Source organism: Budorcas taxicolor, chromosome 15 (assembly GCF_023091745.1).
Source record: "Budorcas taxicolor isolate Tak-1 chromosome 15, Takin1.1, whole genome shotgun sequence".
NCBI classification, from domain to species: domain Eukaryota; kingdom Metazoa; phylum Chordata; class Mammalia; order Artiodactyla; family Bovidae; genus Budorcas; species Budorcas taxicolor.
The window spans coordinates 79,931,053-79,997,751 of record NC_068924.1 but is presented as its reverse complement, the minus strand read 5'-3'; the positions used below and the strand labels follow the sequence as shown (position 1 = coordinate 79,997,751).

General features: G+C 44.7%; 1 protein-coding gene across 1 annotated transcript; it reads left to right on the top strand.

Annotated features, from left to right (window-relative positions):
* Positions 1-23,403: 23,403 nt before the first annotated feature.
* Positions 23,404-43,223, top strand: LOC128060651 (glycine N-acyltransferase-like). Its single transcript, XM_052653030.1, has 5 exons — positions 23,404-23,484; positions 25,926-26,033; positions 32,817-32,943; positions 35,569-35,740; positions 42,821-43,223. The coding sequence occupies exons 1-5, from the start codon at positions 23,407-23,409 to the stop codon at positions 43,221-43,223; spliced, it is 888 nt and encodes a 295-aa protein (XP_052508990.1). The 5' UTR covers positions 23,404-23,406.
* The last annotated feature ends 23,476 nt before the right edge of the window (positions 43,224-66,699 follow it).

Below are 66,699 nucleotides of genomic sequence, written 5' to 3'. Positions count from 1 at the left end.
CCGCATCACATTAGGGTGAATGTTAAGTGTGTTTGTTTCTCTTTTCTGATGATCAGATGGACGTGGGTCCAGATACTGTCAGACTTTTCCAACCATTATAATGCTCCCCAATAGCTATTCCTCAGTAGTCAAGTATAGATATGAGAGTTGGACCATAAGGAATGCTGAGCACCAAAGAATTGATGCTTTCGAACTGTGGTGCTAGAGAAGACTCTTGAGAGTCCCTTGGACTGGCAGGAGATCAAACCAGTCAATCCTAAAGGAAATCAACCCTGAATATTCATTTAGAAGGACTGATGCTGAAGCTCCAATATTTTGGCCACCTGATGGGAAGAGCCAACTGTTTGGAAGAGACCTTGATGCTGGGAGAGATTGAGGGCAGGAAGAGAAGCGGATGACAGAGGATGAGATGGTTGGATGTCACCACTGGCTCAATGGACATGAGTTTGAGCAAGCTTGGGTGATGCTGAAGGACTGGGAACCTGGCGTGTTGCAGTCCATGGGATTGCAAACAGTCAGACATGACTGAGCAGCCGAACAACAGCAATGGCCTTGTGAAGCACCCCAGAACGTGAAGGAGGTGTTGGCACGCGTGAGCATAAAGATTGCACCACACTGAGCACTGACCTTTTGTCATGTGACCCTTGGCCAGGGACCTGAACTCTTACTGCCAATGAATGATCACTGGTGGTTCAAGGAATTCCTGGAAATTCTCCAGAGGGTTGGAATAGACTTCACTGATGTTGCATTCTGTGAAGGTTAGAAAGAGAAAATGAAATCCATTGGTAAGATTTGGGGGAAAAAATGTTGGGAACCTGTGGGAAGTTATTCTTTTCACAAAAAACGAAACTGTGGACCAAGTATGCCTCCTGCCATATCCGCAAACAAAGGACACTGTGGCCACCAGCCACACCAGCCATGCCACGCCTCCCACCATCAAAGGCGAGTCCCAGGGAGACTCAGGATGGAGACAGGATTCCCAGCCCCACAGTCACCCCCACATGGTGCACCCCGAGAGGACTCAGGGTGTGAATGCAAGGATGCCGGCCCAGATCCAGAGGCACGTGTCAAAGCGATGATTTCAGGGAAGCTAGACTTCTGCATATCCCCATACGTAGGACAGTGCTGGGTGGGGGATGGGGAGGAGGACATACGCCTCGTGTCCAGGCTTGGCACACGTGGACCACTGCATCTAACAGGCACATATGCCTGAAGGGCTGGTGCTCAAGCTGACGCTCCAATGCTTTGGCCGCCTGACGCGAAGAGCGGACTCATTGGAAAAGACTCTGATGCTGGCGAAGATGGAAGGCAGGAGGAGAAGGGGGCGACAGAGGATGAGATGACTGGATGGCATTACTGACTCGATGGACATGAGTTTGAGCAAGTTCTGGGAGTTGGTGACGGACAGGGAGGCCTGGCGCGCTGCAGTCCATGGGGTCGCAAAGAGTCAGATATGACTGAGTGACTGAACTGATATATAACAGGTAAATAGCAAGGTGCTATCATATAGCATAGGGAACTATACTCAGCATCTTGTAATAACCTATAATGGAGGAGAATCTGAAAAGAATATAGAGAGAGGACTGAATCACTTTGCTGTACAATTGAAACTACTACAGCACTGTAAATGAAGTATCTGTCAAGTTTTCAAGAAAGCACTAAATTCATTAGCTGGGGGTCTGATTTTCTCTAATTAATAGTAATCTTCCAATGGGCTCACCGCCTGGTTTTTGTTCCAGACTCCCATACATCCTGGCTCTTTACTCCCTCTTCAGAATAGTCCCTTAGAGCTCTCTGAGACACTGTCTCCTGGGCTTAAAATCCTCAGAAAAATCTGATGAATAAAACATAATTCTCAGCTTCTAAGTTGTGCATTTTTTTCAGTCAAAACGAGTTGGCCTCAATAGATTAACAAAACAGACACCTACCTGTCCCTGAGGCCAGGCGAAGAGTGAGTGGAAATTTGATCATCTGTTTGCCAACATCATCAGTCCCAAAGGATTCACGTAGGACACAGGGAAAATGGTACTCAGAGACTGCAGCTGCCCAAGAAAGTGATAGATCTGCAATGCAGAAATAAGGTTTTGCTTTTTTTCTTTTTTAATTACTTCTTCTGGCCATCTTTATTCCTGAGATATAATCACACATAATGACCCAGTCCATTCTTCCTCAGAGGCTTAAGTTTCCTCTACCCCAGCCTCACTAAGGGAGGATTCAAAATCTCCAAATGATTGAGTAACTTGGAGTCCTGAATTTGAGGGGGTAAGTCATACCCCCTGCGTAGAGAACTTGAGAGCTCAAAGATCGTAGAGATCATCCAGCTTGAATGAACTGGAGGCCCTAGGAGGCAAATGGCTTCCACGATCAAGCACAGCTGGGTGATGGCCAGTCAGGAGTAAAGCCACGGTTCTCTGGCTCCCAGTACTCAATCCAGTAAAACCCAGATACAGTGGAGAGGAGGCGGGCCAATGAGAGAAAACTGATGGAGGCCAACTTCCTTCCTGATGGCAAGTCTAGTGCTGGGAAACCTTGTTCTTTGTTGTCCAGCCACTAAGTCATGTCCAGCTCTTTGCAACCCCATGGCCTGCTGCACCCCAGGCCCCTCTGTCCTCCACTGTCTCCCAGAATTTGCTCAAATTCATGTCAGTTGAGCCAGTGATGCTGCCTAACCATCTCATCCTGTGCCACCCTCTTCTCCTCTTGCCTTCAATGTTTTCCAGCATGAAGGTCTCTTCCAAAGAGTTGGCTCTTCCCATCAGGTGGCCAAAATATTGGAGCTTCAGCTTCAGCATCAGTCCTTCCAATGAATATTCAGGACTGATCTCCTTTAGGATTGACTTAATTTGATCTCCTTGCATCTTCTCCAACACCACCGCTTGAAAGCATCAATTCTTTGGCACTTAGCCTACTTTATGGTCCAACTCTCACAACCGTACATGATTACTGGCAAAACCATAGCTTTGACTAGATGGATCTTTGTCAGGAAAGTGATGTCTCTGCCTTTTAATATGCTGTCTAGGTTTGACGTAGCTTTTCCTCCAAGGAGCAATAGTCGAAATTTCATGGCTGCAGTCACTGTCCGCGGTGAGTTTGGAGCTCAGAAAAGAAAATCTGTCACTGCTCCCACCTTTGCCCATCTATTTGCCATGAAGTGATGGGACCAGATGCCATGATCTTAGTTTTCCAATGTTGAGTTTAGAGCCAGCTTTTTCACTCTCCTCTTTCACCATCATCAAGAGACTCTTCAGTCCCTCTTTGCTCTCTGCCATTACAGTGCTGCCATCTGCATATCTGAGGCTGTTGATGTTTCTTCCCTCAGTCTTCATTCCAAACTGTGCTTCATCCAGCCCGGCATTTCACATGATGTACTCTGCTTATAAGTTAAATAAACAGGGTGGCAAGATGCAGCCTTGTCATACTCTTTTCCCAATTTTGAACCAGTCAGTTGTGCCATGTCTGGTTCTTACTGCAGGGCACTGTATATGAATATTATTATTGAAACCTTATTGATGAAGACACTGAGGTTCAGAGTGGCTACGTTCACACACACACACAGAGGTTTCATTATTATATTCAAACCCCAATGTGCTGAATTCCAAAGCCCACATTCTGTCCACTATCCTTTCTTATGAAAGTACAATGAAAGTACACAGCACACACATATTTTGATGATAAATTAGCATTTCCAACAAATGCTAGGAGTTTATAGAGATGTCTCAGTAACTCTCTTGGTCACAGGGCATAATTTTATAACATAATTTCATCAACAGTTACTAAGGGGCTGATTACTAAATGATTAGCCCTAGGTTACAATGACAAGTCCACGTGAAGGAGATTTCCTTCCAAATGGCCTCCACACTAAGTAGACTATGTTTTAAATTTAAAGTTGCTCCACACCCCCAGTCTTCTTGCTTGTGCATACTGTTCATGGAGTTCTCAAGGCAAGAGTACTGCAGCAGTTTGCCATCCTCTTCTCTGATAAAGCGAAAGTGTTAGGTGTTAGTCATGCCCTACTCTTTGTGACCCCATGGACTATAGCCCTGTAGGCTTCTCTGCCCATGGGATTTCCCAGGCAAGAACACTGGAGTGGGTTGCCATTCTTTTCTCCAGGGGCTTGTCCTGACCCAGAGATTGAATCTGCATCTCTTATATCTCCTGCATTGGCACGTGGGTTCTTTACCGTCTGAGCCAGCGGATAGTTTAGGAAGCATTACTATGAACAAAGCTAGTGGAGGTGATGGAATTCTAGCTGTTATTTCAAATACTGAAAGATGGTGCTGCTAAAATGTTGCCCTCAATATGCCAGCAAATTTGGAAGACTCAGCAGTGGCCATAAGACTGGAAAAGGTCAGTTTTCATTCCAATCCCAAAGAAAGGCAATGCCAAAGAATGCTCAAACTACCGTACAATTGCACTCATCTCACACGCTAGCAAAGTAATACTCAAAATTCTCCAAGCTAGGCTTCAACAGGGTGTGAACTGAGAACTTCCAGATGCACAATCTGGGTCTAGAAAAGGCAGAAGAACCAGATATCAAATTTCCAACGTCCATTGGATCAAAGGAAAAACAAGGACATTCCAGAAAAACATCTACTTCTGCTTCATTGACTGCACTAAAGCCTTTGACTGTGTGGATCACAACAAAGTATGGACAATTCGTAAAGAGATGGGAATATCAGAGCACCTGATCTGCCTTCTGAGGAACCTGTATACAGGTCAGGAAACAACAGTTAGAACTGGACGTGGAACAATGGACTAGTTCCAAATTGGGAAAGGAATACGTCAAGGCTGTATCATGTCCCACTGCTTATTTAACTTATATGCAGAGTACATCATGTGAAATGCCAGGCTGGATGAAGCACAGGCTGAAATCAAAATTACCAGGAGAAATATCAACAGCCTCAGATATGCAGATAATACCACCCTAATGGCAAAAAGCGAAGGGGAACTAAAGAGCCTCCTGATGAGGGTGAAGGCAGAGTGAAACTGGCTGGCTTAAAACTCAACATTCAAAAACATAAAATGAAACTTCCGGTGTTTCATGACTAATTGGAATCTATAGATGAGTTTGGGGGAAATAGTGACATATTAGCAGTAATGACTCCAGTGATTCTCTCCCTCCATACATCATGGATAGTTTCAATCGCTGTGTCTTTAGCTTCTCTTCCTTTGCAACGTCTCATTTACTGTTAATCACGTCCAGTGTATTTTTCATTTTAGATATAGCTTTTCAAGGCTTCATATGCATCTCCCATTTTCCTCCTCATTATAATCACATGTTCCTCTATCTCTTACACATGTGGAGTAAAATGATAACTATTTAACATTCTTGTTTGCAGGTTCTAACATGTCTGCATTTACTTACTTATAAAGAGAAACCTTATTGGAAAGAATTATTACAATAAGGGGCTTCCCTGATGGCTCAGATAGTAAAAATCTTCCTGCAATGCTGGAGACCCAGGTGCGGTCCCTGGATCAGGAAGATCCCTCAGAAAAGGAAACAGATACCCATTCCAGTATTCTTGCCTGGAGAATTCCATGAACAGAGGAGCCTGGAAGGTTAGAGTCCATGTGGTTGCAAAGAGTCAGACACAACTGAGCAACACACACACACATATGCACACACACACATATGCACACACACATATGCACACATACATATGCACACACACGCACACACATGCACACACACACATTACAAGAAGAAGAAAAGTACTCTTGCAACAGAAAACATTTCACCATATGTTTGCAGGTGTCTCCTCTGTGTCTGACTGTTCTGGTGTGTGTTTCTCTGGTTTCCTGATCCTTTACATACTCACCATTTATTGGATGGCAGACAATTTGAATCACAGGCTGTTAGTTGCTAGGTTCTGTCACACATATTTATAATGCTGTCTCTTGTCCTGGTGCCTGGTGAAGTTATTGGAATCAATTGGATAATGTCAAGGCTTGCTTTTAACCAGAGTTAGGGTGAATCTAGAAGAGGCAAGGCTGAATTTTATCCCCTGCTAAGCCTGAGCATCTTGCCCGATGCTCTACGTTATGAGATATTTTCATGTCAACTTATAAGAACACAAAGTATTCCCAGCCTTGTGGGACCTAGGGGAAATTGCCCACCTACTCCTTTCCGGCGACCTTCCCCTAGGTTAAAGTCTAAGGGAGTTTCCCCTCCACAGATCAGTACAGAGCCAGAGTCTAGAAGGTTGATTTCCCCAAGAATTCTCCAAATATCCCTCCCTCTGTCTGTCCGTCCATCTGTCTCTCTCCGAAGCTCCGCCTGGGTCTCCCCAGCCTCCAGTCTCTGTAAGCACAGCTGGGTGAGAGCCTGTGCTCTGGTCGGTTCTATTTCCGTGAGCTGCAGCCTTCACACAGTGAGTTGATTCAATCCTAAGGCTCACGTTTTCTGTTTCCCTTTTCTGAGGGATCATATTTCTACGGTGCCTGATGTCCAACATATGAAAACTGTCTCATTTACTTTGCTGAGTTTTGTCATAGCTTGGGGAGGGAAGGTACGTAGTCACATCCTGTTTCTCTGTCTTGGCCAGAAGCAGAAGTATATTCGCTGTTTGAAAACCACATTTTATCCAATTCTGGCCTGGAGCATGGTAGTCATGTATGGCGGGTTTTAAGAGAACATCTACCCAGAATACCTTTTCAGCGCCTTCATGAGAAAGGAGCTTCCTACAGAGGCCACTTCTCCAAAGCTGAGAAATGTAAACAACCTTGTTGTTGTTCAATCACGTCAGACTCTGCGACCCCATGGACTGCGGCACACCAGGCCTCCCTGTCCTTCACCATCTGCTGGTGCTTGCTCAAACTCATGTCCATTGAGTCAGTGATGCCATCCAACCACCTCATCCTCTGTCATCCCCTTCTCTTCATGCCTGCAATGTTTCCCAGCATCAGGGTCTTTTCCAATGAATCAGTTCTTCGCATCAGGTGGCCAAAGTATTGGAGTTTCAGCTTCAGCATCAGTCCTTCCAATGAATGTTCAGGACTGATTTCTTTTAGGATTGACTGGTTGGATCTCCTTGCAGCCCAAGGGACTCTCAAGAGTTTTCTCTGGTGCCACAGTTCAAAAGTATCAATTCTTCAGCACTCAGCCTTCTTTATGGTTCAAATCTCACACCCATACATGACTACTGGAAAAATCATAGCTTTGACTAGATGGACCTTTGTCAGCAAAGTAATGTCTCTGCTTTTGAAAATGCTGTCTAGGTTGGTCATAGCTTTTCTTCCAAGGAGCAAGCATCTTTTAATTTCACGGTGCTGTCACCATCTGCAGTGGTTTTGGAGCCCTGAAAACTAAAGTCTGTCATTGTTTCCAATGTTTTCCCATCTATTTGCCATGAAGTGATGGGACTGGATACCATCATTTTTGAATGTTGACTTTTAAGCCAACTTTTTCGCTCTCCTCTTTCACTTTCATCAAGAAGCTCTTTAGTTCTTCTTCACTTTCTGCCATAAGAGTGGTATCATCTGCATATCTGAGGTTATTGACATTTCTCCCGGCAGTCTTGATTCCAGCGTGTGCTTCACCCAGCCTGGCGTTTAGTGTGATACTTAAAAATACAAGTACTAAGTTAGACAAGGTGAGGCACTGGAGGAATATGTTTCAGATGAAGGAAGAAGATAAAACCCAGAAAAAGAACTGAGTGGCATGGAGATAGGCAATCTACCCTAAAAAAGACTTCAGTGTAGTGACCGTAAAGATGATCGAGGAACTCGGAAGGAGAGTGGACACACAAAACCAGAAGTTGCAAATGTTTAACAAAGAGTTTGAAAATATAAGGAACAACCAAACAGAGATGAGGAATACAATAACTGCAATGAAAAATATACTAGAAGGAATCAGTAGCAGAGTAAATGACGCAAAGGAACAGACCAGTGAGCTGGAAGACAGAGCAGTGGGAATCACTGCCACTGAATAGAAAAAAGAATGAAAAGGAGCAACCCAATGTCCTTAAAGATAAAAAGGTATTTTATGGAAACAAGATTGTCCAGCCTTAGGTGGGTTTATTTGGATATTCTTTTAACATGCTGATTGCCATACTGTTTGAGGTAGGTGGTAAAGAAATGGGCAGGATGCCCCAAGATTTATGCCCGTGCCTGTCCAGAGACTTCGGGTTTCCAGACCCTGAGAGTCTTTGCCCAGTTGTCATTTGTCACGACAATTGCCATGTAACCCTCAGTTGTCATGTAACTTTCTCAAATTGCAGCGTTTCCTGTCTAGAGTAAACAATAACACTATAGCAAGGACTTCTGTGAGGAAAAGTTAACACAATGCAAGTGAAAACGCTTTATGACTGCTACATGTTATATACTTAGAGATGACTGGTTTAGGATACCTAAGTCTAGTACCCTGGGTAATGTGGTAAAAACATGAGATTAGGGGTCAGGAATGTGTCTGAATTACAAGTAAGATTCAGCCACTCAGTGGATGATACTGGGCAAATCTCATCAACACTGTTGAATTTTGTTTCTTATTTTTTTTAACGCAGATAAAAATACATGCACCTGTAAAAACAGATATGAAAAGGATTGTGGAAATACAAGTTAAAGAACTGGCTCAAGATTCCAGACGGAGGCCAGTAATCATTTGCCTAAGCTTCATTATGTGATTAAATTAACACTACTTGGAGTAAGAGAAAAAGTAATCTGTTGACATTCCAGATGTGTTGAGGATTTCCTGTAAGCTGGAGAAGGAGCAGGACCAAGACCAGGCTGAAATAAAAGTCTAAGAAATGGCCCCCTGTAACACATGTGTGAAATGTCAGCCAGAAGAACATATAGGGCAGAATCAGCCCCCAGCCAGCAAACTGGAATAATCCTAACCCAGGCTTGTTATTGCTCAGAGCTAGATTATGTAAACTTGGCTGGTTGACCTTTGGTTCCATCCTGATTTTTTGCTGACTAGTTTGCAAATGTGAGTGTTACTCAAGCAGAAGGCATTTGGGGGGCCGGAGAAGGTAAAGGAGAGGCTTTGGGTACTGGAAGCAACAGAGAACTATGACCTTTGCAAGAGGGGAGGGCCTCACACAAAGAGGGCAAATGATTCCACAGTCTGTAACATTCCACTCCCATCCCCCAAAATACCAGGGATGTGGAGCAAATTGTGAATAGGAACTCTCACACTCAAACATAAAAAGAAAACCAGCAATGACCAAAGAATTGACAAGGAAAGAGGCATAAAACTCAGCCTGTGGGTGAATTCACAGCTGCCGAAACAGACACTGGGCAGGTAGGAGATTTTAGGAAAGTATAGTTGTTGGTGTATTATATTCATAGAAGGGACCAACCTCTAGTCAACCTCTAATTTTGGAAATTAAGTACTGGAACTTTGAATAGAAATCTCAGTAGATGTTCCGAGTAGCAAAGTGGACACAGCTGATAGATAATTAGAAAGGTAAGAAGTTCCGGTAGATGGTGTATGTCAGAACATCACATAGAACGGAGACTGGATGGAAAATAGGAAAGAAAACATAGGAAAACTGAACAACATCGACAAGTCTGGACACTTATCTAAGTGGCATTCCAAAAAATGAGAGCAGAGAGTGGTGTTACGAAAACAGCGTAAAAGGGAGAAGACAAAGAGGCGGCAGGAGCGTCAGAAGATGCGGCGGCTGCTGCTGAGTCGTGTCCGACTCTGTGCGACCCCACAGACGGCAGCCCGCCAGGCTCCCCCGTCCCTGGGATTCTCCAGGCAAGAACACTGGAGTGGGTTGCCATTTCCTTCTCCAATGCATAAAAGTGAAAAGTGACAGTGAAGTCGCTCAGTCGTGTCCGACTCTTCGAGACCCCATGGACTGCAGCCCACCAGGCTCCTCCGCCCATGGGACTTTCCAGGCAAGAGTACTGGAGGGGGTGCCTTCGCCTTCTCCGGAAGATGTGGCTGATTTTCCAAAAATGAGGAATGGCTTAAGACTGAAATAACTCACTTAAAACTGAGTGTGAAATGAACTCCTCCGATATATCACTGTGAAATTTCTCAGCACCAGAGGGGAAGACAAGATCCTACAAGGTTTTGGAGAGAGGGGATAACCTGGTTATGATGAGAAGAATAAGAATCTTCCTGACTTCAGACTTCTCATTAACAACCCTAGACAGTTAGTAAACAGAGAAGTGATACCATGGAGTTCTCAGAAAAGGTCTTAAATCCACCATCATAAAGACAGGGAAAACAGGCTCTAATTAAAAGATCAAATTAAAGAAATAGTTGGACATGCAAAAACTTGAGATATTTAATACACAGATTCTCTCTCTTAAAATGTGTTATTAATGTGTGATGTGTGTGTCAATATTTCATTCATTTTATTGCTGAATGTTATTCAATAATATCTCATCCTGTATGGGTCTGATCCCTTCATTGGCAGCTCCATGTCAGGAAATAGCTCCATCAGTACTAAATCCCAATATTTTACAACCTGACCGAGGTAAATGTTGAAAAGCTGGAGCTATCTATACTACCATCTGAGCTGTCTTCAATAGGAGCAGGCTACATTTCCTCATCAATTACATGATCAATCCGTGCCTGAGCTATAAAGCATGATTCTGGGAAAGAAATCTGAGAATGACTTCCTTGGAGCCTCTCTGGAAGGGATTCTATGGGTATTTCTGATGACCAATTCCTCTGGAAGGCTCCATGGACTAATATTCAAATAATAAGAATTAGAAAAGCATCAAAAGTCTTAAAATTCACTTTTTAGGGAGCATCTGAAAGTAGATGGTTCACAAAATTGCCTCAAAACAAACAAAACCCAAACCAGAAATCTACATTAATTAGTCAGCTTCCACCAAAAACCATTGAACCAAGTTCTCCCAGATTGTCGCCAACTACTAATAGTTCTATTCTGTTTATAACATTTTGTCCTTTGTTGCTTAGATTGTATTATTCTTTTTTCTAGGTTAAGGTTATGCAATTCTAATTCACAAAATGTTTCTCTTGCCTTGTGCTAAGTCACTTTAGTTGTATCCAACTCTTTGTGACCCCATGGACTGTAGCCCACCAGGCTCCTCTATCCATGGGATTCTGCAGGCAAGAATATTGGGGTGGGTTGCCATTTCCTTCTCCAGGGGATCTTCCCCACCCAGGGTTGAACCCACATCTCTTACGTCCCCTGCATTGGCAGGCGAGTTCACCACTAACTCCATGTGTGGGCTATGCTTAACTACAAATAATAACTTGGTTAGGTTTTAAAAACAATCCCATCCTGACTCTATAAATTACTTCTTCCAAGTCATTGCTGGTTCAGTGAACTTAAAGAATTTCTGCACTTTATAGCTCCTAAAAAAATGAATCCATAAATAATGGACATATATTTAACTGATGAACATTCAGATGTACAAGCTGGCATTAGAAAAGGCAAAGGAACCAGAGATTAAATTGCCAACATCTGCTGGATCATCGAAAAAGCAAGAGAGTTCCAGAAAAATATCTATTTCTGCTTTATTGACTATGCCAAAGCCTTTGACTGTGTGGATCACAATAAACTGTGGAAAATTCTGAATGAGATGGGAGTACAAGACAATCGGACCTGCCTCTTGAGAAACCTATATGCAGGTCAGGAAGCAACAGTTAGAACTGGACATGGAACAACAGACTGGTTCCAAATAGGAAAAGGAGTACGTCAAGGCTGTATGTTGTCACCCTGCTTATTTAACTTATATACAGAGTACATCATGAGAAATGCTGGGCTGGAAGAAGCACAAGCTGGAATCAAGATTGCCAGGAGAAATATCAATAACCTCAGATATGCAGATGACACCACCCTTATGGCAGAAAGTGAAGAGGAACTCAAAAGCCTCTTGATGAAAGTGAAAGAGGAGAGTGAAAAAAGTTGGCTTCAAGCTCAACACTCAGAAAACGAAGATCACGGAATCCTGTCCCATCACTTCATGGGAAATAGATGGGGAAACAGTGTCAGACTTTATATTTTGGGGCTCCAAAATCACTGCAGATGGTGATTGCAGCCATGAAATTAAAAGACGCTTACTCCTTGGAAGGAAAGTTATGACCAACCTAGATAGCATATTCAAAACCAGAGACATTACTTTGCCTACAAAGGTCCATCTAGTCAAGGCTATGGTTTTTCCTGTGGTCATGTATGGATGTGAGAGTTGGACTGTGAAGAAAGCTGAGCACCAACGAATCGAGGCTTTTGAACTGTGGTGTTGGAGAAGACTCTTGAGGGTCCCTTGGACTGCAAGGAGATCCAACCAGTCCATCCCAAAGGAGATCAGTCCTGGGTGCTCATTGGAAGGACTGATGCTGAAGCTGAAACTCCAGTACTTTGGCCACCTCATGCGAAGAGTTGACTTGTTGGAAAAGACCCTGATGCTGGGAGGGATTGGGGGCAGGAGGAGAAGGGGGCGACAGAGGATGAGATGACTGGATGGCATCACTGACTTGATGGACAGGAGTCTGAGTGAACTCTGGGAGTTGGTGATGGACAGGGAGGCCTGGTGTGCTGCAGTTCATGGGGTCGCAAAGAGTAGGACACAACTGAGCGACTGAACTGAACTAAATTTAACAAGAATATTCTGATCAACAGCTAGATTTTAGGAATGTTAGAAAGACACTGTTAATAAACATTCATGGAATATTTTCTGGAACAATTTTTTTTTTTTACTGCACCCCATAGCGTGTGGAATTGTAGCTCCCCAACCAGCGATGGAATCCGTGCCCCTTGAATTGGAAGAGTGAAGTCTTAACCAATGGACCACCAGGAAAGTCCCTGGAACAATACTTTTGGTAAGTCATGTTGATAAGACTTGATTAAATTTGTTCAAGATTATAAAAATATTATCTTTCAGCCTAATCATTTCAATCACTCCATCCTCAGCCAGACTAGCCCTTTGTCACTGTTGAGAGTCATTTCCTGTCTAGTAATGTGTGTGCATGCGAAGTTGCTTCAGTCGTGTCCGACTCTTTGTGACCCTATAGACTGTAGCCCGCCAGCCTCCTCTGTCCATGGGATTTCAAATTTCTTAGACATAGAATAAAAAGGATGGTGCTAAACTGTGTTACATTAATTTTACCAATAATGACGCTTCTTTGGGGGGAAAATACTACAAAAAGTAAATATCCTTGCACTGTGAAGACAAATATACACATATTCCTGAGGATCGGGAACTGTTTTTTGTGACATAACCCAGACATGGAGAACCTACCGAGTTAGTCATTTTAACCACACCTCACAAGAGGCTCCTGGATTCTTATCCTATGGGGGAATCAGGTTCTTCTCTAAGTCAGGACTTTGGGAATCTTAGACCATGCCCGTGTATTTCTTCCCCAACTCTCTCAGTGGACTATAGGTCTTTTCTAGAGTCTGGAACTGTCAAGTATACCTGGAGTTATGCCTGCTAGCTAATGGGACACCTCTAGCCTTAGGCTGTCGTAAAGAACACACTTCATTCTATGCGACCGTGTCAAATTAGTTTATGTTTTTTATTATTATTATTATTATTAGTTTTTTATTTTTTTAATTTTAAAATCTTTAATTCTTACATGTGTTCCCAAACATGAACCCCCCCTCCCACCTCCCTTCCCATAACATCTCTGTGGGTCATCCCCATGCACCAGCCCCAAGCATGCTGTATCCTGCGTCAGACATAGACTGGCGATTCAATTCTTACATGATAGTATACATGATAGAATGCCATTCTCCCAAATCATCCCACCCTCTCCCTCTCCCTCTGAGTCCAAAAGTCCGTTATACACAGCTGTGTCTTTTTTCCTGTCTTGCATACAGGGTCGTCATTGCCATCTTTCTATATTCCATATATATGTGTTAGTATACTGTATTGGTGTTTTTCTTTCTGGCTTACTTCACTCTGTATAATCAGCTCCAGTTTCATCCATCTCATCAGAACTGATTCAAATGAATTCTTTTTAACGGCTGAGTAATACTCCATTGTGTATATGTACCACAGCTTTCTTATCCATTCATCTGCTGATGGACATCTAGGTTGTTTCCATGTCCTGGCTATTATAAACAGTGCTGCGATGAACATTGGGGTACATGTGTCTCTTTCAATTCTGGTTTCCTCGGTGTGTATGCCCAGCAGTGGGAATGAAAGGGGAAATCAACAATAACACAATAATAGTGGGAGACTTTAATACCCCACTCACACCTATGGACAGATCAACTAAACAGAAAATTAACAAAGAAACGCAAACTTTAAATGATACATTAGATCAATTAGACCTAATTGATATCTATAGGACATTTCACCCCAAAACAATGAATTTCACCTTTTTTTCAAGTGCTCATGGAACCTTCTCCAAGATAGATCACATCCTGGGCCATAAATCTAAACTTGATAAATTCAAAAAAATCAAAATCATTCCAAGCGTCTTTTCTGACCATAATGCATTAAGATTAGATCTCAATTACAGGAGAAAAACTACTAAAAATTCCAACATATGGAGGTTGAACAACACACTTCTGAATAACCAACAAATCACAGAAGAAATCAAAAAAGAAATCAAAATATGCATAGAAACTAATGAAAATGAAAACACAACAACCCAAAACCTGTGGGACACTATAAAAGCAGTGCTAAGAGGAAAGTTCATAGCAATACAGGCATACCTCAAGAAACAAGAAAAAAGTCAAATAAATAACCTAACTCTACAACTAAAGCAACTAGAAAAGGAAGAATTGGAGAACCCCAGAGTTAGTAGAAGGATAGTTTATGTTTTTTAGCCTAGAGTTTGAATTTTATTTGACTGACTGGTAAAGAGTCTGTGCCATTGAATATTCAGGACTGATCTCCTTTAGGATGGACTGGTTGGATCTCCTTGCAGTCCAAGGGACTCTCAAGAGTCTTCTTCAACACCACAGTTCAGAAGCATCAATTCTTTGGCGCTCAGCTTCTTTATGGTCCAACTCTCACAGGACTAACACCAAAAATGAGCTGGAGCCATCTATATGTAAGATAAACAAAATGTTTCAATGCTTTTACAGCAAGAAACTGTTTCTTTCCCTAAGTTAGATCACTGATAAGTGAAAGTCCCTCTGTTGTGTCTAACTCTTTGCAACCCCATGGACTATGCTGTCCATGGAATTCTCCAGGCCAGAATACTGGAGTGGGGAGCCTTTCCTTTCTCTAGAGGGTCTTCCCAACCCAGGGATTGAACCCAGGTCTCCTGCATTGCAGGCAGATTCTTTACCAGCTGAGCCACAGAGAAGCACTATCCCTGATAACATAAAAGTAACTTGCCTCCATGCTTTATCTCTGTTTGCAAGATATATTATGTGTGTTAAGCTATCTGACTGCTGATAATTTTTTTAAATTTCTTTATGTGGTTTTGGTTTTTTTAAAAAAAATGTTTATTTGCTTATTTGGTCCTGCTGGGCCCTAGTTGCAACACGAGGGATCTTGGCTGCCTTATTCAGCGTCTTCGCTGCAGTGTGCTGTCTCTCCAGCTGTGTGGGCTTAGTTCCCTAACCTGGGATTGAATCTGCTTCCCCTGCTCTGCAAGGTGGATTCTTAACCTCTGGACTCCGAGGGAAATCCCTTGATAATGTTTAAACATGAATTTGTTTTCCTTGAATACCAGGAATCCCAAGTGAAGGCAAAACCTTATCTAACCCAGTACATGAGCATCTTCACTTATATATAATGAGCTAGTTACGAAGAACCACCTTGAGTCAACATAAACAAGAGCTTTGGTGGGGATGTTTATAACAAAAACTCACACTGTGCAGGACTGTTAAGGACGGAGTAGTATATCACCTCTTTCTGACATTCTTCTCTTCAGCGCCTCACATTAGAATGATCACATCAAAAGGGACTGGATCTATAACCACAGGGAAAAAAGGCTTTCACTCAATATTTTGAGAGACACATTTACCCAGGCAGCTTACACGGTATATGTGCGTAATTTTGTTTTGTTCTCTTTCATTTAAGAGACATTAATATACATATCTTGTATTTCTCAGGTACTTCCCTAAGCAGCTCACAAATGTTAGCCTGTTTAACGTAACAAAGCAGAAACCTAGTAAGTGTAGGCAGTGTTATTGATCTCACCTATAGATAAGTAAACAGAGGCAAAGAGGTATTAGCTGCTTTGGTCATAGAGACATGACTGGTAAACAGTAGGATTACCAATGCTGAGTTCCAACCAGACTCCCGGATTTGCAGAAACAGCAGCACATGTGACCCAGAAGGAGGGCCCAGAGGCCCAGGAGAGGCTGCACCAGCTGCCTGAACCATCTTCCTTCTTTTTTAAGGAGGAAAGGTCCACACTGACAGCTCCAGCTTAGCTGTTTCTGTAGAAAAACTACCACAACACACTTTGCAGCTCCTGGCTGGGCGTGCCAGGAGACGAGCATTTTACGTTCTGGAAAAGGCTGCTGCTTCTCATTGGCTCCTCGGGACTCTTCTCTGTGGAGACAGCTTTCCAGGTGAGGACTCACCTCAGCGGAGAGAATTGCTGCTCTCTGATACTCACCTCCTCCCTTTTCTTCCCACAAGAGGGTAGGAAAAATCAGATGCTCTTGTCGGTTTTAGACAGGAAGTGCCAAGCTTATTGATTGATATTTATGCCAAAGGGGAGGGAGCCTATTTGACTTGAGAAATAATGCATTGCCTCTACTGTGTATATGATGGACGTACTGTGGGGAAAAAAAGAAAACGACTTCTTGGAAGGACGAAGCCAGCTTTCCGTTCTGAGCAGATGAATAGAATGGAGGGGGTTTGGGAGTTGGCGGGTGAGTGGAGAGGTGGTAACATGTGCAGGAAGGATGCTGAGCCAGGCAGCATTCACCTAATGCACCCGCAGTGTCGAGACATGACGCAGGCGTGGTTCTCTTTACTCTTTCAGGAAACATTCTACAGAAGGTAGCTTGTTCCTTCGATAAAGGTTAACCAAGAAAGCAAAGTAGTCGGTTCAAAGTCAGAGAGGAAATATGCAGAACAGGGACTAGAATGCTCGCTTGCTAATTCGGATCCTGTGAAAAAGAAAGTTAACGTAAAATATTTTATCAATAACGTTATGGCCTTAAAATGGCTTTTTTAGTTTTTTTTAAGTTGAAATATAACTGCTTTACAACGTTGAGTTGCTTCCTGCTGTACAACAAAGCGAATCAGCTATCTGCAACATATATCCCTTCCCTGGGCTTCCCTGGTGGCTCCGATGGTAAAGAATCTGCCTACAATGCAGGAGTCCTGGGTTCAATCCCTGGGTCGGGAAGATGCCCTGGAGGAGGAAATGGCAACCCACTCCAGTACTCTTGCCTGGAGAATTCCTTGGACAGAGGAGCCTGGGGGGCTGCAGTCTACCGGGTGGCAAACAGTGGGACACTGAGCCATGCTCACTCACTCATGAGGTCCCCTCCCTCGTGAGGCTCCCCGCCCACCCCATGGCCCCCATAAGTCATCAGCACTGAGCTGAGCCCCCTGTTACACAGCAGCTTCCAGCTAGCCATCTAATTCACACATGGGCGAGTGTGCAGGTCAGTGCCACTCTCTCGGTTTGCATTCAGTGGCTTTTCACGTCTTGTTTTCCCTTCTAAGTTTCTCTTTCTACCTCCCTCCAGTTCTTATATTATGCTGCATATTGAATGTGTCTAAGCAGAGATTTACACGGTATAATCAAGGATCAGGTACTGTTTTGCGTTCTACATTTTCTCCTTTGATTTTAGGATTCTCCCGTGCGTGTCATAGTTATTATGTCGATGGCTCCTAGAGTCGTAGCGTACTGAGATCATCGTTTACGTAATCTTCTCCTACTGCTACACATCAAGGACGTGCCCTGTTTGTTTCTATTTGTTAGTGTTTTATTTAACTAGAGTTTGCTTTCTTTGTTTAAATTGTTCAACATTTTGCAAATATTTCCGGTCACGATGGCTGGCTCTGAAGTGCTTATTATTTTTTTGTGTTTTGGCTTTGACCTTTGCCAAATGACTGGGCAGTATTCTAGAGCCTCTTCCGTTTTCAATCTACTCATTAACAAGGCAACATGTTTTGCTGTTGCTGGTGAGGATGGTGGTACTTTCCACTGTGTGTATGTGTGCCTGCCTAACAGAACAGCCTCATATTAAATGGCTTGCAGTATTGTAACAATGTTCAGTTCTGTTCAGTTCAGTTGCTCAGTCCTGTCCGACTCTTTGCGACCCCATGAACTGCAGCACTCCAGGCCTCCCTGTCCATCACCAACTCCCAGAGTTCACTCAAACTCACGTCCATCAAATGGGTGACACCATCCAGCCATCTCATCCTCTGTCGTCCCCTTCTCCTCCTGCCCCCAGTCCCTGCCAGCATCAGGGTCTTTTCCAGTGAGTTAACTCTTCGCATGAGGTGGCCAAAGTACTGGAGTTTCAGCTTCAGCATCAGTCCCTCCAGTGAACACCCAGGACTGATCTCCTTTAGGATGGACTGGTTGGATCTCCTTGCAGTCCAAGGGACTCTCAAGAGTCTTCTCCAACACCACAGTTCAAAAGCATCAATTCTTCAGCGCTCAGTTTTCTTCACAGTCCAACTCTCACATCCATACACGACCACAGGAAAAACCATAGCCTTGACTAGACAGACCTTAGTCGGCAAAGTAATGTCTCTGCTTTTCAGTATGCTATCTAGGTTGGTCATAACTTTCCTTCCAAGGAGTAAGCGTCTTTTAATTTCATGGCTGCAATCACCATCTGCAGTGATTTTGGAGCCCCCCAAAATAAAGTCTGACACTGTTTCCACTGTTTCCCCATCTATCTGCCATGAAGTGATGAGACCAGATGCCGTGATCTTCGTTTTCTGAATGTTGAGCTTGAAGCCAACTTTTTCACTCTCCTCTTTCACTTCCATCAAAAGGCTCTTTAGTTCCTCCTCACTTTCTGGCATAAGGGTGGTGTCATCTGCATATCTGAGGCTACTGATATTTCTCCCGGCAATCTTGATTCCAGCTTGTGTTTCTTCCAGCCCAGCGTTTCTCATGATGTACTCTGCATAGAAGTTAAATAAGCAGGGTGACAACATACAGCCTTGACGTACTCCTTTTCCTATTTGGAACCAGTCTGTTGTTCCATGTGCGGTTCTAACTGTTGCTTCCTGACTTGCATATAGGTTTCTTAAGAGGCAATGTTACAACCCTAGAAATTTGGCATCAAACTCATTTTGTCTCTTACAGGAGGCTTTCAGACAAAAAGTCACAGTTGCCTCCTGGAACGCTGGACTTCTCCTTGATGCTGGGAAGGATTGAAGGCAAAAGGAGAAGGCAGCAGAGGAGGAGATGGTTAGATAGCATCACTGACTCAACGCAGATGAATTTGAGCAAACTCTGGGAGATAGTGGAGGACAGAGGAGCCTGGTGTGTTGCAGTCCATGGCGTCTCAAAGGGTTGGACACCACCTAGTGACTGAGCAACAACAAATCCTGGGGTCAGGAAGATGATATAAATGCCTAGAGACATTTTTGTTTCTCACAACTGAGAGTGGAAGTGTTACTATTGAGAGCTAGTTAATAGAGTCTAGTGATGTTATTATACGTTCTGTGATGCATAGAATTGCCTCCCCCAACAAAGACTTATCTAGACTGAAATATAAATAGTGCTAAATTTAGGGAACCCTGCTCTAAACTGAGCAAGAAGTTTTGAAAAAGAACATGAATTGCCAGGACTGTCAGTGATGAGTGAGGGAACACTACTGTAGATCCCACAGACATTTAACGGATGAGAAAACATAGATGACTTTGTGCAATAAATCCTACAGCTTAGATGAAATGGAAAAAAATTCCTCTAATGACTTAAATAACCAGATGTGTCTGACTCTGTAACTGCATGGACTGTAGCCTGCCAGGCTCCTCTGTCCATGGGATTCTCCAGGCAAGAATACTGGAGTGGGTTGCCATTCCCTTCTCCAGAGGATCTTCTCGACCCATGGGTCAAACCTGGGTCTCCTGCATTGCAAGCAGATTCTTCACTGTCTGAGCCACCAGAGAAGACCCTACTAAATAACCAGAAGTTACCTCAAAAATCAGAAAAGCCATATATTTACAAAGGAAATTGAATTTGTAGTTAAAACATTTCCACAGAGAAATTTAATTGTAAATAAAAATATTTCCAAATCCAGATGGCTTCACTGTTGAAATCAACAAATACTTGATGAAGAAATATCAATTCTCTTAAGAAAATAGAGGAGGAGGAAACTCTTTCCCAATTTGTATTTTCTGAACATAAATGTTATATCAAAACAGATAAAAACTTTACTAGAAAATAAGAATATAGATCAATATAGATCAATCATTCACAAACATAGGTGCAAAAATCCTTTAAAATAATATAAAATTGATCCAACAATATATAAAAATAATACCTTATGAATAATGGGTTTATATCAAAAATATATTATCATTTAGCATTCAAAAATAATAATTAAAATTCAACATGTCAACAAGAAAAAAATCATATAATTATCCCAATAGATGTATTAAGAATGGCTGACAAATATCAACATTGATTTATGATTTTTAAGAAAACCTCTTAAAGAGCAAATTTTTCAACATGACAAAGGTGATCGATGAAAAATTAACAGCTAAACTTAAGTAATAAAATGAATACTTTTCCCCAATATCAAGAAGAATGCTCATATAGCACCTCCTATAAAATATTTTCCGGCAAGTTCTAAGCTGTACAATAAGAAAAGAAAAGGAACAAAACACATACAGATGGAAGAAATAAAATTATCTTCATTTGCAAAAAAATTTGATCACATATCTAGAAAATTTTAATTGCAAAAATACACAAGTACTAAGGGCAATTGTGGGAAAGATCAGTTTTCATTCCAGTGCCAAAGAAGGGCGATGCCAAAGAATGCTCCAACTGCCAAAGACTGTACAGTCACACTCATCTCACATGCTAGAAGGTAATGCTCAAAATCCTTCAAGCTAGTCTTCAGCAGTACATGAACCCAGAGTTTCCAGATGTACAGCCGGGTTTAGGAAAGGCAGAGGAACCAGTATCAAATTGCCGACATTGGTAGGATCATAGAGAAAGCAAGGAAATTCCAGAAGAACATCTACTTCTGCTTCATCGATTATGCTAAAGTCTTTGATTGTATGGATCAAAACAAACTGTGGAAAATACTTAAAGAAATGGGAGTATCAGACCACCTTACTTATCTCCTGAGAAACCTGTGTGAGAGTCAAGAAGCAACAGTTAGAACCAGACATGGAACCAATGACTGGTTCAGAATTGGAAAAGGAGTACGTCAAGGCTGTATATTGTCACCTTGCTCAATTAACTTCTGTGCAGAGTAGATTGTGCAAAATGCCAGGCTGGATGAATCACAAGCTGGAAGCAAGATTGCTGGGAGAAATATCAATAACCTCAGATAGGCAGATGGTATCAATTTAATGGATGAAAGCAAAGAGAAACTTAAAAGTTATTGAATGAGGGTGAAAGAGGAGAGTGAAAAAGCTGGCTTAAAAACTCAGCATTTAAAAAATGAAGATCATGGCATCTGGTCCATCACTTCATGGTGTGAAGAAGGGGAAAAAGCAGAACATTGACAGATTTTCTTTTCTTGGGCTCCCAAATCACTGCAGATGGTGACTGCAGCCATGGAATTAAAAGACACTTGCTCCTTAGAAGGAAAGCTATAACAAACTCAGAGAGCATATTAAAAAAGCAAAGACATTTCTTTGCCAACAAATGTCCATAGAGTCAAAACTATGGTTTTCCTTGTAGTCACGTATGGATGTGAGAGTTGGACCATAAAAGAAAGCTGAGCACCGAAGAATTGATGCTTTCGAACTGTGGTACTGAAAAAGACTCTTGAGTCCCTTGGACTGCAAGATCCAACCAGTCCATCCTAAAGAAAATCAACCCTGAATATTCACTGGAAGGACTGATGCTGAAGCTGAAGCTCCAGTACTTTGGCCACCTAATGGGAAGAGCTGACTCACTGGAAAAGACCCTGATGCTGGGAAAGGTTGAAGGCGGGAGGAAAAGGGGATGGCAGAGGATGAGATGGTTGGATGGCATCACTGACTCGATGGACATGGGTTTGGGTGGACTCCGGGAGATAGTGAAGGACAGGGGAGCCTGGCACTGCAGTCTATGTGGTAACAAAGAGTGGGACACAACTTAGCCATTGAACAACAAAACTAAAGGTAATAAGTTAACTCAATAAGGTCAACTTCACAAAGCCAATATAGAAAAATTGCACTTCTATAAACAAGCAACAAATTTTTTAAAACTTCAAAATATCACTCAATTTACAGTTATATGTTTATTTATGTGCTAAGTCACTTTAGTTGTGTCCAACTCTTTGCGACCCCATGGACTGTAGCCCCCCAGATTTCTCTGTCCATGGGATTTTCCAGGCAAGAATACTGGAGTCAGTTGCCATTTCCTCTGCCAGGGCATCTTCCCGACCCAGGGATCTAATTGGTGTCTCTTAGTTCTCCTGAATTGGCAGGTGGGTTCTTTACCACTAGCGCCACCTGGGAAGTGTTGTATTTATTTATAATGACTTCCAAAGGAGGGAATGAATGGGGATAAGTTTAACAGAAGATAGCCAAAAACTAAAATACTTTGCTAAAAAATTTAAAGAAGACTTACAATAATGAAGAGATACATCACATTCATAGACTAAAATATTCAATATTTTTCAGATATTACTTCTTATATAACTAAACTACAGATTCACTGCAATCTCAACATAAATGTCAGAAAATTTTTAATAAAAATTCACAAGATTATTACAAAATTTAAACAGAAATGCAAAAAACCTAAGCAAAAAGCATCTAAAAAAGTTGGTGGACCCACACTATCAGATTTCAAGGCTTAGTATAAAGCCACAGTACTCAAAAACAGTAGTAAAAAAAAAATCATAAGAATAGATATATAGAGCTATTAAACTAATAGAAACTTGAGAGATGCATGCATACATATAAACTCAATTGCTTTCCAATAATTGCATCAAAGCAGCTCAAAAGAGAAAGGACTGTCCTTGCAGTAACTAGTAATTAAATAACCAGTTTCTGCTCCAGGAGACAGTGAAGGACAGGGAAGCCTGGCGTGCTGCAGTCCATAGGTTTCCAAAGAGTTGGCACACAAGTTAGCAACTGATCAACAACAAATCTACCCTGCGGGAAAGAATATCGACTCTTACGTCATACCACTTGCAAAAAGTTAACTTGAAATTTTCGTAGACCCAAATATAGGGACTGAACCTATAAGACTTCTGAAAGAAAATATAAGAGGAGAAATTCACAATTGTAGAACCGCAAGACACGGAAACGATCTAAATACCTCTCCCTCTCTCAAGGCAGTTACTCTAGGCAAATGTATCCTCCCTGTTACCTGCTAAAACTCAGGTAAAGCTGTGTGGATCTTTTCCTATTGGTTCAGCATCTTCTCATTCCTCGATATTTCTTGGTCCTCACTAGGCTAAGGTACCTGCCAAGATGCTCCACTTACAAGGCCCACAGATGCTGCAGATGCTAGAAAAATCCTTGAGGAAAAGCATCCCTGAATCCTTAAAGGTGAGCTTGGGACTTTCTTAGGGAAGCAGAGGGCTGCATTCTTAGGGAACCAAAGAGGTCAGGAAGAGAATGAGCTCTTACCGAGTGCTCTTTCTGTGGTAAGAACTCACTCACACCACATCTCACGTAGTTCACACTGTCTCTTGGCAAGGGAAGTATATTACACTCATGTCCTGGAAGAGGGAAGCGTTCTCAGTTATATGACTTGCCCAATAATTTTAAGTTACAAAAACACTACCCTCTGAAGCCTCAAAAATATTTCCTTGAATTCTCTTTAAAAGATTGATCTAAATACATACTAATTTTTAAACATCTGTGCCTGAGGTGAAGTTAACCACCATGTATCTTCTTGGAATATTTAACAGGTCAAATCTTATTTCTTTGAAATCCAAGTGTGCATGGAAGAGATTTAGAAACAATTATCTCCTATTCATTACTTTAAGGCAATGGTATTTGTTACAGAATGGCTGGATTTATGCAGATTTATTTATATTTTCACTTTTAACATTCAGAGGATTGATGAAAGGAGGAAAATGCTTTTTCTTTCATTTTTTTCTTTTTCTTTTTTGTCTGAATGACTTGTCAGATCTCAGTTCCCTAACTAGAGATTGAATCCAGGTCCTCAACAGAGAAAGCATATGAGTCCTAACTATGGACCACCAGGGAATTCCCTGAACTGCTTTTAAAAGCTGCTTTCACATCTAAAGATAGAAGTTTAATCACAGAACCGCTGCCAGCACCAGCGGCAGCCAGCGGGGCCTCAAGGCCAGGACAACGGCAGCGTGGTCGTCAGTGGCAACGGAAAGCACTTCCAGCCCTCCCTTCACCGCAGCTGCCGGACTTATCTGTGGACTCATGTCAGCCTCGAATCTCCCGTAGGAGGGGCAGTCAGTCTTCTCCCTGTATTGTGGAAGACGGATCTGAGGCCAGGAAAACTTAATAACTTTCCCCCCTGGTTACTCCTGGGGCCAGAAATATAATCCATTTATTCCGTTTCAACTCTCCAGAGCCTGAAAGTGAAAGTGAAGTCGCTCTGTCATGTCCGACTCTTTGCAACCCCATGGACTGTAGCCCACCAGGCTCCTCTGTCCATGGGATTTTCCAGGCAATAGTACTGGAGTGGATTGCCATTTCCTTCTCCAGGGGATCTTCCCAACCCAGGGATTGAACCCGGGTCTCCCGCATTGTAGACAGATGCTTTACCGTCTGAGCCATCGGGGAAGTCCCAGAGCCTACCTGTATGTTTTGAGCAAAACAGGCCCTCAACTTCAGATCCTATTAAAAGAATAAACTGAATCTCTCATACATCACTGCTTGGAATGTGAGATGGTACAGCCCCTCTTAAAAACCATTTGTAAGTGTCTAACCAATCATGCAACCAGCACACAGCCAGCGACGACAACTTTGAGCATTTGCCCTAGAGAAATGCAAGTTTATGTTCACACAAAACTATGTACCCTAATGTCTATAACAATCTGATCCATGATAGTCAAAAGCTGGAAAAAACTCACATGTCCTCCCATAGCTGAGTGGCTAAATGAACTGCGGTACATCCATACTATGCTGCTGCTGCTGCTGCTAAGTCGCTTCAGTCGTGTCTGACTCTGTGCGACCCCATAGACAGCAGCCCACCAGGCTCCCCCATCCCTGGGATTCTCTAGGCAAGAATATTGGAGTGGGTTTCCATTTCCTTCTCCAATGCATGAAAGTGAAAAGTCAAAGTGAAGTCACTCAGTTGTGTCCGACTCTTCACGACCCCATGGAATGCAGCCTACCAGGCTCCTCCGTCCATGGGATATTCCAGGCAAGAGTACTATGGGATACTATTAAATGATAAAGAAGAAATGACCTAGGGATACCTGCAACAATTTGGATGAATCCTCAGAAAACTATTGAAGAAGGCAATGGCACCCCACTTCAGTACTCTGGCCTGGAAAATCCCATGGACAGAGGAGCCTGGTGGGCATGGGGTCACAAAGATTCAGACATGACTGAAGGGATTTAGCATGTACACACATACGTGAACAGATGTAAATCTGTTAAAGATCTTATTAAGTTCTATAATGGGAGAGTTCATGATTTCTGTTCATAAATTCCATTGGTTTGCATATCTTCTATGTGAATATTTTTAAAAGATATATTTATTGGGGGAAAACTTAGAATCTTATCAGTGGTCTGCTGAAGTTCTTACTAGGTACCTTCCAACAAAAAAATTCCATTATGTTATAAAAATAAACCTTGTCCTAAGCAAATGGCAACCCACTCCAGTGTTCTTGCCTGGAGAATCCCAGGGACGGGGTAGCCTGGTGGGCTGTCATCTCTGGGGTCGCACAGAGTCGGACACGACTGAAGCGACTCAGCAGCAGCAGCAGCATGCAAACACTGCGCTTTGCCATCTCTTCCTAATAAGATCATCCTCTCACTTTCTTGTAATACTGCAGGTTTATGGGACCACCTTCCACATAAACCAGGGAAACCCTTTCAAGCTAAAGGCTCTGGTGGACAAGTGGCCTGATTTTAATACAGTGGTTATCCGCCCTCAGGAGCAGGTAAGGGGCCAGATGTGGAATGAATAGGTACTTATGTTCATATTCGCTATGTACTTACCATGCACTTGGCAATATGGTAGACCCTGGGAATATAGAAATAAACCAAGGTGATATAGTCAGCGTGTCCTTATCTTCAAAAAGTCCACAGCCTGGAGGAGATCATAGGTAAATCCATGGGGAAATGAAAGCATGGTGTGAAATGGCTAGTTGCTCAGTCGTGTCCGACTCTTTGCGACCTTGTGGACTGTAGCCTGCCAGGCTCCTCTGTCCATGGAATTCTCCAGGCAAGAATACTGGAGTGGGCTGCCATTGCCTTCTCCAGGGGATCTTCCCAACCCAGGGATTGAACCCATGTCTCCTGCATTGCAGGTGGATTCTTTACTGTCTGAACCACTAGGGCCCCATGGTGTGAAATGGGCAGAATCAAAACTACTGGTCCCGCTACTGCTTAGGACCAAACGCTTTGTCATTTCTTGCATCCAGTTTGTGGGAATAGAGGCAACCAGTGGGAGGCTGTACTAATGTAGAGTTATGTTGATGGTGTAGACAAGAGCTTAATCTTTTGTGAAAGGCATCAAAGAAGCATCTCCCAGGCTGGATTTCTACATGTAACAAATCAAGCCCATTTTAAACTCTTAACCTAAGGGGGAAAAATATTTCACACCTTGTAAAAACACCACTTTTGAAACCACACCAACCCATTCATGCTAACTCAAAACATCTCATTGTGATGGTCTCTTCCCGTTGAGATGTTGCACCGTGTTATCACCTACGGTCATCAGTTAAGCAAATAAAACCAGGCAGCGGGGAAAAAAGCATGTGGTAGAGGCTGCAGGGAGAGGAATGATTCTTAGTAGAAATTTTACTGAAATTGGATGTTGAATATAAATAGGATTTTTTACATGGTGGCAGAGCAGAACTTCATTCAAAGCAGTTGCAAGAGATAAAGTCTGAAACAAGAGTGAATTAAGGAAAATTAAGGAGCAAATTACATAGTTGGAATTGTTGGTTACATATTGTATGATAATTTTTTAATTGGTGAAATTGAATAGTTGAGTTTATTTAATAGTTGTTTATTCAAAAATAAAATGTATAATTCTATTTTAAAATATCAGGTAAAATTGTAATATAAATATATTTTCATTTAATATAACTTACATAGAAGTGAAATGGGTAATAAATATTCAAGAAACCAAATTAAATAACAATGTAAAATGAAGACTTTTAATTGTTGATAGAAATCTGAGCTACTTTCAGAAATACAGTCTTAAAAATAAGACTTTTCCAACTTGAAGAGCGATCATTGACATATAAGATTCTGTCAGATCTAAAGCATTGCAGATTTGATATACATGTACAGTACAGTGATTCCCTCCATAACTTTAGCTAACACTCCATCCTGTCTCATAATTACCATTCTATTTTTTTAGTGAAAACATTCAAAATCTGCTCTCTCAGCAACCTTCAAGTACAGTTAACCCTTGAAGAACATGGGTTGGAACTGCGCAAGTCCACTTAAATATTTTTTCCGCCAATAATTACATGCTTCAGTACTCTGCCGTCTGACGATGTTTGAATCTGTGGATGCCAGAACAGCAGACGCAAAGGCTGACTGTAAAGCTCTGTGCAGATTTTCAGCTGTGTGGAGAGTTGCTGTCCCTAACTCCTGCACTGGTCAATGCCCAACTGCATATAAAACAGCATTAACTATAGTCCTCATTCTGTGCCTTTTATCCTCAGAACTTACTTGTCTTATAACTGGAAGTTTGTACCCTTTGACCAACATCTCCCCACTGCCCCCTCCTGGGCGTCCCCAGCCTCTAGGAACCATCGTTCAACTCTATGATTCAGTGTTTTAAAATCCCACACATAAAAGACATCACACACACTCGTCTTCCTCTGTCTGCCTTATTTCCTGTAGCACAGTGCATGCAAGGTCTACCCCCATGTCACAAACGGCAGGATTTGCTTCTTTCTCCGGGCTGACTGATATCCCACTGTACAGACGAGCCGCGTGTTCTCTGCCCATTCATTCGTTGTCTCCATGTCGTGGCTATTGAGCACAGAGCACAGGTGTCTCTTCCAGGTCGTTTCCATTTCCTCTGGATGCACACCCAGAATGGGATTCCAAGTTCCTAGGACAGTTCTGTTTTAAATTTGGGGGAAAACCAGCATACCATTTCTATAGTGGCTATACCAATTTACATTCCCACCAACAGTGCACGAGGGTTCCTTTTTCTCCAAACTGCCGCCCCCCACCCCAATGCTTGTTATCTCTTGTCTTTTTGATGATAACCATTCTGCTGTGTCGGAGAAGGCAATGGCACCCCACTCCAGTGCTCTTGCCTGGAAAATCCAACGGATGGAGGAGCCTGGTAGGCTGCAGTCCATGGGGTCGCTAAGAGTTGGACACGACGGAGCGACTTCACTTTCACTTTTCACTTTCATGCATTGGAGAAGGAAATGGCAACCCACTCCAGTGTTCTTGCCTGGAGAATCCCAGGGACAGGGAAGCCTGGTGGGCTGCCGTCTACGGAGTTGCACAGAGTCAGACATGACTGAAGCAACTTAGCAGCAGCAGCAGCATTCTGCTATGTATGTGGTCTTGATTTGCATTTACCTGCTAATTAGTGATATAGAGCACTTTTTCATGTATCTGCTGGCCATTTGTATATCTTCTTTGGAAAAATGTCTATTCAATTCCTCTGCCTATTTTAAGAGGATTATTTGGAACTGTTCTGAGAACTGTTCCCATTTTGACATTTCTTATAAGGCAAGCCTTTTGGTGATGAATTTCTTCAGTTTTTATTTGTTAGTGAAAGTCTGTCTTGTCTCTGAAGAACAAATTTGGCGGGTAAAGTATTTTTGGTTGACAGTTTCTTTCTTTCCACACTTCAAATATATTGCCCTATTTTCTCCTGGCTTGTGAGGTCTCTGAGAAACCGACTAATAAATAGCCGCCTTAAGGGATTTTCAACAATATTATTCTAATGTATCTAAGTGAGGTCCTCTTTAAGTTGTCTGGTGACCTATTAGCTTCTCAAACTTGTATATCCGAATTTCTTCCAAAAATTGGGAAGTTCTCAGTCATTATTTCTTTAAATAAACTTTCTTCCCTCTTTCCCTCTCTTCTACTTCTGGAAATTAATAAATTCACAAATTGGTTCTTTTGAGGTATCCTATAGATAAAGGGTTCATGAAATTAATTTAGGTGTATTCAAGACATATGGACTTCCCTGGTGGCTCAGCTGGTAAAGAATCCACCTGCAGTGCAGGAGACCTGGGTTCGATCCCTGGGTTGGGAAGATCCCCTGGAGAAGGGAAAGGCTACTGACTTCAGTAGTCTGGCCTGGAGAACTCCTTGGACTCGATAGTCCACGGGGTGGCAAAGAGTCAGACACGAGTGAATGGCTTTCACTTCACTCTCGTAGGTCACACAGGCTTTCCTCGCTGTTTTTTTATTATTTTTCTTTTTGCTCTTCTAATTGGATAATTTCACCTAGTCTGACTCTGATTCTCTCTTCTGTTTGGTTTAGTTTGTTGCTGAAATGCTCTATTGAATTCTTCAGTGTACTCCTGCTATTCTTCACTTCCAAAATTTTTCTTTGGTTCTTTTTTATGTTTTCCATCTCTGAACGTCTCGTTTGGTTCTTGTATTGTTGTCCTGATACTGTTAAATTATTTTTCTGTGTTCTCTTATAGCTCTCTGAGCATCTTTTGAAAAATTATTTTGAATTCTTTGTTAGGAAATTCCTGGGTATCCATTGCTTTGGAGCCAATTCCTGGGGTTTACTGTATTCTTTTGGTGGTTTCAAATTTCCCTGATTTTTTCAGTTCAGTTGCTCAGTTGTGTCCAACTCTTTGTGACCCCCATGGACTGAAGCACGCCAGGCCTCCCTGTCCATCACCAATTCCTGGAGCTTGCTCAAACTCATGTCCATCGAGTTGGTGATGCCATCCAACCATCTCATCCTCTGCCATCCCCTTCTCCTCCTGCCTTTTATCTTTCCCAGCACCAGGGTCTTTTCCAAGGAGTCAATTCTTCACATCGGGTTCTTTATGAGCCCTATATCCTTGCATAGGTGCCTGAACTTTTGGAGAAACAATCTTCCATACGTTATGGACCGACTTTGGTAAGGGAACATTTTCTCGTGGGTAGGAGCTTCCCTGGTGGCTCAGATGGTAAAGAATCTGCCTGCAATGCAGGAGACTCGCGTTCCATACCCTGGAGAAGGGGATGGCTACCCAGTCCAGTATTCTTGCCTGGGAAATCTCATGGACAGAAGAGATCTGGCTGCAGTCCACGGAGTCACAAAGAGTCGGACATGGCTGAGTGACTTCCTGGGGCTCTCCAGCGCGTGCTGCAGCCCCAGGTCTAGTGGCGCAGGGCACTGAGTGCAGGGGCTGTGGGGGCACTGTCTCCAGGGCTCGGGGGTGGTGGCTATTCCACTCAGGCTACTGGGATCCACACTGACAACTGTGTGATCCTTAGTGAGCATTTCGGGGGGGTCAAAGGTGGCTTCAAGGCTTTTGGGGTCCTCAGGGACGCCTCCAAGGCCAGTGGCTACAGGCCAGGGCAGGTGCGGTCGTGGCTGCCGTCGGTGGTGTGTTCAGACACAGCTGTGGGGGCCAGCGGCAGACTCTTGGGTAGTGGCTGGGCCATTTGCAAATAGGCACGCAATGGTGGGAGCCCCGGACGGCAGCAGGGCCAGGACCAGCTCAGGCGCACTGGCAGCTGTGGGGGCCCAGCTGTTGGCACTCAATACAGTGTCTACGGGTCTTGCCACGAGGGCGCAGCAATTGGAGACTGGGGACGGAGGCATGCAGGCGGGCAGCTGGGGGGGCAGCTGCAGGTCAGTGCAGGGGTGCAGGCCCGATGCAGGCCCACAGACAGCCGTGGGGACCCTCGCTATCGGTGCACTCTCTCGTGACTGCAGTCCGTCTCTCACTCTCAAATTGCAGTGGAGGCCAGTGACAGTCACCTGCTGAGTGGCACGCAAGCACACAGCTGCAGGGGCCGGCCCCCAGCGTGCGCTCAGTGGCGGATGTCGGCTTGCATTGGTGCAGCTGCAGGGCTGACTGTGGGTTCAGTGACCTGGTTCCGGTAGGAGCTGGTTGGGGAAGGTGGGAGAAGGGTCTTGGGTGGCTGACACAGAGCATGTGAATACTGGTGGCGCAAAATTTGATGATGTCTGCAGGTGGTCCAAAGCTGACTGTTGATTTCTGCAGGGGCAAAAACTGCTGGGTTTTCCTGCAGAGCAGGTCAGGGTGAACTGTGACTCATCCCCATCACATGGCTGCTACTGGTAGCCCTGCATTTCTGTCTTGTTTCTAACCACCTCTATTTATCTCAGTTTGGCCAGTCTGGGTGGGATGAAACTGGAGTGGGACCTTGGTGTGGTGCTCTAGAAGGCTGGGGAAGCTGCTCCTTCATCCTCTGCTCCCTCTCTTGGTGAGAGAGAGCTCTTTCTAGCTGGCGAGTTCTCTCTTGGCACTGGGCAATGCTGGCTTGGTGAATGTGATGATGCAGGTGAAATGCGACTGTCTTTCTTCTCTTTGGGGGCAGCTAGTCTCAATTTTTTAATTCTCCTGTGTTGCTGGACTCCAGGGCTCTCTCATAGCCTTTTGTGTGTGTGTGGGTAGCAGGCAAAATTGGTCTAATTATTGATCTGTCTAATTTTTGACCCTTGTGAGGGACAGAGTCTGGGGTCTCCTATGCCAACATTTCTGGTGGCATTACTCTTAAAAATACAGTTTGATCAGAAGCAACCCTTGCTGAATAGGAAGTGCAGTTGTGTGGCATATTTTCCAGCTATAGGGGAAAAAGCTTTCTGATTCTGCACGAAGTAAAGGAAGTTTCTCCTCTTATCTATTCCTTTATCCTCCTGTGTCAGTTTTAATAATTTCACTAGATATACTTAAATGAGTATGCTTGTTTACTGATGGGATTGTTGTTGGTTTTACAACAGCATGATTTGTGTATTTTGGCCGTTCTGTGCAGCATGTGGGATCTTAGTTCCCCGACCAGGGATGGAACGTGTGTCCCCCAGCCCAACCCGTGCTTCCTGCAGTGGAAGCATGGAGTCTTAACCAGACCACCAGGGAAGCCCTTGAATATTTTTTAAAGAAAGCAAGTCGATTTCATCATCTTTTTCTTGGTTTCACAATGTGTGGAAGAATCGTGTGACCTGTTGCCTGTCTCTGTTTCAATAAAGACATGTTCATAGCCCACATAATCTAAACATCTTTGCCCTAAAGCAGGGTGTATTCTTTTGGCCAAATATTTTGCTTCTCAATTGTTATTTTACTGAACTGGTAGAACTGGGTAAGTCGCAGTCCCAAGTCTGGCCATAGCTGCTAGCTTGGGTTTTGCTGTTTATTGACCACACTTATGGAAGTGGACTGGGCAACACACAGAAGCCTCAGGGTTCTCGAGAGCAGCGGGAAACAGCAAGATTCAGCGGTCAGTCGCTTTTCAAGCTTCTTCATGCGTGTCATGGAGGGGTGGAAAGTAATTTTAAACAGATTATTTTTATTACGTTTGAAAATTTAGAGCAATAACTGAGTTGGAAGTAATTTTGTTCAGGACATTTTTCATTATTAATTGAATAAGGGAGTTCTTAACTTGATCTCGTAATGTAAATAATCCTTCAATGAAATCAATACAACCAAAAATGCTAATATTTTAGTATTTTTAAAATATCATAATAGAACACTGAGAACTAGTATGGCAATCAGTACACAGATGCGTTTTGGTTGATTCTACTTTCCTGACCCAAACAGGAGATGACAGATGACCTTGATCACTACACCAATACATATCAAGTCTACTCCAAGGACCCAAAGAAATGTCAGGAATTCCTTGGCTCACCAGAAGTCATCAACTGGAAGCAACATCTGCAGATTCAAAGTAAGTGGCCAGGATGCGGGCGGGCTGCCGGACTCTCCCGTGTCGGATCTGTAGGGTCCCTTTTCCTCTGGAGTGGCACCTCTGTATCCCCTATAGCAGGCTTCCTGGGGACTCAGAAGGTAAAGAATCTGCCTGCAATGCAGGAGACCTGGGTGTGATCATTGGATCAGGAAGATCCCCTGGAGCAGGAAATGACAACCCCCTCGTGTTCTTCCTGGACAGTCCCAGGGACAGAGGAGTCTAGTGGGCTACAGTCCATGGGGTCACAGGAGTCTGACACGACTGAGTGACTAACACTCACACTCTCTCACACACACACACACATGCCTTCTAGATCTTTACTGCAATCCCAGACACCCAGCCGGCCGTGCCATCAGCACCTCCATAGCTGCCAGTTCACAGAGCTCTTAGGGAGCTTCCCAGGTGGAGACCGGAAGCCGTGCCCCTATGAGCGCACGGCAGGGAGAGGCTAAGAAAGGGGCAGGCCACTCCAGACTGGCGGGTGGCAAGATAATAAGCAGGAGAACTTACCTCCAGGCTTGTCCTCAGAGACTGCAGGACGAGGGGATCCCCTCATCTGCCTGCCAAAATCTTAAAAAAGTATTTAGTGGCCTTATCTGGGTTTAGTCACGTGCCCAGTCCAGATACGTGAACACCACATTTCTATCTCAAGGCTGTGTCCTTGGAGCAGTTTCTGGAAGGCAAGTGGAACACCCGTTCCAAGGACAGGGGAGAGAGGGGGAAGCCTCCAGTTGCCTCCAGAGTTAAGGGCGACATGTCTTCTTGATGACCTCCTCCAACAATAGTGAATTAGAACTTAAAGACTGCCGGGTATGGGGTTTACACAGGAAATCATGAGCAATAGAATTTCTTAATAGTTAAAAGTTCACGGCTCCCTGATTCTACTCATTGGAATTAAAACCTGAAGCTGGGAAAGACTGAAGGCAAAAGAAGACAGTGGCAGAGGATGAAATGGTTAGAAAGCACCACCAATTCAATGGACATGGATGTGATCAAACTCTGGCAGATAGTGGAGGACAGAGGAGCCTGGCGTGCTACAGCCCACGGGTCGTAAAGAGTCAGACACAACTTAGCGACTGAACAACAGCAAAAATTCATGGTTTATTCCAGGGTCGATGATACGGGAGCAGAACTCCCGTCTGCCTCACCTCCACAGAGTCTATCTCATCCTTACTACAGAGGAGGAATTTAGTGACCACGAATATGTTCGGGAATTCCCTGGCAGTCAGTGGTTAGGACTCTGCTTTCACTGCCAGGGACCCAGGTTCGATCCCTGGTGAGGGAATTAAGATCCCACAAGCCTTACCGTGTAGCCAAAAAAATAAAAAAGATGTGTTCTCTGGAGTCAGACTAGCTGAAGTTGTGACCTTGTTAGGCCTGTTAGCAGTTGTGTGGTCTAAGACAAGGAACAACAGCTCTGTGGATCCGTCTTCTGATGAGTAAAAACAGCAGTTATAATAGTACCCAAAACATAGGGGTATGTTTTAAAGATTAAGTGAGCTCTTGAATAAGAAATGCTTGGCCCCAAGCCTGGTTTTATCAGTCGGGTTTTGAAACCACCTCGAAACAGTGACCGCAAAACACAATTGTTTATTAGCTCACATGTTGTGGGTCAGCAGTTTGTACGAGACTCGGCTGGATGATTCTTCCGCTGGTCTCTGCTGGGGTCACCCATGAGACTGCAGTCAGCTGGGGGTTGTCCACGAGCTGGCAGGACTGAGCTAGCCACAATCTGGAGGCCGGCTGTTAACGCTGGCTTCGTCTGTACTGGCTGCTGGCTGTGCCGTGCAGCGGCCTGGGTGACGTATATACAGCAGTCACCCGAGGTTCTTAAGAGCAGAGAGAAGAGGCGAACTCCATCCACAGTCACTTTCCAAGCTTCTTCCTCATCACATTTGCTGTCGCTCCCTTGGCCCAAACAAGTTTCACAGTCAATCCCAGAAGTCAGGTCAGCAGAAAAAAGTCCAGATAGCGAAGAAAAACCTGGGACCATTATAGCAGCAACCTACAGCATAGAATTGTTAAATAAATTCAACCAGTGTTGGTGATTATCTTTACCTCGTCGCCTTTGATGAGCATAACTGTGCTGTGATGTGCTCAGCAATTGTAGTGTCAGCCCGATTTTTATTTTTTTAATTGGAGTTTAGTGGCTTTATACTGCTGTGTCAGTTTCTGCTGCACAGCAAAGTGAATGGGCCATATGTATGCACACGTATCAGCCCTTCTTTGGATTTCCTTGCCGTTTAGATCACCACAGAGCACCGCGTACTTTGCTGTGCGCTATGGTAGGCCCTCGTTAGTCATCTATTTCATACGTAGTACTGCATATGCGGCAATCCCCATCTCCCAATTCACCCCGTCCTCCACTTTGACCCTTTGGAATCTATATGTCTGTTCTCTATGTCTGTGTCTCTATTTCAACTTTGCAAATGTATTTCTTTTAAATGTGAGAGTGACTTACTATTATCCCATAGAGGTCTTTTCATGATGGAACGTGAGTTTTAATCATTCGAAACCCACAAACCTCGCAGTCACTGGATGGCTTTTTCCTGACGTTTAAATGAACAGTGATATCTCATACGATTCTTCATTTCCTCCATCTAGGCTCACAGTCCAGCTTGGATGATGTGATAAAAAATCTTGCAGCTACTAAATCGGGCAAGGTCAAGCAAACACAGTGCTTTCTCTATATGGCCTCTGAGGCCGGAAAGAAATTGGCTACTTCTCTGCTGGAGGCAAAAAGTGTATCAGTCAATGGTGATAAACACAAACCCAGGTAAGTCTGGCAGAATCTGCTCTGGGGAATTCCCTGGAGGTCCAGCGGTTAGGACTCCGCACTTTCACTGCCTGCCAAGGTTTAGTCCCTCTGGTCTGAGAAGTAGTTAAGATCACACCCACAAGCCACATGGCAGGATAAAACAAAACCGAACCAAAAACGTCGTATCTGTTACCGCTGAAGTAGCCAACGCATTAGTCTCTTAGGATAGTCATGAAAATGCACAGTAGACCGGGGTGGATTTGAACAGCAGAAAGCCATCCTTCTGGTTGTGGAGGCCAGGATCCCAAGTCCAGGAGCTGGCAAGCCTGTGTTCCCTTCAAAGCCCCTAGGAGAGAATTCGTCCTTGCTTCCTCCACATTCTGGTGGCTCTGGGCATGGCTTGACTTGTCACTTTGATACTGACCAGGGTGCTTGGCCTTCTCCACGCAACAGACATTGATTAGAAGCCTGACAAGAAATTCAGGCAGAGCTTCACTGATGCCCCTGCTGCAGCAGGTAGGGGTGAAAACAAGCAACGGTTTCCCCTTGCTTGCTGAGGCTGGGGGGCTGGCTCCTTACATGGGGTGAGGGGAGCAGTGTGTCCATGGGTCCGATGGGCAGCTCGAGCTCAAAAGACTCGACCGCCCAGTGGTTTTCAGGGAAGGAGCTTAAGGCGGCGTGAGCAGGAGGGCTGCAGAGGGCACGGCGGCGTTAGCAGGAGGGCTGCAGAGGGCACGGTCACCTTGTGCGTGGCTCTCTGGTTGCCGCCACGAGAAGTTACAAGCAAAATCAGCCTCCTGGTTTTGACCAGGCTGGGGTCTATGTTCCTGCAGTCAGAAGCGCTCATCTGGAGGGGGTCTGCTTCCTGTAAAGATGGCTTGGGAATGTGCATCAGGCCTTTTATCTGTATGTCGCTTCTCTGATTCGGCTCTGTGGCCAGTCTCTAGTCTAAACTGTTAATAGTTTCTAAGTCAACAGCTGTTCTGTTTCTATAGCTACAGATCCTAATCATTAACTCTTAAAAATTTTTTTTTATTTTTAAAATTATGACAGTATGATGACATGTTTACAGGGGACTTGGAAAGTACAGAACAAAGTTACCTATTGTTCCACTATATATTACAAGTAATTTTTTTAAGTAGATAAACTAAGATTTTTAGTTGGAGTTTCAACATCAAACTCTGAAAAATTAATAAATGAATTGACACAAAATTAGAAGGATATAGTAGACATGAAAATCACTATAAACCATTTCAACATAATTAAGATTTATACAATTTTCACACAGCAGCAGGGTACAAATTCTATTCAAGTTCCCATAGACTATAAATGAGGAGACAGTGGGATATATAACAAGGTGAAAAAGTTTCATGGTCTAAAGGTATTGAAATCATACGGGGCCTGTTCTCTTCTCACTGTGAAATTATGTTCAAAATCAACATCGAAAGAAATTTGAAAATAACCCACATGTTTTCAAATGCAATGGGACATTTACTGAGAGAGATCTTTGACTTAGCCATTGAAAGCCTCAAGAAGGTTAAAAGACTGAAAAAACACAGGGTGATTGCAGAGAAGAAAGCATTTAAATGAGAAATTAATATCAATGTAAGAAATTAACATCAAGGATAATTTAAACCCCATGTAGTTAGAAGTTAAATGTCCACTTTTATATGATGAGTGTGTCTAAGAAACCATGACGAGGAAAGCTGGAAAATATTAGTCAAAGAATAAAAAGGGAATCTATCAGGATTCATTGCATGCAGCTGAAGCTACTCAATGCAACTAAACACAATGTAGAATCTTGAATAAGGCGTGAAAATAAATAATAGACACTAGCATAAAATTTTATAAAATTTGAATAAAATCTATACTTTAATAATACTGTATTACATGTTAATCTCCTGTTGTTTTTTACAACATAATACCTATTTATATTTTCATAATTGAATTAGAAGTTTCTAGCCTCATTCAAAAGTTTTTAATAACAAAAGATAATAAGCTTTCTAGATTTTTAGCAATAATACTAGATGCCAGAATATATGAAACTATGTCAAAATTTTGAGTGAATATGAATTAGAAATCTAACATGCTATTCATACCTAGTCAAACAAATGGAACCAAAAACGTCAAATATTTAAGCAAAATTTCATGTTTTCTAAAGTATGTATATCATGCTTAATATATATACGTATATATAGTATACAGAAGCTTTTCTACTGCACTCGGTAAAGGCTAGAGAAAGAACAACAAAGAAGGAGATGGAGAGATTGGAGACCATCAGCTGAATGAAATGGGATCACTGACTATGAAACAGAAGAAAGTGAAACAAACTGGATAGAAGTGAAATACCGCATAGGCCAGCTGTTTCGAAACATGGCAGCTCATTACAATCACATCTGGAACTCTGGGCAGATTTGTGTTGTCCAAGAAATTCCAAGATAATTCTGATATGCAGCTGGATTTTAAAAAGTGATTACAAGTTTTTCTATTAAGTGGTAGTTTTAGTGATAGAGAAGTCTGTTATTTTCTGTTGACCGATCGTGATGCAGCGGTATTAAAATGAACACTAGCGATGTAATCACAGTAGTGAAAGATGTTTATCAGTTTTCACAAGTAATAGCCAGACTGAAAATAAAAGATAATTACACTGTCAAGCCATAAGGGAAGCATGATTAATCTACCAGTATAGAATAACTGCGTACAATTTCGGGGGTTGAGTGATGTGGTAAGTGGAAGTGAATACAGCCATATGTTTACATGCATCCAGCCAACCTGTGTCTTTTTGTTGTTGCATTTAATCTATTTACAGTTAATGTGATTATTGATATGTAGGACCCTATTGTCATTTTCTTAATTGTTTAGGTCTCTTCCTTCTCTTGGGCTTCCCGCCTAGAGAAGCTGCTTTAGCATTTGCTGTGAAGCTGTTTTGCTGGTGCTGAATTCTCTTAACTTTTGCTTGTCTGGAAGGCTTTTGATTTCTCCGTGAAATCTGAATGAGAGTCTGAATGAGTGAAATCTGAATGAGTGAAATCTGAATGTTGGGTAGCATATTCTTTGTTGTAGGTTATTCCTATTCATCAATTTAAATATATCATGCCATTCCCTTCTGGCTTGCAGAGTTTCTGTTGAGAAATCAGCTGATAACCTTATGGGAGTTCCCTTGTGTGTTATTTGTCATTCTTTTCTCTTGTTGCTTTTAATACTTTATCTCTGTCTGTAATACTTTATCTTTGTCAGTTTGAGTACTATGTGTCTCAGTGTGTTCCTCCTTGGATTTAGCCTGCCTGGGGCTCGGTGCTTCCTGGACGTGGTTGACTATTCCTTTTCCCATATTAGAGGAGCTGTCAGCTATTATCTCTTCAAATATTTTCCCAGGTCCTTTATCTCTCTCTCTCTTCTCTTTCTAGGACCTCTATAATGCAAATGTTGGTGTGTTTAGTGCTGTCCCAGGGGACTCAGGCTATCTTAAATTTTTATTTTCACTCTTTTTTCTGTATTCCATTTTACAGCAGTGATTCCACCATTCTGTCTTCCAGGCCGCTTACCTGCTCTCCTGCCTCAGTTATTCTGCTCTTGATTTCTCCCAGGGTACTGCTCCTCTCTGTCTGTGCTTTAGTTCATCTAGGTCTCTTGTACACACTTCTTGCATCTTCTCCTTCCCTTTCCCAAGAACGTGGGTCATCTGCACTATCATTATTTTGAATTATTTTTCTGCAAGGCCGCCTATCTGCACTTCATTTAGTTATTTTCCTGGGGTTTTATCTTGTTCTTTCATCCGAGAGATAATTCTCCCCCGTTTCGCGCTGATTGACTCTCTGTGGTTGTGGCTTTGTTCTGGTGGCTGCAGGACTGACTTATCACTTCTTCTACAAGCCCTCTGGTGGATGAGGCTGATGGGAGGTGGAAAAACCTTGATCTTCTGGCTCTCAGAAAAACTTCAGTCTGACTCTCAGCTGATGGCTGGGGCTGTGCGTCCTCCCTATTCGCTGTTTAGCCTGGGATGAGCCAGTCCTGGGGTCCACAGGCTCCTGTTGCAGTCCGAGCACTAAGAGGTGTCCAGCTATTTGCCACCCCATGGACTTCAGCGCCCCAGGCTCCCCTTTCCTCATTATCTCCCAGAATTTGGTTAATTCATGTCCGAGTGATGCCATCCAACCATCTCATCCTCTGTTGGCCCTTTCTCCTCCTGCCCTGAATATTTCCCGGCATCAGGGTATTTTCCAGTGAGTTGGCTCTTAACATCAAGTGGCCAAAGTATTGGAGCTTCAGCTTCAGTATCACTCCTTCCAATGAATAGTCAGGATTGATGTCCTTTAGAATTGACTGTTTTGATCTCTTTGCTGTCCAAGGGACTATCAAGAGTCATGTCCAGCACCACAGCTCAGAAGCATCAGCTCTTCAATACTCAGCCTTGTTTATGGTCTAACTCTCACATCTGTACCTGACTACTGGAAAAACCATAGCTTTGATTATATGCATCACTTTGTTGGCAAAGTGATGTCTTTGCTTTTTAATATGCTGTCTAGGTTGATCATAGCTTTTCTTCCAAGGAGCAAGCATCTTTTAATTTCATGGCTGCCGTCACCGTCTGCAGTGATTTTAGAGCCCAAGAAGACAAAGTCAATCACTTTTTCCACTTTTCCCACATCTATTTGCCATGAAGTGATGGGACCAGATGCCATAATCTTAGTTTTTTTAATATTGAGCTTTAACTCAGCTTTTTCACTCTCCTCTTTCACGTTCATCAAGAGGCTCTTCAGTTCCTCTTCACTTTCTGCCATTAAGGTGGGGTCATCTGTATATCTGAAGTTGTTGATATTTCTCCTGTCACTCTTGATTCCAGCTTGTGCTTCATCCAGCCTGGCATTCCACATGATGTACTCTACATATAACTTAAATAAGCAGGATGAAAATATATAGTCTTGACATACTCTTATTCCAACTTTGAACCAGTCTATTATTCCATGTTTGGTTCTAACTGTTCCTTCTTGACCTGCATACAGGTTTCTCAGGAGGCAAGTAAGGTGATCTGGTATTCAGACCTCTTTAAGAATTTTCCAGAGTTTGTTAAAGCTTTAGTGTAGTCAATGAAGCAGATATATATTTTTTTCTGGAATTCTCTTGCTTTTTCTATGATCCAACAGATGTTGACCATTTGATTTCTGGTTCCTCTGCCTTTTCTCAATCCTGATTATACATCTGGAAGTTCTTGGTTCACGTACTGTTAGAGCCTAGCTTGAAGGATTTTGAACATTACCTTACTAGCATGTGAGATGAGTGCAATTCTGTGGTAGTTTGAGCGTTCTTTGGCATTGCCTTTCTTTGGGACTGGAATGAAAACTGACCTTTTCCAGTCCTGTGGCCACTGCTGTGTTTTCCAAATGTGCTGGCATACTGAGTGCAGCACTTTCACAGCATCATCTTTTAGGATATTAGATAACTCAGTTGGAATTCCATCACTTCCACTTGCTTTGTTCATAGTAATGCTTCCTAAGGCCCACTTGACTTTGTACTCCAAGACATCTGGCTCTAGATGAGCAATCACACCTTTGTGTGGGTCATGAAGACCTTTTTTGTATAACTCTGTGTATTCTTGCCAACTTTTGTTAATCTCTTCTGCTCCTGTCAGGTTCCTACAGTTTCTGTCCTTTATTGTGCCCATCTTTGCTTGAAATGTTTCCTTTGTATCTCCAATTTTATTGAAGAGATACCTAGTCTATCCCATTCTATTATTTTCCTCTATTTCTTTGCATTGATCACTGAGGAAGGTTTTCTTGTCTCTCCTTGCTATTCTTTGGAACTCTGCATTCAGGTGGGTATATTTTTCCTTTTCTCTTTTGCCTTTTGCTTCTCTTCTTTTCTCAGCTATTTGTAAGGCCTCCTCGGATGACCATTTTGGTTTTTTCCATTTCTCTTTCTTGGGGATGGTTTTGATCACTGCCTCCTGTACAGTGTTACAAACCTCCGTCCATAGTTCTTCAGGCACTCTGTCTATCAGATCTAATCCCTTGAATCTATTTACACTTCCACTCATAAGGGATTTAATTTAGATCATACCTAAATGGCTTACTGGTTTTCCCTACTTTCTTCAATTTGAGTCTGAATTTGGCAATAAGGAGCTCATGATCTGAGCCACAGTCAGCTCCTGGTCTTGTTTTTGCTGACTGTATAGAGCTTCTCCATCTTTGGCTGCAAAGAATATAATCTATCTGATTTCGGTGTTGACCATCTGGTGATGTCCATGTGTAGAGTCTTCTCTTATGTTGTTGGAAGAGGGTATTTGCTGTGACCAGTGCGTTCTCTTGGCAAAACTCTGTTAGCCTTTACCCTGCTTCATTCTGTACTCCAAGGCCAAACTTGCCTATTACTCCAGGTAGCTCTTGACTTCCTACTTTTGCATTCCAGTCTCCTATAAAGAAAAGGACATCTTTTTGGGGTGTTGATTCTAGAAGGTCTTGTAGGTCTTCATAGAACCATTCAGCTTCAGTTTCTTCAGCATGGGCAGCCTATTTTTGGTGGGTTTCGGTGCCCTCCTGTCAATGGCGTTCAAAAGCTAGTTGCAGTTTTGGTGCTCTTGCGGTAGGAGATGAGTGCTTGTCCTTTTATTCCTCCATCGTGATTTGATCTCTCTATTAACTCTTTTTTAAAAAAAGGTTTTATTAATTATTTGTTTTGGCTGTGCTGGGTCACTGCTCCTGGGCAGGTTTTCTCTCAGTGCAGTGACCGGGGGCTACTCTGTCGTCATAGTACACAGGCTTCTGTTTGTGCAGAGCGTGGCTCTAGGGTGTGTGGACTCAGTAGCTGCCCATGAGCTCTAGAGTGTGGGTTCTGTTCTTGTGGCACAAAGCCTTCACTGTTCCACGTACATGGGTTCTTCCAGGCCAGGGACCGAAACCCGTTATCTCCTGCACGGCAGGTGGATTCTGTACCCCTGAGCCACCAGGGGAGCCCCCTCGGCCATGAACCCTTGAGATAGTCTTTTGAGATTCTGGGGAAGCCTGGGAGGCTAAAGTAAAAGCCTTGACTTCAAAGGACAGGGACACAAGGCTTGCACACCGTTTCGATGTTATGGCTATTCTTTCCTTTCGTTCCCAATAGCCACCCGAAGATGCTGACACTCTCAGCCCTGGATCCTGCCCATGCTGTCTTGGTGAACAAGCTCTGGTATTTCGGTGGCAATGAAAGGAGCCGGAGGTTTATCGAGCGCTGTATCCAGACCTTCCCCAGCTCGTGCCTGCTGGGGCCCGAGGGGACCCCTGTGTCCTGGATGCTGATGGACCAGACGGGAGAGCTGCGGATGGCAGGCACTCTGCCTGAGTACCGGGCCCAGGGGCTCATCTCCTACCTCTCTTGTGTCCAGGTCCAGACTCTGGACAAGCTTGGCTTCCCCTTGTATTCCCACGTAGACAAGGTCAATCACATCATGCAAAGAGTATGCTCCAACATGCAGAGTATCCTCGTGCCCTGCGGCTGGAACCAATGGAACTATGTGCCTCTGTAAAGCGGCCCTGAACACAGAGAGCATTGAATGAATGCAGAATGTGGCTGGAGGAGCCGACAGAGAGAGAGAACACAGTGTAATGAAGGGTGGTGAGGTGGCCTGAGCTCTGAGGGAGCAGCGACGGGTGGTGAACAGGACAGACTCAGTCTCTGTGCTCAAACATGTCCCAGAATTTCCTCGTTTCCTCAGTAGGAAACAGACCAGGCACCCAGCTGTCGGCACCTGGATGCTTTCAGCATCCTTCTCGTGATTCATACTTAGTCACATGCTTTTCTATATTGGTCTTCCTGGAACTCCTAGCTCATCAACTCTTTCCAGTTTGCCAGAAGTGTTGTAATATTTTGTGGGGTTTATGATGATTTTCCCCCCTCTGGCTTTCTATGACTTTTTAATTGGCTGGAGAGTGACCTGTCCTTTAAGTAGATCTTTGAAGACCCTCCTCTCTCAAGTCATTTCTTAAGCCTTATATTATAATCACATGCAATATGTTATACAAATACACTCTACATTTCTCTGTCTATCTGTAAAGGTGTTGTTATTGTTTAGTCACTAAGCCATATCTGACTCTTTTGTGCCCCGGTGGACCGAAGCCCTCCAGGTAGCTCTGTTCATGGGATTTCCCAGCAAGGATACTGGATTGGGTTACCATTGCCTTCTCCAGGGGATCTTCCCAACCCAGGGATCAAACCTGAGTCTCCTGCGTTGAAAGTGGATTCTTTACCACTGAGCCACCAGAGAAGCCATTTACACACACACACACACACACACACACACACACACACAGTGCAGTATAGAAAATTAAAAGAGAAAGATTGACTGGTATCAGTATCCTTTTTTGCAACATCTATTGAATCTGTGCAAACCCCTGTGTCCTTGTCTTTTGCAGTGAAATGTTGACTCAAGAGTTAACGATTGGAAAATGTGAGGATTTAGAGACACAGGGGTTATGGAATGGGTAACAATTTAGAATAAAATTCTTCCACATAACAGAATCACTGAACTCACAGTTCCCCGAAAGGTATAGACAAAGGCCTGACACACATTCCTAAGCAGTTTTTACAGGAAGAAGACCCCCTCCAAATGAAAACCACTGACCGCAAGAACAAAGATCTTACACTGGTTGAAACGAGAAGGTTGATGATGCTTGAAACTTCACTCTGATGCCAACTGATCCAAGAACGGTCCATGCTGACCACACCCTGCTCCCTGAACACTATAAACCCCCTCTCTACCCTGTCCAGCGTGGGCCACATGGTCTCCAAGGCAGTAGCCCACTCTGGCCTCCTTTGTCTGGTCAAACAACGAAAGCTACTTGTTTCTGCTTCACTCGGAAGTCTGCACGTTGCTGTTCGACACTGGGGAACAGAGGCTGAGTTTCAGCAGCACTGTGCCAGAAAAGAGATACTAACATTGTTTCTGTCAAGACCTTCCTGCTGGTCATGTGATTAAGAGTCCACCTTCCAATGCAGAGGCCATGGGTTTGATGCCTGGTCAGGGAACTGTGATCCCACATGCTAAGAGGCAGCTAAGCCTTCATGCTACAGTTAGAGAAAGCCTGCATGCCCCCACCGAAGAGTCCAGACATCAGGAAGAGCCCACACATTATGAAGGAGACCCAACTCAGCCAAGAAAAACTTGCTCCTGTCGACTGAAATATCAATAAAAATGCACAAGGTGAAAGCTGTGGGTTTCAGATTTATCGTAGGATTTGCTGAGGACTAGCCTGTGAGACAGCCCCTCAGATAACTCTGAGGAATTCCTCCAAAGAGGTAAGGGGGTTGGGGTGGTAAATGATACAGATGAACTTATTTACAAAACAGAAACAGACTCACAGGCTTAGAGAAAGAATTTATGGTTACTGTGGGGAGGCAGGGGGAGAGGGTAGGGAATTTGGGATTGACAGGTACACACTGCTATATTTAAAACGGATAACCAACAAGGCCCTACTGTACAACATAGGTGGAGAAGGTGATGGCACCCCACTTCAGTACTCTTGCCTGGAAAATCCCATGGGTGGAGGAGCCTGGTGCACTGCAGTCTATGGGGTCGACAAGAGTCAGACACAACTGAGCGACTTCACCTTCATTGCAGAAGGAAATGGCAACCCACTCCAGTGTTCTTGCCTGGAGAATCCCAGGGATGGCGGAGCCTGGTGGGCTGCCGTCTATGGCGTCGCAGAGAGTCGGACGCGACTGAAGCAGCTTAGCAACAGCAGCAGCAGTACAACATAGGGAACTCTGCTTAATGTTATGTAACACTCTAAATGAGAAAAGAATTTGATAAAAAAAGAGATACATGTGTATGTCTAATCATTTTGTTGTACAACTGAAACTAACATAATCAGTTCAGTTCAGTTCAGTTGCTCAGGCGTGTCTGACTCTTTGTGACCCCATGGACTGCAGCACGCCAGGCCTCCCTGTCCATCACCAACTCCTACAGCCTACCCAAACTCATGTCCATTGAGTCGGTGATGCCATTCAACCATCTCATCCTCTGTCATCCCCTTCTCCTCCTGCCCTCAATCTTTCCCAGCATCAGGGTCTTTTCAAATGAGTCAGTTCTTCGCATCAGGTGGCCAAAGTATTGGAGTTTCAGCTTCAGCATCAGTACCTTCAATGAATATTCAGGACTGACCTCCTTTAGGATGGACTGGTTGGATCTCCTTGCAGTCCAATCAATTATACTCCAAAATAAAATAAAAAGTTAAAAAAAAAAAAAACTAAAAGGTAAAGAGGGAGGTCAGCATGTATGTGATTTTAGAGCAGGGGAGCTTGCAACCAAGCACGCTTCTTGGTAGATCACTGTTAGGCATGATGAACAGATACCTCGGTGAATGATTCTAGTGATTTTATGAGTATGGAAAGATGCAAGAATTGGGGTTCATAGAAGTTTTCCCTGAAAATGTCTAACTCTCTGAAGACCTGTTCTGCCAGCTTTCCCAAAGCATGAGTGCCTCATTCTTGATCTCCACCCTGAAATCTTTTCAAGGGGTGTGTTTAAGATCAGCAACTACAGTGGCTAATGACCATCCTTTAGAACCAGATAGCAAGTGACAGTTTTTAGTTGACATTTCTGAAAGCTGAGCTTTCTTAATCCCCCTCCTCCAGTCCACATGTAATAAAGAGATTCTCTGTTTGGCTGTGGAAGCTTAATCTATGTGGTCCATGAAAGCAATATAGGGAGAGGAGAGGGTGGGTGCACCCAGACCAGAGAGAGGAGCTCGGTTTACCAGGGACAGAAGTCGGGGAGGCTCTGTGTAGGGAGGAGACTGGGCTCACTCTTGGCAGCAGTACATTATTTCAAGATATCTGAATCCTCTGTAACATGACTAAGGGTCTTGCGGGAGTCTCATTGGTGAGGCCACCAGACAATTCACCTCTGAGTCTCTCTGGGAAGACTGTCCTAACACTGCCAGAGGAAGAGCGCCTGCTTGAAGGGAAAAAGAAGGAAAGAGAATGATACCAGCTTAAGACTTGGGACCACCACGGTCCTTAACACCACACCACAGCTTTCTTAACACATTAAAATAAAAGCTCTGCTTTTTATACTTGAGCACCAGCTAAAGCATCGCCCCCAGAAAGGCCCTGAAGTCAGCAAGGGAAGAGGGGCTTGGGGACCTGCAGTAGGGAGAGTCAGAACTGGCTCTTCCCTGCGACACTATGGTAGAAATTAGTCTGTTGTAATAGCTCTTTCAGCCCAGACCACGAATTCTGAAGGCACTTGTTCTGGGGTTCCAGGCAGCTCTTTGAGACTTCCCTGGTGGTCCACTGTCTATGAATCTGCCTTCCAATACAGCGGGCAAGGGTTCAATCCCTGGTCAGGGAAATAGGATCCCATGTGCCAAGGGCCCACAGCAGCTAGAGAGGCACCTGTGAGTGGCAACAGAGAGTCCAAGCGCCGTGATCAAGGCCTGACATCGGCCAAAATAAGCAAAGGAAATGCATATTGTTTTAAAAAGCAGTCTGTGTGGAGTCTAATAATTCTCAAGTAATGCCAATGGTGCTATTTTGAGGACCAAATTTTAAGGGACTAAAAATAACTGTGTGCATGTGCAATTGAGACAAATCATGGGCCAAAACTCCAGGGGATGGTGAAGGACACGGAAGCCTGGCATGCTGTGGTCCACGGGGTTGCAAAGAGTCAGTCACAACTGAGCAACTAAATAGCAGCATGGACCGAAAGGTATGAAAAGACCAAAAACACTCAGTTGCTGCTTCTGAAGTGTGCTATGTTCTAAGTCGCTCAGTCGTGTCCAACTCTTTGCGTCCCTGTGGACCACAGCCCACCAGGCTCCTCTGTCCTTGGGGATTCTCCAGGCAAGAATACTGGAGTGGGTTGCCATGCCCTCCTCCAGGGGATCTTCCTGAGCCAGGGATGAAATCCGTGTCTCTTATGTCTCCTGCACTGGCAGGCATGTTCTTTACCCCTAGAGCCAGGAGTGAAAAAAAAAAAAAAAAAAGAACAGGGTGTCGGGAGGCAAAGCAGGGTCCTGAGCATGCCCCTTCATACAACAAAACCAAAGAGTTGGGCAAGAGCACCTAAGCCACTCCTGCTGCCCAACCCCTGCACACAACTCTGCCCTCACCCAATATAAAAAACCAACTCTCACACAAAAGCCACCCAATATAAAAACCAAGCTCTCTTGACTACTCAAGAAATTAAACCTCAGTCATGTGTGTGTGTGTATGTCTATGTGTGTGTGTGTGTGTGTGTGTGTGTGTGTGTGTGTGTGTGAGTTGGGGCCTTAACCTCCAATTGCAGAGCCGAATTTCAAGCTTAGACGGACCAGCAGAAGCAGGTTCTTGACCAGGTGATCACCCTCGTGCAGGTGCTGTTTGCTGCCGGCTCTGGTGCTCAGGCTATAGCAGGGCTGGGGCAGGAAGCTCTCCCCCTAACCCATCCCAACCAGAAGGAACAGCTTGGCACACCAGCAACCAGACTCTCCCCTGAGACAACAGTCTGGCCTGCACAGAACTGGGCATCCTGAAGGGAGGTGCCAAGGTCACGAGGACCAGCAGAAACATGCACTGTGCCACCCTGCCCTCAGCTGCATCCTCAATAGATCCTCACAACTCAGATAATCATGAAGGTGTGATCACTCCCACTCACCTAGAGCCAGACATCCTGGAATGTGAAGTCAGGTGGGCCTTAGGAAGCATCACTACAAACAAAGCTAGTGGAGGCAATGGAATTTCAGTTGAGCTATTTCAAATTCTAAAAGATGATGCTGTGAAAGTGCTGCACTCAATAGGCCAGCAAATTTGGAAAACTCAGCAGTGGCCACAGGACTGGAAAAGGTCAGTTTTCATTCCAATCCCAAAGAAAGGTAATGCCAAAGAATGCTCACACTACCACACAATTGCACTCATCTCACACGCTAGTAAAGTAATGCTCAAAATTCTCCAAGCCAGGCTTCAGCAATATGTGAACTGTGAACTTCCTGATGTTCAAGCTGGTTTCAGAAAAGGCAGAGGAACTAGAGATCAAATTGCCAACATCCTCTGGATCATGGAAAAAGCAAGAGAGTTCCAGAAAAACATCTATTTCTGCTTTATTGACTATGCCAAAGCCTTTGACTGTGTGGATCACAATAAACTGCGGAAAATTCTGAAAGAGATGGGAATACCAGACCACCTGACCTGCCTCTTGAGAAACCTATCTTCAGGTCAGGAAGCAACAGTTAGAACTGGACATGAAACAACAGACTTGCTCCAAATAGGAAAAGGAGTACCTCAAGGCTGTATATTGTCAGCCTGCTTATTTAACTTATATGCAGAGTACATCATGAGAAATGCTGGGCTGGAGGAAGCACAAGCTGGAATCAAGATTGCCAGGAGAAATATCAATAACCTCAGATATGCAGATGACACCACTCTTATGGCAGAAAGTGAAGAAGAACTAAAGAGCCTCTTGATGAAAGTGAAAGAAGAGAGTGAAAAAGTTGGCTTAAAGCTCAGCATTCAGAAAAATAAGATCATGGCATCTGGTCCCATCACTTCATGGCAGATCGATGGGGAAAGAGTGTCAGACTTTATTTTGGGGGGCTCCAAAATCACTGCAGATGGTGATTGCAGCCATGAAATTAAAAGACGCTTACTCCTTGGAAGGAAAGTTATGACCAACCTAGATGGCATATTCAAAAGCAGAGACATTACTTTTCCAACAAAGGTCCATCTAGTCAAGGCTATGGTTTTTCCGGTAGTCATGTATGGATGTAGAGTTGGACTATAAAGAAAGCTGAGTGCAGAAGAATTGATGCTTTTGAACTGTGGTGTTGGAGAAGACTCTTGAGAGTCCCTTGGACTGCAAGGAGATCCAACCAGTCCATTCTGAAGGAGATCAGTGCTGGGTGTTCATTGGAGGGACTGATGTTGAAGCTGAAACTCCAATACTTTGGCCACCTGATGTGGAGAGCTGACTCATTTGAAAAGACCCTGGTGCTGGGAAAGATTGAGGGCAGGAGGAGAAGGGGACAACAGAGGATGAGATGGTTGGATGGCATCACCGGCTCAATGGACATGGGTTTGGGTGGACTCTGGGAGTTGGTGATGGACAGGGAGGCCTGGCGTGCTGTGGTTCATGGGGTCACAAAGAGTTGGACACGACTGAGCAACTGAACTGAACTGAAGACTATTAAAAAATATAGAATTCATGAAGGCCAATCTTATCTTTTATCTCAGGGTAATTCACAAGAAAGTTACATAAATATAAGATGCAGAGATGCAAGTCAAATCTGGGAGGTCAGAATACCCATCATTAAAAAGTCTGCAAATAATAAATGCTGGAGAGGGTGTGGAGAAAAGGGAACCCTCTTGCACTGTTGGTGGGAAGGGAAATGTAATTGGTGAAGCTTCTCTGGACAACAGTATGGAGGTTCCTCATAAAACTGAGAACAGAGTTGCCATTTGACCCAATGGGTGATTTGGTGGCTCAGACAGTAAAGCATCTGCCTGCAATGCGGGAGACCTGAGTTCGATCCCTGGGTGGGGAAGATCCCCTGGAGAAGGAAATGGCATCCCACTCCAGTAGTCTTGCCTGGAGAATCCCATGGACAGAGGAGCCTGGAATCCCATGGACAGAGGAGCCTGGTGGGCTACAGTCCACGGGGTCGCAAAGAGTTGGACATGACTGAATGACTTCACTCTCACTTTCAATTTCATTTGACCCAACAATCTCACTCCTGAGCATACACCCAAACAAAATTATCATTCGGAAAGATACATGCTCTCTTGTGCTCATAGCAGCACCATATACATAGTTAAGACACAGACAACCTAAATGTCCACCAAGAGATGAATGCGGAAAAATGACGTGGGGAATATACATGTAACGGAACATCACTCAGTCATAAAAAGGAATGAAAGAGCCGTTTGCAGCAGCGCAGATGGACCTCGAAACCATCATGAGAAGCAGAGTCAGGCAGGAAGAGAAAGACACACACAGTGAACATCACTTACCTGTGGAGCCTGAAACACAGCACAAATGGACGCAGCTATGAACTAGGACTCACCCACATTGAGAACAGACTTTCGCTTGTTAGGAGGAGGAGGAGAGGGAAGGACTGGGAGTCTGGGATTAGCAGAGGCCACCTACTGTATACAGAATGAATGAACAAGACCTTACTATGCAGCGCATGGAAAGACAGTCAGCATGCTGTGATAAACCACAAGATAAAGCGTAGGAAAAGGCATATTCATGCACATATATCAATCATTCTGCTGTACGGCAGAAATGAACACAACACTGTAAATCATCTATACTCCAATAACCTTCCAAATAAATCTGCGGGGTGTGATAGTAATGAGTTTCCTGAAACGTATAGGATTCGGAGCACCCTCCAGGGATGCCCACTCAAGCCAACAGCCAAGCATTGGGCCTCATAAACAAAAGGTAGATTGAAAACAATTGAGACTGAGATTCTTCATGACATTGGACAGACTCACTGTGAGCTGGCAAAAGAGAGCAACAGGCAATGCCTTCGGGGAGAAACTCAGAATCTTTGACACAATTATTCCCAGAAGAGGAAATTCATCCAAAGAAAACAATTCAAAAACGAAAAGAGCTCTCAGCAGATTTTGATAAAGCTACACAAACATAAGCAAGAACGGAACAAAATCCCAGGGTCCAGCAATAGGGAAGGAAATGTCCACTATGGTGCAGTTCCATGATATTACGTAGCTCCTGCACATACGGACACGCGGGAAAGGGATAGAATAAAATGAGAAAACATAGGGCATTAAGGAAGGTACACCTAAAAAATAAAATAAAATAAAATAAAGAAGGTACGCCTGCAGAGTCCTTGGCGGTGAGTAAGTTAGGCTGGAGAGATATTGGATTGAACTGATTGGTCTCTTCATAACAGGGGAGAGGCATACAGAGGGGAGGGGGCCACATGGGGACACGGACACACAGGGAGAACAGAGAGAGCTCCGTGGAGAGACGCAGAGACTGGAACGAGGCGTCAACCCACCCAGGAACACTGAGGGCTGGCGGCAGCCAGGTGCTTGGAAGAGGCGAGGAAGGCTTCTCCCCTAAAGCTTTCAGAGGAAGCATCACCCTGCCCACACCTTGATTTTGGCCTGTTAGAGTCCAGAACTGTGAGAAAATAAAGGTGTTTGAATCTACCCAGTTTTTGGTACTTGTGAGCCAAATGTTTGTGGCCCTGGAGAGTCAAGTGTGGTGGGGAAGTGCACGGCCTCCAGAGCCAGACTGCTTCACCTGAAACTCACGGGGCTTTGGGGTTTGGGCAAGCTGTGGGGCTTTGGACAATTTACTTTCTCTCTCTCTGAGATGTAAAGAAGGCTGAGAGCTGAAGAACTGACGCTTTCGAACTGTGGTGTTGGAGAAGACTCTTGAAAGTCCCCTGGACTGCAAGGAGATCCAACCAGTCCATCCTAAAGGAGCTCAGTCCTGGGTGTTCACTGGAAGGACTGATGCTGAAGCTGAAACTCCAATACTTTGGTCAGCTGATGTGAAGAGCCAACTCATTGGAAAAGACCCTGATGCTGGGAAAGGTTGAAGGCAGGAGAAGGGGATGACAGAGGATGAGATGGCTGGATAGCATCATCGACTCTATGGACATGGGTTTGAGCAAGCTTCGGGAGATTGTGAAGGACCGGGAAGCCTAGCATGCTGCGGTTCATGGGGTTGCAAAGAGTCGGACCCGACTGAGCGGCTGAACGACATATAAGAGATAGCATACAGTATGTCTTTCTCTGTCTGATTTGTTTCACTGAGCGTAATACCCTCCAATTCCATCTGCCTTTTTAAAGTTTTTTTTTTAAAGTCTTTGTTGAATTTGTTACAATATTGCTTCTGCTTTATATTTTGGATTTTTTGGCCCAGAGGCACATGGGATCCTAGCTCCCCAACCAGGGATCCAAGCTGCAGCCCCTGCGTTGGAAGGAGGAATCCCAGACACTGAACCATCAGGGAAGGCCCTCCGTCCGTGTTGTAACTAGCAAGATCCCTCTGTTTATGGCCGAATGTTGTTCCACGTCTGTTGCAGTCTTTCTTGTTGAAGTTCTTGCCCTTATCCTATTGTACTGCCACACCGCGAGCTCCTTGAGGTCAACAAGCTGTCCTATTCATCTGCTTCCTGCAGAGCCACACCACCAGCAACTAACACACCAAGCAGAAATATGCAAGAAGGTGCTTAGCAACAAAGGAGCAGGTGGTGGAGAGGAAGGAAGCCCGTCCTCCAAGGCTCTCGAGTCTGTGGAGTGAGGTCCGTGTAGTGTTTCTGGAAACAGTTGGTTCAGATGTGAACATTTTTAAATAGGTCCTTTTGATGCAGAATTTCATTCACAGTTCTCTTGAAATCTCAGATCTGGCCAAAGCAGCCCTTCTGCCCATGAGGAAATAATCAGCCAGAGCTCAGCAAGCTGCTGCCCCTCGGGTGGGTCACGTGTTGTCTTGAACACCATGGAGTGGAGATGAGCCCACCACACTCACACCACTGCTTAGTAATTCATTCCCTGTCCGCCACCAGGAGGAATGTGAGTTTCCTTCACTCATGCCCTGGAGGAAAGTCTGACGTGAGTCCAGTGGAGCTTTCTAAATTTACTTGCCTCCCCCAACCGTTTTAGATTTTCTGTCCCTGTTAAGTTTTCTCCTGGTAAAGATATTTTTGCAATACATTATACATTCCTGTTTGACTATTTGCTCACTAGACAAGGGCAGTTTGCCCTTTCACTTGCTTTTCTTTACGAAATATCAACCTTAAACATAGCAAAGGGCAAGTTTACGTTGTAAAAAAAGGGAGAGCAAGAGAGTTTATTCCAGAAGAGCAGAGGAACTGAGGCCTCCCAGGTGGCTCAGTAATAAAGAATCCGCCTGCCAACGCAGAAGACGCAAGAGACGTGGGTTCAGTCCCTGGGTCGGGAAGATCCCCTGATGAAAGAAATGGCAACCCACTCCCAGTATTCTTTCCTGGGAAATCCCATGGATAGAGGAGCCTGGGAGGTTACAGTCCACGGGGTCGCAATGACTCAGCGACTGATTGTGCATACAGGGAGGGATTTCAGGAGAAACAAACTGGTTAAAACAGAGACAACCCAGAGGAAGAAAGGGGAAAGTTAGGAGGGGTTGCTTTGAATAGACATTCACTGGAGAAAAGGAGAGTTGGAAGCAGTGGAGGCCCTAACTGGCTGCTGCTGCTGCTAAGTCATTTCAGTTGTGTCTGACTCTGTGCGACCCCATAGACGGCAACCCACCAGGCTCCCCCATCCCTGGGATTCTCCAGGCAAGAACACTGGAATGGGTTGCCATTTCCTTCTCCAATGCATGAAAGTGAAAAGTGAAAGTGAAGTTGCTCAGTCGTGTCCAGCTCTCTGCGACCCCATGGACTGCAGCCCACCAGGCTCCTCCATTCACAGGATTTTCCAGGCAAGAGCACTGGAGGGGGTCGCCAGTGCCTTCTCCGTAACTGGCTGCAGACCAGGGCAGCCTGCTGTTGCTGGATGAGAGAGCAAATCCTCCTTGTCCCTGCTGATCCACGCAAGCTGCAGTGATGAGCACGGGCCTGAATGCCCTCCCTTCATGGCTTCCCAACTCCAGCTTTGAGTAAGCATTCTTTAATTCATCTTCACACTCCTGAGGTGTCAGGGGACCTACACTGACCGCATAATGCCTGCATTTCTGATCTGGAGCAATTAGTCCAGCTCAGACCTACTGAGGACCTCCCTAGTGACTCAGACGGTAAAGAATCTGTCTGCAATGTGGGAGACTCGGGTTTGATCTGTGGGTGGGGAAGATCCACTGGAGAAGAGAATGGCTACCCACTCCAGCATTCTTGCCTGGAGAATTCCACGGTCGGAGGAGCCTGGCGGGCTACAGTCCGTGGGGTCACGAAGAGTCAGACATGACTGAGCATGCACGCACTGTAGAAAGACCTACTGAGTTTGTGGCTCAGGGGTTGATGCCCAGCTTTCCAAGAGAACAGATTGCAAAACCAGGTTTTACAGGAAAACATGTTTTATTTGTCCTGAATCAGGGTCAGACAAGGCCCAGCTCACCAGATTCTGCACTCACTGTGCATCAGTGAAATGCCTTTCACTTGGAAAATGCCTACGAAGGCTGGAAAGCTGCATACACATGCCTCACGCAATCTGGGCCAAGTGTGGCCCCAAACACGCTCGGCCAAAAGAAAGGGAGCCCTCATGTGTGGTGACCTGAGATTCTCAGGAGAAGCGGAGCGAGGGGGGTGTGCGTAGAACCTCTGCAGAGGTTGCGATGCTGTGAATCGTTGCCCAGGCCAGACTCGTGGTGCTGCAATCATACGGGAACCACGGGCAATTTATCCTTAGTCCCTCATCTCTCTCCTCCTCGTCTCTTCAGGCTTCTCTCAAGGATCTCAGGGTCTTTATGCTGCCCATTCTGCTAAGCGTGTGCAAAGTTACAAATTCCTCCCGGAACATTCCTTCAGAATAGCTTATCTGGGGATAATGAAAGGAACGTTGATAGAAAAAATGATAATAAAGTTCTAACCTTTCAAATGCATGAGTGTTGACTTTCCTAGTGGTCCTGTGCCTAAGACTCCAGGATCCCAAAGCAGAGGGCTCAGATTCAATCCCTGGTTGGAGAGCGAGACCCCAGACGACGCAACTGATAGACTCCACATGCTGCAGCTAAAGGCCCTGCAGGCGGCGAAGAACAGCATGACCAGGTGAAGCAATAAAATAAATGTGTGAGTCGCTAGTGAAATGAGGGCAGTGAAGTGACCGGCCGAAGGGGAAAACCTCAAGAAAAAATGCTGTCACTCGCCAGTGGAATCCCCTTTATGGATCTGGAGACCTGCTAAATGGTCCCAGGGAAGGACGTGATGACACAGGGTGGTTCTGAGTCTCCCTTCTCCCGGCTCTTCTCATTTCACTAATGTTCCTTGGTCCTTTATAAAGCTTCAGCCAAAATGCTTGCTTTAGATGGTATCTAGATGCTGAGGACACGGGAGAAATCCAAGAGTGAAAACAAACCAAAAAAATCCTGAGTTCATGAAGGTGGAGATGCGACCTTCTGTGGGGAAGTGTGAAACTCAACCTCTAATGCAGTCCATGGGGCCAGAACCCCCTGGGTCACGTCCACTCGCCTTACCCTCATAATATCCCTGGAAGGAGATGCCAATATTCAGTGGTTATGAACAAAGGAACAGAGGCCTAGAAAGGATGAGCAAAGATGGGCAAATAGGACAGCCAAGGCTCACCTGATTCCCATTTATCTGACTCTGAAATAGTCCCCTCTATTTCAGATGAGATTTCAAGTCAGTGGTGATTTTTACAGGTTCTCAAGTCAAACCAGTGTGCAAACTTATGTCCAACGTTAGCTTTGGTTATTGTCTCAGATATTAGGGAAGATACACTGATAGGGTAGGGCTTCCCAGGCAAGTGCTAGTGGTAAAGAACCCACCTGCCAACGAAGGAGACGTAAGAGAAGCTGGTTTGATCCCTGGGTCGGGAAGTTCCCCTGGAGGAGAGCGTGGCAACCCATTCCAGTGTTCTTGTCTGGAGAGTCCCATGGACAGAAGGGCCTAGCGGGCTATAGTCCACAGGATCGCAGAGTTGGACAGGACTGAAGCGATTCAGCACACGGTGCATACTGGCATGGTATTTATCTAAATAATGTGCCAAATCATATACCAGCATTTCCCAAACAACATCTGTACGGACATCAGCTACGATCAATATTCTCTGGACTAAGGGGGTCGTGGGAGGAGACTTTAGAATCATTGGTGCTCAGTTGCTCCTCATTCAATGCCTGCTAATAGCCAGACTCGGTGCCAGGCGCTAAGGAGGTAGCATTTTATTTTCTATAAATAGCCATTAAAAAATAATTCTAAAACTAGATCTGAGACCACAAAGAGTTACTTCCTTTCTCCAGAGATCTGTTTCTGTATATTATGAAATGTGTGGGTCAGATGATGTGCACGCTTTTTCCAGGACTAGCGTTCAATAATTCTGTCTTTTAAGGACTGATTCTGCCACTTATTGATTATGGGAGTTAGGCCAAATCACTCTTCATCTTCTTCATCTAGCGTCTTCATCTCAAAGATGGTAACGCTGTCATTCTGTTCCTGCCCAGAGCTCGAGAGTTTTGGTAGGGGTTGACAGGAATGGCCTTTGAAAACTGCCCCAGGGCCGAAGAAAACATCTTGCTTCTCCAACCTAAGTGTCCAACAGCAAAAGGGTGGCTGAAGCAAATTAGCGTTTCTCAGCCATAAAGTTTGGAATGTTTATCAGCGCCATTTGCAGCAACACGGGTAGACCTAGAGACGGTCACACGAAATGAAGTAAGTCAGACAGACAGGCAAACACCGTGTGCTAGCTCTCACATGTTGAAGTCATATAAGGTGTGTCTAAACTTTCATCCCTGGATACCCCTGTGCTGCCCTGGTGAGTGAATTTTGGCATTTTGGTGGGAAGGAGAGAAAGTTGAGCACTGAAGATTTGATGCTTTTGATCTGTGGTGTTGGAGAAGACTCTTGAGAGTCCCTTGGACTGCAAGGAGATCCAACCAGTCCATTCTAAAGGACATCAGTCCTGAAGGACTGATGCTGAAACTCCAATGCTTTGGCCACCTGATGCAAAGAACTGACTCATTTGAAAAGACCCTGATTGATGCTGGGAAAGATTGAAGACGGGAGGAGAAGGGGACAACAGAGGGTGAGATGGTTGGATGGCATCACCGACTCAATGGACATGAGTTTGAGCAAGCTCCAGGAGTTGGTGATGGACAGGGAGGCCTGACGTGCTGCAGTCCACGGGGTCACAGAGTCAGATACGATTGGGCGACTGAACCAAACTGAGCTAGAGAGCCTGAGATTTCTGACGGACAGGATCCTGCCCTCCCAGCTTCCATATGTTGGGATCTGATGGGAATCCTGAGCTATCACCCAACATGGTAAATATCCTGCCCTCTCCTGCCCCACCTCCCCTCCCCACCCTCTCCCAGTGTTTAAAAGTCAGTGACAATGAAAGAAATGGCCCAGTGGATTCCATTCTGAAAGCCCGGAATGCTCCTCCATGCCATGGGCACCACCGACCAGCAGAGGGCAGTGCAGACAGCAAGCGACACCACTCGGCAGGCTGTTTGGTGAGCCGGAGACATTCTCATTTTCCAGCTCGGAACAGAAGCCACAGTGCTCGCCGTCACCTCCTGCACAGTTTTTTTTTTTTTTTTTTTTTTTCAGCCATGTGAGTGGAGACAGAGTGTGGAAAACTTTACATCCACTCTGAACTGCTTGGCAGCACAGTGACCCATCACTTGTGTTACTGTTCCCATTGACAAGGACTTTAAAATAAAGTTTATTTATTTTATAGCTTGCTTTTCACTGTGAAAATTTGTTCATTTGTTCATTTCACACAGTGAACATTTCTTCATTCCTTTGGAACAGGACACAGCAAGAGCGAAAGGAAGTCCCTCCGAAGACTAAGTAAGGATTTATGTCTAGACCACTGCATCTGGTCCCATCACTTCACAGCAAACAGACGGGGAAACAGTGACAGTTTGGGGGGCTCCAAAATCACTGCAGATGGTGACTGCAGCCGTGAAATTAAAAGACGCTTACTCCTTGGAAGGAAAGTTATGACCAACCTACATAGCATATTAAAAAGCAGAGACATTACTTTGCCAACAAAGGTCCGTCTAGTCAAGACTATGATTTTTCCAGTGGTCATGTATCAATGTGAGAGTTGGACTGTGAAGAAAGCTGAGCGCCGAAGAATTGATGCTTTTGAACTGTGGTGTTGGAGAAGACTCTTGAGAGTCCCTTGGACCCTTGGACTCTCCCTTGGACTTCGTGGGGTCACAAAGAGTCAGACATGACTGAGCGGCTGAACTGAACTGAACTGAACTGAGCTGGGTCTTGCCCACAGCCTCTCTCTGGCTCTTCTTGCTTCCTCTGTTTTTATTTATTCTGTTTAATATTTGTTTATTTGCCTGTGCCAGAGCTTCATTGCACCACAAGAGCTCTTACTTGCCACATGTGGGATTCAGTTCCTTGGACAAAGGATGGAACCGGGACCTCTTCATTGGGAGGGTGGAGTTTTAGCCACTGGACCAGCAGGGAAGTCCCCCCTTGGCAAGTAATTAATCACAGGCTCTTTAACTATGTGAGTTACTGGGAAATGTAATATCTCACCATTGTTTTAGTAAAAAATTTAAAAAAGAGAAAATTATTTTTGCCGCAATTAAAAGAGAGAAAATCATGTGCGCATAGATCATCGTCTCTGTCATAACCTGTCATTTTTTTGGTTACCAAACCATTTTATTTTCTTCTGACTCATAGAACACACTGTCTTCTTCCCAGAAGAGATACATGAAAGTTCCTTCCAACCAATACTTACCGATCACAGTTGAAGCATCCCAGGGATACACAGCGATCTATCCGGCCCAGAGGCCCCGGGGCCCAGGTTCCACCTGCAGGGATGGTTTTAATCTCATCGTGGCTTAAGTACAGCTTGCACACCATCTTGTTCTCAAGATGTTATTTGTTCAAGGAAATCAACGTACTCTGCTTATGCTCTTTTTATATGTATCCACAGTGCTTAGAGGGTTCTTAAATTACATTAAGCAAATATTTCTTTTAATTAAATGTTTTTCATTAGAGAAGATCTATTGAACATCGGCTATGTGAGAAACACTGGCTAGGAGCTCTAGAAACACAAGTAAGCTAGTTTAGTGTCTTCCATATTTACTTATATGTTGTCGTGTAGTGGCTAGGTCGTGTCCAGCTCTTTGTGACCCAAAGAGTGTAGCCCACCAGACTCTCCTATCCATGGGATTTCTCAGGCAAGAATCCTGAGTGGGTTGCCACGTCCTTCTCCAGGAGATCTCCAAGGGATCTTCCTGACCCAGGCATCAAGCCTGCGTCTCCTGCACTGGCAGGCAGACTCTTCATCAGTGAGCCACTGGAGAGGCTCGTTTACCTACATGTCCATTAATTACATGGCAGGCCCGGGTCTGTGCTGCTTGCTTTTAAATTTGTTTTGGTTACACCATGCCTCTTGCAGAATCTTAGTTCCCCAAGCAGGGATTGAACCCAGGCCGCAGCAACGAAAGCAGTGAATCCTAACCCCTGGGCCTCCAGGGAACTGCTCCCCAGCCCTCAGGTCCTCATCTGACATCCCTGCTTTCCCTGGAGAAATTTCCAAGGGCATACAGTTCCTCAGGCGCCATCCACAGAGCACATCCATCTGCTTCAGGTTTGGCAGACGTTCTGTGTAAGTAGGTGTCCTGGTCCACATGGGAATGCATGGGAAAGCCTGGATCTGATACAGCAGAAGGCATGGGAGAGGAGAAGATCCAGGGTAAGCTCCTGGGTACCCAGGCATTCACAGCTCTCAGGCTGGTCACTCGGGGTCCAGGTCTCGGGATTCCCATCAAATCCCAGCAGACAGCAGCTGTGGAAGGTCTGAACCCTGTACATGTTGGATCTCAGGCTCCTCCCATCCCCACCAAAATGCCAAAATTCACTCAGCAATGCAGCCCCAGTGACATCCAGGGATGAAAATTTAGACGTCTCTTATACAAATTCTCATATAAGTTCTGTGTATAAGAGATAACATATGATATTGACTTTCTTTCCCCTCTGGGATTTCTCTAATGTTCTCAGCATCTGGATACCATCTAAAGCAAGCCTTTTGGCTGAAGCTTTATTCTAGAAAAGGATCAAGAAACTTTAGGGCAATGAGAAGAGCTGGGAGAAGGGAGACTCAGGATCACCCTGCGTGATGGTCCAGGCCCCCAGCAACGCCGTTTCCTTCTCTGGGACCATTAAGTGGGGCTCCAGATCCATAAAGGGGATTCCACTGGCGAGGGCAGCTTCTCTTCTTGATCTTTTCCGCCTCTGCTGATCATTTCGCTGCCCTTATTTCCACTCACGACTCATACATTTGTTTTCTTCACTCGGTCAGTCAGCCATTCATTTGGTTGGGTGGTTCTTCACTGCAGCGTTCGGGGTCTTTAGTTGCAGCCTGTGGGATCTTCCAGTTGTGGCAGGGGGGATCTCATTCTCTGACCAGGGATCGAACCTGGGCCCCTGAATTGGGAGCCCTTAGGGAGAGGCAGTGGGGAAGTAAAGTGAAAGGGTCTTCAGTGTTGCAAACCATCTCTAAGGGAATGATCAGCATTTGGATGGGGTGTGTTAATCTCTATTCACAGGTGGGTAGGGACAACTGTCTCTCCAAGAGCTGAACAAAGGCACTTTTCTGTCAAGCAGAGGGGCAGGGTCCTCCAGGGAGGCCATGAAGTATGATTATAATAATAAAACAATGGAAATCAACTCAAAGAAACAATTTTGAATATGGAGTCAGAATTGGCTTCCTCCCTGCAACATTCCTTGGAGAAGGAAATGGCAACCCACTCCAGTACTCTTGCCTGGAAAATCCCTTGGATGGAAGAGCCTGGTAGGCTACAGTCCATGGGGTCGCGAAGAGTCGGACAGGACTGAGCGACTTAGCAGCAGTAGCAGTCTTAGTTAGGTACAAGACCACCAGGGAAGTCCATACTCATGCATTTGAGAGGATAGTCTTCTTTTTACCATATTCCTTTCATTATCCCCAGACAAGCTATTCTGAGGGAATGTGAGGGTTCCGGGAGGAATTTGTAACTTTGCACACGCTTAGCAGAATGGGCGGCATAAAGACCCTGAGATCCTTGAGAGAAGCCTGAAGAGACGAGGAGGAGAGAGATGAGGGACTAAGGGCAAATTGCCCGTGGTTCTCATGCAATTGCAGCTCCAGGAGTCCGGCCTGGGCGATGATTCACAGCATCGCAACCTCTGCAGAGGTTCTACACACACCCCCCTCGCTCTGCTTGAGGATCTCAGGTCACCACACATGAGGGCTCCAAGCATGATCTGGGTGAATTGCATGAGTCGCGTGCGTCCAGCTTTCCAGCCTTCGTAGGTATTTTCCAAGTGAAAGGCATTTCGTTGGTGCACGTTGAATCTGCAGAATCTGGTGAGCTGGGCCTTGTCTGACCCTGATTCAGAACAAATAAAAACTGTTTTCCTGCAAGACCTGAGTCTGCCACCTGTTCTCTTGGAAAACTGCATGGGCCATGGAACCACAGACTCAGTGGGTCTGAGCTGGGCTAATCGCTCCATGTAGGAAATGCAGGCACGATGCCGTCAGTGTAGGTCCCCTGACACCTCAGGAGTGTGAAGATGAATTAAAGAATGCTTACTCAAAGCTGGAGCTGGAAGCCGTGAAGGGAGGGCGTTCAGGCCCGTGCTCGTCACTGCAGCTTGCGTGGATCAGCGGGGACAAGGACGATTTCCTCTCTCACCCAGCAACAGCTGGCTGCCCTGCTCTGCAGCCAGTTAGGGCCTCCACCGCTTCCAACTCTCCCTTTCTCCAACGAATTTCTGCTCAGAGCAACCCCTCCTAAATTTCCCCTTTCTTCTGTAAAAGAATGCTCTCCTTTCATTCTCTGGACTTGCCTATTAACCACAGTTTGCTTGTCTTGAAATGTAATTCCTCTTCAATGCCTGAATAAACTGGGTCATTTTGGGGGGGGGGGGCGGGGGGGACTTACATAAAATCACCCTTTGCTCTGTGTAAGCAGGATATCCCCAAAAGGAAAACAAGTGAAAGGACAAATTGACCTTGTCTAGTGTGGTAGCTCAGTGGTTCGGGGCTTGCCTGCCAATGCAGGAGCCTCAGGTTCGATCCCTGGGTTGGGAAGATCCCCTGGAAAAGGAAATGGGTGCCCACGCCCATATCCTTGCCTGGGAAATCCCACGGACACCGGAGCCTGGTGGGCTACAGTCCACGGGGTCACAAAGGGTCAAACGTGACTGAGCGACTAGACAACAGCAACAAGGTGAACAAATTGTGCAGCAGAGCTGAGCCACAGGGAAGCCCAGGAGCACTGGGGCGCGCAGCCGTGCCCTGCCCCAGCGCGCAGCCGTGCCCTGCCCCAGCGGGCCTTCCCGACCCAGGATCGAGCCCAGGTCTCCCGCACTGCAGGCGGACTCTACCAACTGGGCTACCAGGGAAGCCCTAAATAAGCATTCAGTTCCATCAAAGGCTTTTCCTTCATTTATTAAGTCTGATCATGTTACCTCCTTTAACCAGTTTATGTTGTGAGTTATTTGTTTACATGTATTTGTTTTTTCTATTGCAGTTAGTGCATGTGTGTGTCTTCTGTTCTTAAGAGTTACTTCAACTCTTGCGGTTTGTCCATGGGATCACAAAGAGTCGGACAGGACTGAGCGACTTTCGCTTTCCAACGCAGGATGCATTGCAAAAATGGAGAAAAGCTGGCAGAGGCAGAACATATCTTTAAGAAGGTGAATTTAGAAAGCTTCCCTGGGCTCAGGTCAGACTTTCCCCCAGGGCACGAGTGAAGGAAACTCACATTCCTCCTGGTGGCGGACGGGGATGAATTACTAAGCAGTGGTGTGAGTGTGGTGGGCTCACCTCCACTCCTTAGCATTCAGGACAACACGTGACCCACCCGAGGGGCAGCAGCTTGCTGAGCTCTGGCTGATTATTGCCTCGTGGGCAGAAGGGCTGCTTTGGCCAGATCTGAGATTTCAAGAGAACTGTGAATGAAATTCTGCATCAAAAGGACCTATTTAAAAATGTTCGCATCTGAACCAACTGTTTCCAGAAACACTACACGGACCTCACTCCACAGACTCGAGAGCCTTGGAGGACGGGCTTCCTTCCTCTCCACCACCTGCTCCTTTGTTGCTAAGCACCTTCTTGCATATGTCTGCTTGGTGTGTTAGTTGCTGGTGGTGTGGCTCTGCAGGAAGCGAAGGAAAACCCAGAAGAACAGGACAGCCTGTTGGCCTCAGGGAGCTCGCGGTGTGGCAGTACAATAGGATAAGGGCAAGAACTTTAACAAGAAAGACTGCAACAGACATGGACAATAATAATAATAATCTTGCTAGTTACACGGATGGAGGCACCTGGTTGGCGTTCAGTAGTTGGAATCTCTTCTTCCAATGCCAGGAGTGCAGGTTAGATCCCTGATTAGGGAGCTTAGATGTCACGTGCCTCTGGGCCAAAAAAAAAAACCCCAAACATAAAACAAGAGCAATATTGTAAGACATTAATAAAAACCCTTTAAAAATGGTCCACATCCAAAAAAGAAAAAAAAACTTGAAAAATAAAATGAAGAAATTGCAGGGTATCGTGCTAAGTAAAATAAGTCAGAAGAGACAGACAAACGCTGTGTGTAATCATTTATATGCGGAAGCTAAACGTAAAACAAAGGGAGCAGATATGACGAAACAGAGACGGATCCCAGATACAGAGAACAAACTGGCGGGCACCCATGGGGGTGAGCAAAGGGGGAGGGCAGGGTAGGGAGTTGGAGGGACAAACTACAGGGTGCAAAATAAAGAAGCTGCAGGGACGTGTGGCACAGCAGAGGGAATGTGGCCATTCTCTTGTGACAGCTTTAAATGGAATACAATCTACAGAAACTCTGGACCACTGTGTGGTACACCTGAAACCATGGAAGTATTGTAAGTCAACTACGCCACAATAAAATATGTTTTCCCTTGAAATAAATGCAAACATAAAACCATTTAACAGATGGAAAATGCCCCCACCCCCACCCTGCCCTTAAACTACAATTGTGTTTGAAGAGGAGAAAATATATAGGAGAAACTGCAGGGTCTCTGCAAACCCTCTTCTTTTCTTTTTTTAAGCTGGGTATCCTGATAGCTGTTGAAACGGCAAAGTGATAGGACCTAACTTGAGTTAGTGACACACAAGGGCCAGCTTCCCGGGCACAGCAAAGGAGAAGGCCTTGGGGTTCCACTCGCAGACCCAGGAAGGGAGCTGATGTGGGAAACAGGAGCCTCTGAGTCAGACGCACCACTATGCAGGTGGCACAGCTGTGCCTAAGAGATGGCTCTTGGTCGCCCGCTTGATGTTTGCTCTGCAACCTCAAATACCAGAACGCCTGCTACACACCGAAAGTCCTCGTGTGATTCTTAACTTTTAATGTTAGAGAATAGAGGAAAGGGGCTGTGCTATACAAAGTGAAGTGAGTCAGGAAGAGAAAGGTAATTACCGTATAGTGATCCCTACATATGGAGTCAGCAACACGGTACTGGCGAGCCTATTCGCAGGGCAAGAACGGAGACAGACTGAGATACCAGGCTTGTGGACGCAGTGGAGGAAGGCGGCGGGGCAAAGGGAGAGAGACGCACTGGCATTTGTGCACGGCCGCGCGGGCAGCTGGTGGAGGAAGCCACTGTTCAGCACAGAGAGCTCAGCTCTGAGCCCTGTGATGACTGGAGGGGAGGAATGGAGGCGCGGAGGGAGGCTCAAGAGGCAGGGAATATGTGGGTACATACAGAGATTCGAGTTGTTGTACAGCAGAAACCAATACATGGTTCTAAAGCAATTATCCTCCAATTAAAATAAATAAATAAAACCCAAACTTGAAGCGGGGGGGGGGGAGGCGGAGAGACTGAGTTTCCCTGGGGTGACTGTGACACAGAGACAATGGTAGGACGGTGACAACAATGCATAATCTGAGCCCACCCTGGACCAGGATGAGGATCGTATGTCTGGCAAACTCAGTCCCCAGTTAGCGACTGTAGTGTTCAAGGGATCAGGACCTCTTGGCAACCAGTGGACAGTCTGTGCCCTACCTGAAGAGCTAACAAGCTATTCCTTGAGGACCAGATGTTTGGTATTTTAAATTATTGCTGTGTTCATTCTTAAGGTGCTTCTAAGGTAGATGACACTTTACCAAGTGAGGAAGATGAAAACCACTGAAGAAAATATAGGAAAGAAATCACTGCTACTTGAGCTGGGAAGAGGTTTTTCCATGGGACACCGAAAGCACCATTCATAAAAGAACAAATTAATAAGTTGACTTTGAAGGAAACCAGAATGTTAACCCCAAAGAGAAAAACACACAGTTTATTAAAACATGAAGTGCACATCTTTCAGGAGAAGCCTAAACCAAAAGTAACTCAAAATGGTACCCTGGAATTCCAGCTTATGTAGTGTCTTCAGCAAGAATAACAAATTTGTAGAGAAATGACAGGGTGAAGGAAGAGTTAGGCTTCCAAGGAGGGCAAAATATGAGAAGTTAAATATCCGGGAGGAAAATTATGGGGCAAAGTTTGTTTGCAGATTCTTCTAGGCTGATAAGAATCTGGCTTAGGAAAAATAGAATTTAGATTCTGCCTTTAGGCAGAAAAAGAGGAGCTTTTCTGTTTGCTGGGACTTCCCTATAGCTCAGATGGTAGAGAATCTGTCTGAGTGCAGGAGATCTGGGTTCGATACGTGGGTCAGAAAGATCCTCTGGAGAAGGAAATGGCAACCCACTCCAGTACTCTTGCCTGGAGAATCCCATAGACGGAGGAGCCTGGTGTGCTGCAATCCATGGGGTCACAAAGAGTTGGACACAACTCAGTGACTAACACACACAATTTCTGTTTGCTGCTTCTTCAGTTCAGTCCAGTCGCTCAGTGGTGTCCAACTCTTTGCCACCCCATGGACTGCAGCACGTCAGGCCTCCCTGTCCATCATCAACTCCTGGAGTTTACCCAAACTCATGTCCATTGAATTGGTGATGCCATCCAACCATCTCATCCTCTGTCGTCCCCTTCTCCTCCTGCCTTCAGTCTTTCCCAGCATCAGGGTCTTTTCAAATGAGTCAGTAATTGAATTTAAATCAAAATAATTATGTCAAGGAGACTATTTGGGACAAGATTTTGGTTTCCTTCAAAGTCAACTTATTAATTTGTTCTTTTATGAATGGTGCTTTTGGTATCCCATGGAAAAACCTCTTCCCAGCTCAAGTAGCAGTGACTTCTTTCCTGTATTTTCTTCAGTGGTTTTCATCTTCCTCACTTGGTAAAGTGTCATCCACCTTAGAAGCACCTTAAGAATGAACACAGCAATGATTTAAATAAAGAGTGAAAAACTCTTCACATCTTCCTTACCTGCTACTCTCCCTACCCTCAGGCCTCACGCAGTAAACAATCTGCCCGGAATTC

Coding starts and splice junctions, on each gene's coding strand:
- LOC128060651 (XM_052653030.1), top strand. CDS start 23,407: ATGCTCCACTTACAAGGCCCACAGATGCTGCAGATGCTAGAAAAATCC. Junction 23,485..25,925: donor GCATCCCTGAATCCTTAAAG/GTGAGCTTGGGA, acceptor GTAATACTGCAG/GTTTATGGGACCACCTTCCA. Junction 26,034..32,816: donor TTATCCGCCCTCAGGAGCAG/GTAAGGGGCCAG, acceptor TGACCCAAACAG/GAGATGACAGATGACCTTGA.